We start from the raw sequence: 60,948 nt of genomic DNA, 5'->3' as shown, positions 1-60,948 counted from the left end.
GCCATCAATGGGGCATGAGGAACTTGATGGCTCCCATTGACTAGGAGAATTGATGGTAAATGGTTTATTTACCTGCAAGCCTTCCTGTGTACCTTGGGGCCAACCCAGGAGGAATGGACACTAGAGGTCTCAGAGACATGTGACCATATCACATGATACTGGAATCCATCTTAGTCCTTGTACTTTTCCATGGATGAGGCAGGGGTGGGGACAAGCACAGACAAAAGGTTCCTGCCTTGTTCCAAAGATATAAAAGGGGGTGGAGCAGGACAAAGGGGGCTTCCAGTCATGAGGAAACTCCTGTTTACCACCTGAGATGTCTGCTGGAACTAACAGGGTCTGTACCAGGGGAAAGGATTGGGCCCAGACTAGGGAGGAGTCTAGTCTGTGAAAGAAGCTTATTGGAACATCTTTGAGGGTGAGATATTACCTGTAATCAGTTTCTTAGTGTATTAGGCTTAGACTTGGGTGTTTTTGCTTTATTTTGCTTTGTGACTTACTTTGTTCTGTCTGTTATTACTTGAAACCACTTAAATCCTACTTTTTATACTTAATAAAATCACTTTTGTTTATTAATAAACTGAGAGTAAGTGATTAATACCTGGGGGAGCAAACAGCTGTGCATATCTCTCTATCAGTGTAATAGAGGGCGGACAATTAACGCATTTACCCTGTATAAGCTTTATACTGTAACCCTTCTGCCAGGCCAAATTGATAGCAGCAAGGGCCGGGTTCAATACATAGGGGTCCCTTCCCTACAACGTAATGCAAACCAGCTCGAGACCCCACCCAGTGACCTGGGAAAATCTTACACACACCCCTGGGCACCTCGAAGAGGCAATACTTCCCCTCTCACAAGCACAGAGTCTCGGTGTAGCAGAAAATGTTTAATAACATGAGATAAACAACAAGCATTAAATTGGGAAAACACCACAACTAGAGTTCATAGACCAAACCATGAGCAGAGACCCACCCCAGGAAATTGGGCCGTGTCCTCTTCCCTGGGCTCTTGAGTCCAGCAACCCCAAAATCACCCCAAGATTCCAAAGTCCAATACCCCAAATGTCCCTAGAGTCCAGCAACCCAAAGATCACCCACAGTCCCAAAAGTCCCGCAATCCAAAAGTCTCTGTCCCGGGTCAGTGCAGCCCCAGAGTTCAAGAGTGTATCTGCAGGGGTTTTCCCCCCGCCAGCCTGGGTAGAAAGGGGCACCTTACGTGGTCCGGGGCTGACTGCCCTGCCTCTCCGTGGGATTCTGCTTCTGCCTTCCCCATGAACTGCTCAGCTCCGCTCTGCCAGCTGCTCTGCTCCACCAGCCGTCCTGTGATCCGCTCCAGCCGTCCCCGCAAACTGCTCAGCTCCGCTCGCTCCGTGGGCACTCTAACTGTCCCACAAACTGCTCCGCTCCACCAGCTGCTCTACTCCACAATATAGCTTCAGGCTCCCCCCCACTAGTTAGCACAGCTCTTTAGTGATTTCAGCTCTTAGTGAGTTCAGCTCAGGAACCTGTATCTTAGATTCTTAAGGGAATCAAAAATCAGCTCTGATATTCAAGAGTGGAGAGAGAAGGAGATGCAATTGATGCTTCTGGCTCACATAAGGAGCCCACTCCCTTGTCTAGCGAGTGCCACTCAATTGATGGTGAGACTCCCTGTCACAAAGCAGTTTCACAGTTCCTCATCCACACAATCAGGGTGACAACACTCCACTCCTCCCACCCCAACAACAAAGAAACTGGGGATCCCACAGCTGCCAAAGCAACCATCCCAGGCTGCCGTGGGCTACGCTAGGTGGGGTGGGTGTGCCTATGCAAACACGATCAGCCCCTGAAATTCTTTTCCACACTCGCCATAATTCACCACCAAATGTCAGGGTAGAGCTCATCCTGACTCTGCTTACAAATATAGAGTAAAACAGTTTTATTTGGGGTTTGGATCCCATTTGGAGCTGGGTATCTAGGTGCTGGAGACAAGTAATCTGCTGAGCTGTTTTCAGTGAAGTCTACAGCTTTGGGGGTGTGACCCAGACCCTGGGTCTGTGTTGAGCAGGCTAGCGTGTCTGGCTCAACAAGGCAGGGTTCTGGAAATCCCAAGCTGCCAGGAGAAATGGGCTCAGAGGTAATTTCAGCACATCAGGTGACAGTCCCAAGGGGATCGCTGTGACCAAACCCATCACAGTGAGTCTGACAGTTGGTCACCTGAGGGCAGGGCAATAGAGTTCAAAGTGACGACCAGAGTGGCTAGAACAGGCATTGTGGGACACGTCCTGGAGGTCGATCAGAGCGCAGTAATAGACCAGGGTGTCCACACTGGCACCAGAGTGCTTCAGCCTGGGTGCAGCAAGCTCTATGCCTCTCATGGAGGTGGATTACGAGGGGCGCTCCGGCCGGGGGGTCCAGGTGCTCTATATGCCTTGCCAGTGTGGACACCTCAGGAATTATGGCACCCGGGGATGATTTAATGCACTACAACTTCCTAGTGTAGACAAGGCCTAGATCCCATCCAGAGGAAGACTCACCAGGCTGCAGCGGCCATAAAACAGTCCCAGGAGAAGGCGGATGGGTGGATATTAAGAGCCAGGGGTGCCCCAAATTTTCAGGTGCTCTGCCCTATGCAGCTGCATATTCTGCGTGTGGCCAAGGATAGCCCTGAGTTCGTGAGAGTGTCTGTTTAGCTGTGTACATGTCTCACTGCATTTGTGTTTCTAATTGTATATCTGTTGTCTGTCTCAGTGTAGCTGTGTGTGTCTGTGTCTATGTCCAGTTGTCTGTCTGGTTGTGTGTGTGTTTGTTTCAGGATCAGTGTGTGCACAGTATTTTTCCCAAGATTTGAAACTAGAGGGGTGTTTGAATTTACAAAAGATAGGTGGGTAGGGGAGGGTGGAAAATGACTAGCTGACCACTAGCATGGAGTGGGAGGGGGATGGGGCAGTTCAGAGTGTGTGCGTTTGGTCAATTTATTTGTTTGCTTTTCATCTGTCTCCATACAGCATTGTGTGTGTGTCTGACCAGTTGCGTGTTTCAGTGTAGTTGACTTTTTCCTTACGTCTTCGCCATTCTGTTCCCGCCCTATAACACCCTGAGTCCCCGCTCCGCCCCTGGCAGTGTTTCTCTCTTTTCAGGTATCACTTCTCTTTCCTCTGAGCTCTGCTGCTTCCTCTCTAGGCAGTGCCCTTGAACCTCACACATCCTACAAGAGCATCCCCACTCCACACTCACCCCTCACTGAGCACAGGATGGACCCCCTGCCTCTGCTCCTCTACCTCTGCACAGGTAAGTGCCAGCCACAGGGACTGGGAATAGCTGGACTCCTCCACATGGGTGCCCAGCAGTGCTCTGGCAGGGGAATGGGAGAAGCTGGATGCTCAGGACTCTGGGGTCCTTTCCTTGGCTGGCTCTGGGAGACGAGTGGGGTCAGTGGGTTACAGCATGGGGCCTGTGCATCAGGACTTGTGGGTTCTCTCCTCAGCTCTTGGGGGGAATGGGACTCTAGTGTCTTGTGGCAGGGAGGGCTGGTAATCAGGACTCCTGGGTTCAGTTCCCTCTGTGTTCTGTTCCCTCCAGACTCTCTGGGATGGGAGTGGGTCACAGGTGCGACTCCCCTTCTCTGTGGGGCATGTGTGCTCACTAGGATGGGGGGGTGAGGAGAGTCCATCAGGTGTGAAGTGGATGCAGTGTTTGCAACTGCTCAATCCTTGTGTAAAACCATAGCCGCTTCCCCATGCTTCAATGTCACGTCTCTTTTGTCTGTGAGGCCTGGACCCATCAGGGAATGGAGGGGGGCAGACTTTGGGGTGTCTGAAGATGAGGAGGATGGGCTGAGAAGAGGGGACAGACTGGGAGATGGGGCTTGAAAAGGGAATGAAGGGAGGAATGGGGGAGGCCACCTCAGCTCTTCTCCCACCCTCAGCTCCTTTGCCCCCAGGCCCCACCCACCCAGCCCCACTTTGCCCCATATCTTCTCCTCCTATAGCTCTGGAGGGTCTTTACTACCTCCCCAGCCTGGAGGGGGCAGGTCCAAGGGGATTCTCCCTCCCAGGCCTGGGCTTGCAGGGAAGACGAGGGCAAAAGGGAGGAGATCTCTGCATTAGGGGAGTTGACTACCCTGTGCATTAGGGATTCACTTTTGCCACTGATTGGCTGTTTGGTGTTTCTTGTGTGACATGAGTTTGGTGGCTCTCAGCCGTGGCTCCCACAACAGAAGCTTACCAGGCCACCCTGCACTAATTTGATAGCCTCGGCAGAGAGACCAAGAACTGCCTGGGCCAAGTTGCTCCTGGTGCAATGCTGTGGCCAATCTTTGGAGTCATAAGCAGGGGAATCTTGGGTAGGAGCAGAGAGGTTATTTTACCTCTGTATTTGGTCCTGGTGTAACCACTGCTGGACTCCTGTGGCCAGTTCTGGAGCCCAGAGTCAAGAAGGATGTTGATAAATTTGAGAGGATTCAGAGAACAGCCATGAGAATGATCGAAACATTAGAAAACCTCCCTGATAGGCTCAAGGAGCTCAGTCTATCACTATTTAGATTAACGACGTGAAGACTAAGGAGTGCTTATCTCAGTCTATAAATACCTTCCTGGGGAACAAATGTTTGATGATGGACTCTTCAGTCTAGCAGACAAAGGTCCAACACAATCCAATGCCTTGAAAGTTGAAGTTAGACAAATTTAGAAAGGAAATAAGGTGAAACATTTTTAACACCCAGAGTAATTAGTGACTGCAACAATTTACCTAGGGTCATGGTGGACTCCCTTGTTGGCATATAATATGTAATATGATATATGCTATGGCGCCTAGTGTGGCTGTTGTGTGTTTGAAACCTGAATGCGAGACCTGCATTTTGGCAACCAATGCAAAAACTTACAGGTCAAGCGGTCAAAATTTATTTGTACAAAATGAAGAATCAGCAGATAAGGAAATTACCCCAACAGGACTGTTTAAAAAAAGTATAAGAATTGGCGGAAATGGTGCATCTTGGATCATGGCATCCTGCCCAGGGCTATCTCTTTGGAACAGAGGGTGAAGGCCAAAGAAAACAGACACACAAGATTAATGAAATCACAAAGTGAATTATATCTAAATCTGCTCAATTTAAAAAAAATAATTCCGGTCCAAAATGGTCAAATATTAAAAGTTTAAAAAAAAACACCTCAAAAACTAACAGTCCACCATTGGTACAATGTTTTTTTAAAAATGGTCTTCCAAGCTTTACAGCTTTTCCAAATGTAATGTTACACCCTATGGTTACACCATTTGTATTAAAATTTTTATTAACCTTTATTATGTTATGGTCATACTGCCAAATAAAAAAGCAAAAAAAAGTTCTAAGGCAAATATAGAAAATTTAATTGCTTGCAAAATTATAAGGTAATATAATAATTAATGGTATTAATAATGTACCAAAAGGGGGAATATTGGGATATAAAAAATCTATGTATCTATGTAATATGTTATAGGCCATGAAGTCTAGTGTGGCTGTTGTGTGTTTGAAATCTGAGTCCATGACCTGCATTTTAGCAACCAAAGCAAGAACTTAAAGGTCGAGTGGTCAAAACCTTTTTGTACCAAACAACTTTGTTATGTCCTTGGAAAAAATGAATAATCTATAGATAAGGAAAGAACACCAGTGGAACTGCTATAAAAATGTATAAGAATTTAAAAAATGGCGGGCCTTGGCTCATGGCAGCCTGTCCAAAGTTGTCTCTTTAAAACAAAGGGTAAAGGCCCAAAATAACAAAAACAAAAAACTAATAACATCACAAAGTAAATTATAAATAAAAACTTCACACATTTACAATGTATCGTCTTTCCATAATCCAAAGCCCTGTTTATATCTGGTGTGGTACTTGTGAACTCCCGCACCTTGTAACTAAACTAAACCCCAACTAACCATCAAAATGTCTAACTACTGAGCTCTGGTATAGTATGTTTGGGGTATAAATGTAACGTAAATAAGATCCATTTTGTAAACCATAAAAAGTATTTAAAGTATTATATAGCAACATGGTGTCCAGTATCTGCCTGCTCCCTCATCCCGTAAAAAGGCCCCTGCTGAGGGTCTATCACCCTGTCACTGGAAATTTTAAATCAAGACTGGATCTTTTTCTAAATGTTCCAGTGTGGGTCAAACAGGCATTAATTCAGAGAAGCTCTCTGGCTTGTGTTACATAGGAATTCAGACCAGCTACTCAAAGCGGTTCCTTCTGGTGTTATGGTCTGTAATTCTATGAAGGCTGATCTGCCCCTGCTACCCTACAGAAAGTCCCCGCCGCCCCCTATGAATCCGGGTCAGCAAGAAATAAATCAAGGGCTTCATTCACCAGTGTAAATCCGTTCCTGATAGTTAGTCTTCACGTGGGAGTTTCTGCTGCCATGCAAATGAATGCGTGGTGTGATTCACGTAAAATGGCCCCCAAGGACTAGAAAAAAGGGAAGCTTGAATGAGCTGGGAGTCAGGACTTCTGGGCTCTATCCCCAGCTCTGAGAGGGGTGTGAGAGAGAGAAATTGTTAAAATGTGTGAAACAGGCCCCCGGTGCCAGCCTAAACACAGTAAAAGAGTCTATGTTTATAAGCAATGACCAGTTCAGGGCATGGTCTAAAGTTGGTGTGGCTCTATTTGCATATACAGGTGAGGAGCATGTTTTGACACGTCTGCAAGAGGTCCCCCGGAGCCGCGGGACCGGCGACCGGCAGCGCGCCCCCTGCAGCATGCCACCGTGCTTGGGGCGGCCAAATTCCTAGGGCTGCCCCTGGTCACGTCTGCTCTGTCTGTGAGGCTGGGCCCTCGCAGGGCATGGGGGAGGGCAGACTTTGTGGTGGCTGAGATTAAGGATGACAGACTTGGGGCTTTGAGGCACACTGGGAGAGGAGACCTAAGAAGGGGAAACTGGGGGTGCCTGCCCCCACTCTCCCAGCACCCCCTTTTGTCCAGCCAGCCCCACAATTCTGCACCCCACCTTGCCCTACATTTGCTCCTCCTGCAAATCTGGAGAGTCTTTACTGCCTCCCAGCCTAAAGGGGGGAGCTCCAAGCAGGGGACTCTGCTTCCCAGGTCCAGGTTTGCAGGGATGGAGCAGGCAGGGGGAAGGGGGAGGAGAGCAGAGCCACCCTGAGAGATTATTACACTCCCTACTTCTCTCCCACAATTACTCTTGGCCTTGCTTGCCTCCTGCAGGAGCCCTGATTGGCTGCCTTTCTCCGGGAGGAGGGGGATGTGGGGAAGGACAGCCAGTCGGGGAGGGGTTTCCCCACTCACCCACTTCTCCCAGCCAGTCCCATGGGGGAGAGCTTTGCATAGTAGCTACCCTGTGTGTTTGGGGTTCAGTGTACACACCCTGTGTGTTTGGTGTTTTGTGTGTGACATGAGTTTGGAAGGTCTCAGCTCTGGCTCCTGCGATACAAACTTACCAATGTGATGCTGTGACCAAAAGGGCTATTGCGATCTCTGTATGCATGAATAGGGGACCCTCGAGTAGGAGCAGAGCGGTTATTTTACCTCTGTATTTGGCCCTGGTGCGACCCCTGCTGCAATAGTGAGTCCAGTTCTGGTGCCCACAATTCACAAAGGATGTTGATAAATTGGAGAGGGGTCAGAGAAGTGCCATGAGACTAACGCAAGGACTGGAAAACCTGCCTCAGTGATAGACTCAAGGAGCTCAGTCTAGTTAAGGGAAGGCTAAGGTCTGACTTAATCCCAATCTGAGTAGCTATGAGGAGGACAAATATTTAATTTAGTAGATAAAGGTCTAACAGTCTAACATGATGGAATGGCTGAAAGTTGACACTAGACAAACTAAGGCCACGTCTACAATAGCGATCTTACAGCAGCACAGCTGTATCGATGCAGCTGTGCCAATGTAAGATCACTTGTTTAGCTGCTCTATGCTGATGGAGGACAGCTCTCCGGTCAACATAATTAAACAATCTCAATGAGTGGCGGTAGCTATGTCTGTGGGAGAAGGTCTTCTGCCGCCATCGCGTTCTGCACATTACCACTGATGCCGGTGAAACAAGTCAGATATGAGGAATGGCAATATACAAAAACCTGTAGGAGAACACTTCCACCTCCCTGGACACACAATAGCAGATTTAAAGGTAGCCATCCTGCAGCAAAAAAAACTTCAGGACCAGACTTGAAAGAGAAACTGCTGAGCTTCAGTTCATTTCCAAATTTGACACCATCAGCTCAGGATTAAACAAAGACTGTGACTGGCTTGCCAACTACAAAAGCAGTTTCTCCTCCCTTGGTGTTCACATCTCAACTGCTAGAAGAGGGCCCCATCCTCCCTGACTGAACTAACCTTGTTATCTCTAGACTGATTCTTGCCTGCATATTTATACCTGCCTCTGGAAATTTCCACTATGTGCATCTGATGAAGCGAGTATTCACCCACGCAAGCTCATGCTCCAGTACGTCCGTTAGTCTATAAGGTGCCACAGGACTCTTTGTCTCTTCATCACTGGACATTTTAAATCAAGACTGGACATTTTTCTGGAAGATCTGCTCTGGTTCAATCAGGAATAAATGCAGGGGAAGTTCTCTGGCTTGTGTTATTCAGGAGGTCAGACTAGATGGTCACAATGGTCCCTTCTGGATGTAAACTTTTATTTTATTTAAAGTACATTTTGTAATGTGGTGTGACGCCACTGTGGGTTCGGCTCTGGCGGCTACAGTTTCAAGCTTAACAAAGTGAAAGTCACCTCTGTTACTTGCTTCAAACTGAGAGTCTCTAGGAACACATAGAGACCAAAGGTAATGACCATCTATAATTCACCAGGACAAGGTCTAGTCTATTTTATAAGTTTTATTAAAGTTAGTTATGATTACCCGATCATATAGAAATTCTATACAGACCTATGCACAATTTAAAAATATAGTCATACTCACATACTTGACAATAGTGTGTGGCAGAGCTCTGACCTTGCCCCATGGGTCCTGCACTTCCAGGTGGTTTATGCTAGCCTCAGTGGCTCACTGTGACCCTCCACGTAGCCCTTCTCTCTCTAGGGCTAGGGTTACAGTCTACTGAGCCCTTTTCATCATAGGCCAGCTTGGAGGTTGGTGAGAGAACTCCCACAGTCTGTTGTCCCTGGGGGCTTATTTCAGAACAGTTTAGCCTCCTGTCAGGGGCCTGACTTTCCCTCCCAGAAGATGTTCCTATAGTGGTGGGTTGGGGGGAACCCAAGCCCATCCTCTACTCTGGGTTCCGGCCCAGGGACCCTAATGGTAGCAGCTGTTGGCAGCCAACCTTTCACTGCCAGAGTGGAGTGAGCCCTTTTTATAGTATCAGTGGGGTCTTAATTAGATTCAGGTGATCACAGTAGCTTGATGGCCTCATCTGACTCTTTGCAGGTTAATTAGAGTCAGGTGTTCTCATTAACCTGGAGCAGCCCCCGCTCTGGTCAGTCAGGGAACAGAAAACTGTTAATCCAGTGGCCAGTATATCTGCCTTCTGCTATTCTGCTGTACCCAACTGGCCTGGGTCTATCACAAGTGTTAGGGTCTGATGGGTCTCTCATGGCTCGATCATCAGTAGAGGGATGGTTCCTGCTGGAGTCTCCCAGAGGGAGCTCGGTTTTCCCATTCTGGGCATCCCCTTTTTATAATGTGATTCTGTCTATACCTACATTCTGTGTGTGTCCATAAAAGTGTCCACCCTCTTTTCCCCTATTGGTCTGTCTCTCCTGAAAACTTAATGGTCCCCAATTTTCTATAGGCTGGGTAAGTTTCCTTTATTCTCATTAGCATTGATGCGCAGGCTGTATCCCATGGTTAAGACACATGTCTGAGACAGATGCGCCTTTATGGTATTTTTATGATCTATTTGCACAATATTGTCACTTGGTACTTCTTTTCCCATAGTCTTAGGGCATCGGGTTATTTTTCAGTCGCTTATGTCATCATTTCTTGTCTCCAAGCCTAAAATAGCTAAGCTAAAATCTTGCAGGCTTTAACCGGTGGGTTCTTGCATTCCAGCTTGTTTTAGTCATCTCTAGTATTTGGTTCAGTATTTAGAGGAATTATCTTGTACTTTTATAATCCTACAGATTAACTCTAGTTAACATACAATGAATATATATGATATAACATAATCATAATGTCACACAATAAATGAATAATAACTAAAATCACTGGCTACATGGCCATAGAGTCTATCAATTTATGAAGACTGATTTGTCCCTTGTGCCCCTACAGGAAGTGCATCCGCTCTGGATCAGCATCAGGAAAGCGGATGGAGATAAATCTAGGACTTCCTTCACCAGCGCTAAATCCACTCATGATTAGGGCCCTGCCAAATTCACAGTCATGAAAAACATGTCCCAGACTGTGAAATCTGGTCTTTTATGTGCTCTTACCTAATCCTATACAAATTTCATGGAGGAGACCAGCATTTCTCAAACTGGGGGTCCTGACCCAAAAGGGTGTTGCAGGGAAGTCACAGCGTTATTTTAGGGGGGTCACATTACTTCTGTGCTGCCTTCAGAGCTGGGTGGCCAGATAGGAACAGCTGTTGGCCAGGCGCCCACCTCTGAAGGCAGTGCCACTGCCAGCAGCAGCACAGGAGTAAGGGTAGCAGTGCCACAGTCCCCCCGCAACCTTTTGACCACCCCCACAACTCTTTTTTGCGTGAGGACCCCTACAATTACAACACTGTGAAATTTCTGATTTAAAGAGCTGAAATCATGAAATTTACGATTTTCAAATGCCTGTGACTGTGAAATTGACCAAAATGGACTTTGAATTTGGTAGTGTTCTACTCATGATATTTATATTTAAATGAAAGTCTCTGGCGCCATGCAAATGAATGCAGGGAGTGATTTATATAAAGTAGCCTTTGAGGGCTAGAGAGCTGGGAGCCGGTGGTGAGGAGCTGGGAGGCAGGACGCCTGGGTCCTATCCCTGGCTTTGGGAGAGGAGTGGGCTTTGGTGGGTTAGAGTTGCAGGCTGGAATTCAGTCCCATAGCCAGAAAGCCCCAGCCACTGGCCTGGTCTTTATCTAGGGTGACCAGATGTCCCGATTTTATAGAGACAGTCCCGATTTTTGGGTCTTTTTCATATATAGGATCCTATTACCCCCCACTCCCTGTCCTGATTTTTCACACTTGCTGTCTGGTCACCCTATCTTCCTCAGGCAGCTCTAACTGGTGACTGTTTAACCCCTGCAGTGCTGGCACCAAGCCGTGGATTCAGTGTGGACGTGGAGGGACCCATCACCTTCCAGGAGGCAGCAGCAGGGTTTGGGCAGAGCATGTTGCAGTTCGGGAGTGCCAGTGATGGGGGGTAAGGGCCAAACATGGGACCCCACATGACTTATGCCCAATGCTTGTCCCCTGGGTGTGTGGGGCATCCCCTGAGCCCCCCATACTTTTTCCCCACAGGCTGATCATCGGTGCCCCGCTGCAGACAGGAAACGTGAATGAAACCGGCAAAGTCTACAAGTGCGACCCGGGCTCTGGACACTGCCAGGAGATCCCCACCCAGAGTAGGGGCACCCTGTGCTATGGGGCAGCAATAGGATTGGGGTGGGAGCCAGAACTCTTGGGTTCTGTCACCAGCTCTGAGAGGGAAGGGGGCTTAGAGCATTGGGAGGGGCTGGGAGACAGGACACCTGGGTTCTATCCCCAGCTGTGGGGGGGGGGTCTAGTGTTAGAGCTGGGAGTCAGGAATTCTTGGTTATATCCTCCGCTCAGGAACAGCCTGGTCTACATCTCTCCCCTGTCAGGGTCCCCAGATGCCATGGACATGTCCCTCAGTCTGTCTCCAGCTGCCCAAGGTTCCCAGTTACAGGTAGGTAAGACACCCAGGGGAGGTGGGTGCTGGGACTGGGATCTGGTGTTTTCTCCCTCATCATTCCAGGGGACAGTTCCGTCCCCAAGCCCCACTACACATGGATGGTAGTAACTGGGCCTTGTCAGTGTGGCTGGAGCAATGGTGCAGAGGTGACAATTGGGTGACATCCCCAGGACTACACGGTAACTGTGCGAGGGCTGTTGGTAACTCCTGTAGCTGGAGGGGCGGCAAAAGGATGCAGTGGGAAATGGTGGTAGCCAGGTATCCTTGCTTTGGCAACAGTGACCCTGTGAGATGATGTTGTGAGGGATGGAGGCACCTGGCTGATGTTGCTATGGTGACAGTGACTGTGTGCTGATGTAGCAGAAAGCGTTGTAACTGGCTTGTCACCATGGTGACAGTGACTGTGCATGGACATTGCAGGGAGCATGGCAAGCGGGTGACATTGCCATGGCAACAGTGACTGGACACTGCTATAGCAGGGAGTGCGGTAAGCAGATGATGCCCCCGTGTGTCTCCCCTGTCTCCTCTCGGAGTTAGGTGCTGGGACCTCGGGCCTGAGGTCCTGTCTGCCTCAAGGGTGTTCCTGCCCTGGCAGGGCCCTTCCCTGCATATCCATGGGGGGGAGGGATCAGGCTCCAGGCTCTATCCCCCACCCTCAGAGCTCTGTTCAGAGGGGCACCTACTGACCTCATGACTTCATGTGCCACAGGTGTGCGGCCCCACGGTGGAACAGGCCTGTGGGGAGAACAAGTACGTCAGTCACAACTGCTACCCTCTGCAGCAGAGCTTCTTGCAACTCCAACACAACCGGGACACCCGGCCAGGTGAGGGGTGACACAGTGGTGTGTGTGGGGCCACTTACACCCTGTGGTCACAGGCCATGGGGAGGTGGAGGGGCACAGGGTCTGACAGGGGGTGGGATACCAGGCTAGGTGGGCTCATTGGTTTGATTCAGGATGTCAATAGGAGCTTGGAGTCAGGACTCCTGGGTTCTGTCCCAGCGCTGGGAGGTGGGTGGGGTGTATTTTTTTCATCCCAGTGCATGTCATGCTCTACTCTCAGAACCCCTCCATGGCAGGGACAGGATGATATTGAGACAAGGGGGCCAAGTCGTCTGATTGGAGTGGCTGACGGGGGGTGAGGGATATCAGGTTAGATGCGCCCATTGGTCTGGTCTAGCTCTCTCTGATGGGTTTCCCACGTTTGTGGAGTTGCGTCAGGACGTATTTCTTTCCTGTCTCTCTCAGAGTGTCCCAAACATGTCACGGACATAGCGCTTCTCATCGACGGCTCGGGCAGCATCGCACCTGTGGACTTTGAAAAGATGAAGATGTTTGTCTCTGAGATCATGAAGCGTTTTCGCAGCACCGACACGCAGGTAACAGACAGAGGCTGAACCCTGATTACGTACCCTGAGTACTGCCAGAGGGCAAACTCCCAGTCCCTGCTGACCACAATGCCTCAGTGCAGCACTAGGGGGCGCTGTGCTGCAGGGAGCAGCAATGGATTTTGCATCCAAAACCAGGAAACAATTCCTGCAGAACCAGCTACATCCTGGTCACCTGCTCCAGCCATTAACTGAGTCTGATTCCTGCTTTTCTTACCCTCCACCCCTGGGGTTGTTTTTCTCTCTTCTCCCGTCTCCTGCAGTTCGCCCTCATGCAGTACTCGGATAAATTTACAGAGCACTTCGACTTCTCACAGTACAGGAGAAGTCGCGACCCTGATGACCTTGTCAGATCGGTCATACAGCTTTGGGGAATGACGCACACGGCCACCGCCATCCGGAAAGTGGTGTAGGTGTTTCCCTCCTCCCCGTCCTGACTCCACAGGGAATGGGCTTTAAAGACATGGGAGCTAAGGGACAGGGACTCAGGACCCCTGGGTTCTATCCCCAGCTGTGGGAGGGGAGTGGGGACTAGTGGTTAGAGCAGCGGGCTGGGCATCAGGACTCCTGGGCTCTGTGCCTGACTCTGGGAGGGGAGTGGGCACTAGTAGGTTAGAGCAAGGAGGGAGATGCTGGGAGCAAGGACTCCAGGGGTCTATTGCCAGCTCTGAGCTTCTGAGCAATTCACAGCGCCGCAGTGTGCCTCAGTTTCCCCATTGGTAAAATGGAGGAAATGACAGTGGCCTCCTTTGTCAAGGACTCTGTGATCTGCAATGCCAAAGCAGTGGGTGATCACTAGGTGTTATTATGTATCAATAAACGTCCCATGTATTCCCCACCCCCCTTTTCCAGGCGGGAGCTGTTCACCTCTGGGAGAGGCGCTCGGGATGAAGCCACCAAGATTCTCATGGTGATCACAGATGGGCAGAAAAATGGCCCACTTTCTTATTCAGACGTCATACCTGAGGCTGAGCGAGCTGGAATCATCCGCTATGCCATCGGGGTGAGCCGCGGCTGTGCGGAGAACTAGTGTGGATCTGAGCCCATGTCCAAGGACAGGGGATGGGGAGGGGGTTCCCATCACATAAGGGAGAAGAACTGACCCTGGGTTGTAACTGGGCCAACACGTGACATTATAGGAGAGCTGGAGCTCCTCTGTGGTTCAGGTTGAGCAGCACTTACTAGTAAAAGGTTGGGATTTCTGACTGCCCTACAGTCCATGTGCTGAAACAGATTGTCCTAAATTTGGTTTGCCTCATGGGATGCAGGTTAAGATGAGTGGTCTGAATTTGGGATCATTGGAACAAGAGTTTCTGAGATACAGTCCCCTAGTTAAACAGCAAAGTCACCCGGTTCTTATAAAGTCTTTTTTGCACCCCCATGGGGCTCAAACAACAGCTCTGATCTTTCCCAAACTGATCTCAGTCACTTGACATTTATCTCTGTTAAACTGCTGAGCCAAAGAGATTGAAATGGGCACCAGCAGCAAGACAAAGGGCAAGTTTGCATGATACACTTAAGTCAAATTAACTTACATCATCACACAGCCACTGCAGTATTTAAATCGGTTTTTCACGTCCACATTACTCTCCTGTCAGCGGTGCACGTCCTCACCAGGAGACCTTGTACTAATTTAATTGTCAATGTCAGGCATTGTGAGGCTGAAGCCCCACCACCTGGGGCCAACAGCCAGAGTCTCAGGCTATGTAAGCCATCCAGTGCCTATATGGACACTGCATCAACCTAACTACATTGACTAAAAGCAACGCCTCTTGCGGAAGTGGAGTTATGAAGTCGGTGCAGTGGGAAAGTTACATGGGTGGGAGCTACATTTTAGTGTAGCCGCTTACAGAGGTAGGTCAACGTAAACTGCCTTTCATCAACAAAGTTGGGTTTAGAGTCATAGAGTCCCAGGCCAGAAGGGACTTTTGCGATGATCTAGTCTGAGCTCCCGTGTAGCACGGGCCAGAGAACTGACCCCAATAATCCCTGCTGGAACCACAGCAGATCTCCTAGAAAACCAGCCAGTCCTGAGATAAAAATTGCCAGGGATGGAGAATCCACCGCGGCCCATGGTGAGCTGCTCCAGTGGTTAATTCCCCTCATGATTAAACCAGACATCTTCTTTCCAATCTGAATGGATGTAAATTTAGCTTCCAGCCATTGGATCTTGTTCAACCTTTGTCTGCAGCTTATGTTGTGCCCAGCAACCGGGAGGTGCCTGACTCCACCACTGAACCGATGGCACGCAACCCACCCAGCCTAGCGCAGTGGTCCGAGCCCCTCACCCATTGCCCTGAGACGTCCCCCGGAGTCATTGCCTGCACTCACCCCTCACTACGCCCTGGAGATTGAGTCATGCAGGGCCCCACAGCACCGACAGTCCCCATGGCAAGATGCTCTCTGTGCCCCGCCACTGATGCAACTGACACAACTTGGAGCTGAAATGAGGCAGGTTCCAAAACTTCAGGCTTGTGGGCCTGTATCCTCAAAACACAGTGACACTTGTGCCAAGATGTTTCAGAGCCCCATCCCCCCACTCACTGAAGCGGCCCAGGGTGCTGGCTGAGCCGTGCCTAGTGGGCCCAGCAGGGCTCAGGATGGGTGGGTATGTGCCATGGGCTCTTGGCTGTGATTGATGCTGATGCCCTTGTCTGCATTGTACCTCCCTCTGCTCCGTGAAGGTCGGCAAGGGAGGTCAACACGAGCTCCAGGAGATCGCCTCTAAGCCCACCAGGAAGTATATCTTCGGGGTGGACAATTTCAACACCCTCGAGTGCATCGAGACCCAGCTGCAGGACAAGATCATCATCTTGGAAGGTAACAGAGCTGGGGCAGGGGCCGCAGTGGCCCTGGGGCTCTAGAAATGGGTTTTCAAGGTCGAGATGGCCGGCACATTGGGCTGCATTAGTAGGAGCACTGGCAGCACATCGAGGGAAGTGATTATTCCCCTCTATTCGGCACTGGTGAGGCCACATCTGGAGTATTGCATCCAGTTTTGGGGGCCCCACTACAGAAAGGATGTGGGTAAATTGGAAAGAGTCCAGAGGAGGGCAACAAAAATGATTAGGGGCCTGGGGCAAATGACTTATGAGGAGAGGCTGAGGGAACTGGGTTTATTTACTCTGCAGAAGAGACTTAGTGAGGGGGAATTTTATAGAAGCCTTCAACTACCTGAAGGGGGGTTCCAAAGAGGATGGAGCTCAGCTGTTCTCCATGGTGGCAGATGACAGAACAAGGAGCAATGGTCTCAAGTTGCAGTGGAGGAGGTTTAGGTTGGATATTAGGAAACACTATTTCACTAGAAGGGTGGGGAAGCACTGGAATGGGTTACCTAGGGAGGTGGTGGAATCTCCACCATAGAATCAGAGAATATCAGGGTTGGAATGGATCTCAGGAGGTTATCTAATCCAATCCCCTGTTCAAAGCAGGACCAATCCCCAGAAATATTTTTACCCCAGTTCCCTAAATGGCCCCCTCAAGGATTGAACTCACAACCTTGGGTTTAGCAGGCCAATGCTATCCCCATCCTTAGAGGTTTGTAAGGTCCGGCTTGACAAAGCCCTGGCTGGGATGATTTAGTTGGTGTTGGTCCTGCTTTGAGCAGGGAGTTGGACTAGATGACCTCCTGAGGTCTCTTCCAACCCTAATCTTCTATGATTCTGTGGGACAGGGAGATGCTGGGAATCCAGAATGGTGGGAGCCAATGACTGGTCCGGTGGGATATACCTATATGGGAGCAGTGGGAAGCTGAGTTTTAACAACATACTCACAACCTCTGGGGACATGAATGATGCTTACCTTGGTAAAAACAAGCCCAAAGATTTCCCCTTACCTATTTAAACAGCCCTGGCTCCTCACCCCAGAGGTGGCTGCATCTTAGTTCTGGAGAAGGGATCTCTGTGTAGCAGTGTTTGTGACACCCTGACACCCCAATTATCGGAGATAGCAGCACACAATGGGAACTGTTTGGCCCAGGTCACAGCACAAGATCTTTCCAGTGAGTGGGAAGAAGATATAAAAAGGGGACAATGACAACATGGGGGACGTCACTCTCCCTACAACAACACACCTGGAAATATCTGAGGGGCAAGGACTGAGCCGTGGGAAGTGATGGTCCCACATTAGAGGGATTTTTAAACTGAGTAGGAAAACCTGGGAAAGCCAAGGCAACTTGTGCCTTAAGAATGTGCTGCCTGTTTATCACTCAGGGTGAGAGTCTGCTAATTTGTATCCTTCTGGTCTAGTGTGTTATGCTGAGTTTGCAGGTTTTCTTTATTTATTAAGGTAACCTGCTTTGTTCGGTTTGCTTTCCCTTATAATCACTTACAATTTACCTTTTGTAGTTAATAAAGTTATTTCTTGTTTATAGTATAACCCAGTTTGTACAATTCATACCTGGGAGTGCAAGAAGCTGTGCACATCTCTCTCCACATTGAGGGAGAGGGTGAATTTTTAGGAGCTTGCGCTGTGCAGATCTCTCTGTACAGTGTAAGACAGTATTGTTTCGAGTTTATTGCCCAAAAGGGTGTGCACGTGAGTTCCAGGTGAGTCCTCTCACATAGCGCTGACTTCAGTCTGTGTCTGCCGCTGGGTCTGGCCCTACCTGTGTGTGTGCTGCACCAGACCAGAGAGCCTAATTCAGTGAAACAGGGAGAGGGACTCCAGGCTGGTGGAGCAGGAAAGGCTCAGTGAAAACCCAGTACATCAGGTGGCATCCCAGATGGGGTGGTCCAACCCGTCACAGTGTTGTATGGCTGTTTCCCATGTCACCTCCCCATGTCTCTCTTTTCCTTTGAGGTTATTCATCTCAGGTCATCACAGCCAAAGGACAGAGCATCTACATGGTCGGGGCCCCTCTATGCCAAGGCACCGGCAAAGTCGTCCTGTTCAGCCGAGATACCAAGGGTGGGGAATGGACACCTGGACCAGAGCTGTTGGGAGATCAGGTATGGGGAGCATTACAGGTAATGTGGATTGTGGGTGTGAGAGAAGGAGAGGGCTGGAGGAAGCCTGTAAACTTTTGACATCATGTAATATTTGTGTTTGGCTTCACCTTCAGGAACGATTCGGTCAGAGAGCCTCAGGCAGGGGATAAACTTGACTGGTTTAGCGAACTGCACCACAGCTGACATTCAGCATCTCTCCAATATCCCACCTCTGTTACCTTCACTTACAGTCTAGATGGAACTCATAAGGCCCAGACCCACCAAGGGACTTAGGCATCGTGATGCTGCAGGGAGGCATCTGCCTCTGCCAGCGATCAATGAATGGGGGGAGGGGAGAGAGAGACACAGGCACTCTTCACCTACCCCACATGTTGGGTCTCATCCAATAGGCATGCTCAGAGCTGCCGAGATATTCACAAACGATCTGTAGGAGACAAGAGAGGTTTCCCATATAGCCTGGGGCTTAGAGTCCTCACCTAGGACATGGGTGACCCCTGGTTCAAATCCCTGCTTTGTCTGACGAGGAAGAAGAATTTGACCAGGTAGATCCCCTCTCTCCGGCTGTAGGGTGGTTGTGATTTGCACATGTTCTGTGGCCCAACTGATACTTAGTTACTCAACGAAAGTGGAACAACTTTAACAGGGGAGACTGAGGGAGCCCACATCAGAATATCCCACAGCTCAGGGGTTAGAGCACTGAACTGAGAAATAGCAGGTGTCTGTTCAATTCCTTCTCCTCTGACCACACCTACCAGAGGAGGAGGAGTTAGATGGAGCAGCACCTATCATCCCCCAGTTTGTGGATCATGCAGGGATTTGGAGGAGGGGGGGAAATAGGCACCGGGCAACTGCATGCTTAGAGTAAGGCACATGCCCTGCCCTTGGGACAGCAACAAAGGAGCTTCTGCTACAAAAACTTAGGCACCAAGTCAGTTTAGGCACCTACAGGGGTCAGCAGCAGCCAGTCAGAGGTTTTGCAGATCACAGAGGCAGTAAAGTCCAGGGGGTTAAGCACATAAATACCTTTGTGGATCTGGGCTAGAGAGACTCAGGCAAGGAAATAACATTACTAGTGATATTAACAGTGTCTGTAAAAGATCACACTACACTAACAAAGTGAATTTCTCCAAGCTCCAATTGCCTGTACATGCCACCTAACCAAAACTTATAACAGCGGCTCAGTCAGTGATGAACCTGACTTGTGATAGCCCAACCTCTGAACAGAATTGCACCACAGTTAGCATTCAGCATCCCCCGCCCGCCAAGATCTGTCTGCCTGTCTATTCACGAACACTTACCGAGATAGCCCTACCTGCTGCACTGAAGGAGGGTGAGACTAAAGATGAAGTGGACATTGGGACTGAATCCTTATCCCCAGAGAGTGAGAAGGGTCCTAGTGGGAGAAGAAGCAGAAGGTGACTAAATTAAGGGGGCGCTATCTTCCTCTTCAGACTGGCTCAAATTTCGGGAGTATACTGTGTGCTGTGGACCTCGACAGAGATGGGAACATGGACCTGATTCTAATCGGAGCCCCAATGTACCATACACCTCTGAATGGAGGACGGGTCTATATCTGCCCGATTAACTTGCCGGTAAGAAAGAGGGGTGCAGCCATGGGGAAGATGGGTGGCGGGGAGTTCTTGTTTGCCTGGACTGCTGTGATGCTGTGACAATTAGTATTGCAGTAGTGGGCATGGTGCTCCAGGAAGCAGGGTAGAGGCTCAGTAGGGGGCGCTCTTCCATCTCAGTCAGTTCTGGCCCCAGTGCCCCAGAGTCGGGAGCGGGGACACACACTGTGCTGCAGAGAGAGGGAAAGGAGCTTGGTAGGGATCACTCTCTGATGACACCAAGTGCTGATCCTTTCCCATGTGTCTTTTTGGATTGGGCCTGCAGGGGACGACGATGGTCTGCAACAAGACGCTACATGGGCAGACGGGGGAAGTGTCTGGGCGCTTTGGGGCCAGCATGTCTGAAATCGGGGACATCAGCGGGGACGGACAGACGGACGTCGCCATCGGGGCTCCCATGGAGAACGACAATCATGGGGCCTTGTACATCTTCCATGGGGAAAAGGGAGGCCTCAGTCCCCAGTACAGACAGGTGAGCCCAGCTCCTGCACGGAGGGGTCAATACACAGCCCTGAAGGGACAGCATGGGGCCCCACAGCCCCCTAGTGCCCATTATATAGTACAGTCACCCCTTCTGCATCCCTCACTGCTCTCTCTGCCCTACAGCGCATACAGGGGTCACAGTTTCCCAGCAGGCTGCACTACTTTGGCCAGGTTGTCAGTGGCGGGACAGATCTGACGGGGGATGGGCTGCCGGACATCACGGTGGGGGCACAAGGGCAGGTCCTGCTGCTGAGGTAAGTAACGCTGTGTTGTTGCGCTGCTCCGCACGACAATCTCAGGATTGTCTACACTAGAGAGTGTTTTCGATACAAGTTATGCCAATGATCTAAAAGTGCAATAATTTCATCGCTATTCCATGTCCACACTACGGTCCTTGTGTCAGCAGAGCCCACCCACACTTGGTGCTGTAGCACTGAGAGTGAGAGCAGTGCACTATGAGTACCTATCTCAGTGTGTTACTCACCACATTCCACAGCTAGGTGTTGTGGGAAGGTGGAGTGGATCGCAGTGCATCATGGGTGTGGAATCAATGTCCCATGATGCAGTTCTTTCCATCCCAGCATTCCATGGGTTTTTGACTGCATTTGTGGCATTTTTCAATGTTTACTGTGCACCTGCTATCTCTGTCTGAAAAGATGGATCCTGCACTGATCTCTACTGTTGTGGTCACTGTTACGAACACATCGTGGATGGTCATGCAGTATATCATCAGCTCCCAATCTGAACAGGAACCAGAGTTGCCAGACTTGCTGTGTGCCATGGAAAGAAACAACACCAGATTAGTTTTGGCATTCATGGAGCAGCTGAACACAGTGGACAGTCGCTTTTGAGCAAGCACCGATTGGTGGGATCACATTGTTATGCAGCTCTGAGATGACGAGCAGTGGGTGCAGAACTTTCAGATGCAGAAAACCACCTTCCTGGAACTGTGTACAGAGCTCACCCCAGCCCTGCAGTGCAAAGATACCAAAATGAGAGCTGCCCTCTCGGTGGAGAAGTGTGTGGCTATTGCAGTGTGGAAGCTGGCAACCCTTGACTGCTACCAGTTGGTTGGGAATCAGTTTGAAGTCCATTGCAGGGGATGCATTAATTCAAGTGTGTAGGGCCATCAATCGAATCCTGCTACAAAGGACCATGATTCTTGGAAATGTACATGAAATAGTGAATGGCTTTGTGGAAATGGGATTCCCTAACTGCGGCAGGGTGATAGATGGAACACATATTCCAATTTTGGCCCCAGACCATCTTGTAATCGAGTACATCAACAGAAAGGGGCGCTTCTCTTTGTTACTGCAGGCACTTGTGGGTGTTTTGCTGACATCAGCGTGGGGTGGTCGGGGAAGGTGCATGACATGTGCATCTTCAGGAGCACCAGCCTGCACAGAAAGCTGCAAGCAGAGACTTTCTTTCCAGACCAAAAGATTGCAGTGGGGGATGTTGAAATGCCCATGGTGATCCTGGGAGACCCAGCATATCCCTTACTCCCATGGCTCATGGAGCCTTAAATGGGACACCTGGACAGCAGCAAGGAGCGCTTCAATAACAGACTGAGTAGATGTGGAATGTGCCTTTGGCAGATTAAAAGCGCGCTGGCGCTGCCTTTAGGGAAGGTTAGATCTTAGTGAGAAAAACATTCCAATGGTCAGAGCTGCCTGTGGGACTACGGGTGAAAAGCTTGCTTGGGGTGGAGTTCTGAGCCAGATCACCTGGATGCTGATTTTGAGCAGCCAGATACCATGGCTATTGGAGGGGCACAATGGGGGCTATTCGAATCAGGGAGGCTTTGAGGCAACATTTTGAGAATGAGAACCAGTAATCTGCCATGCTTCATTAAGCTCAGTTATCTGTAGTGTAGACAAGGCTGCACACAGTAGCAATACATTGTGTGTGTCTGTCTGTCTCACCTGTACTGGAGAAAGGCACAATGATAGCTTTGCTGCAGTGCTGGCAAGTTGCATGAGCCCGTAATGCTCGGGCTCCAGGAATATTCTGGGCCTGGGGGCCTGGCTCCACCAAAGTTTGGGGCTGAGTCCCACCTGCTGCCCCCACACACCTCCCTGGTTCCTCCCCTGCCCTTGCTCCTCTTGGCTGAGGTGGGGCTGAGAGTGGGGGAAGTGGTGGTGTTCACGGCACTGTGGATTTGTGGGAGGAGTTCTGGGCATAGCGTGTCCAGGGAGTGTGGTGTGGGGGGGGGCTCTGCAACCGAAACCCATCCCACACCCAAACTTCTTCCCAAAGCCTGCACTCCCAAACCCCCTCCTGCTCCCAAACTCCCTCCCAGAACTGGCACCCCCTCCTGAACCTATACCCTCTGCCCTGGCCCAGAGCCTGCAACCAGCACCCAGTCTCCCTTCCAGAGCCTTAGGCGGGGGGGGGGTGTGGCAGGGTGTGTAGGAGTACACAACTTGGACCTGTTCTGGGCACCACCAAAAATTATACAAATCTGCTGCCCCTGCTTTACTGCTCCCTTCTCTGCCCCCCCGCATCTCCTCTAGCAGAGCTGCAAATCCATAACTTTTCTCCCTTGGGTGCTGTGAGCACATCCAAGCTGGGTGGGAGGCTCTGTGGAGGGAGGGGGCCTGGCTCCATTGCAAAGAGCAGCTGGGTGATGGTTCTGTTCCCCACCATGGCAGGTCCCGGCCGGTGCTCAGAGTCAGCGTCTCCATCAGCTTCCAGCCCCCAAACATACCCACCTCGGCCTTTGACTGCCAGGGGCAGGAGCAGCTCAACACAGAAGCCACCAGGGCAGAGGTCTGCTTCACCGTCACTCAGAGCACCATGGACAGCCTAGGTCAGACCAAACCCACCCACCGTTCCCCTCCCCCCTGAGCCAGCCAGTTCCTTCCTCTGGGTCTGGACTCGAGTCAGCGCCCCCTAGAGGGGAAAGGCCCCATTTCCCATTCAGGTTCCCGCTCTCAGTCCCTCATTTTCCCTGCCCCATAGGTGACGGGATCTTCAGCACCATCCAGTACAGCCTGGCCCTGGACCCCGAGCGGACGAAGATCCGAGTCACCTTCGATTCCACCGGCCCTGTCCTGAGCAGGAAGCTGCAACTCAGCATTGAGAAGAAATGTGAGACGTACCGGATAATGTTACCTGTGAGTGTGGGGGTGTCCCGGCTCCTTCCCCTCCCACTGTGTCTGCCCCTCGCTCCCAAATCACCCAGAGAACAAACCTCTCTCTGGGTCCCAGCTCCACTTTCCCTTCAGGGACCCAACATGTTTCTGTCTCCTCAGCTCTGCCCTGAGGACACACTGACCCCCATCACCCTACGCTTCAACTACACCCTGACAGGGGAGCCCATCGCTGCCGCCGGTGGCCTCAGACCCATCCTGAGCGAGGACTCTGTGCTGGTGTCTGCAGGTTCGGTAAGGTTCCAGAGCCAGGCCCCATGGTGGCTCTGCTGCAGGGATCGAACCAGTGATGTTGGCATTCAAAAGCGAGAGACTGAAAAGTTCAGAGCCAGCAGCAGCTTTCTAAACCCACTCACAGAGTATAGATACTAGAGGGCGACAGAGATGGATGTTGAGTTTCCCTTGGCTACAGACCTGTCTCCCCTCTGAGGGAACATTCCAACTTCTCCTCAAAGTTCCCAAAATTTCTCTCCAAAAACCAAAATATTTTTGGCTAAAAAAATGATTTTTTCTGAACACTTTTCAAAACTTATTTTGGCCAGGGGCCCCTTAGAGGGAAAAGGCCCCATGCCCTGTTCCCCATCCCCCAGCGAGCCAGGCAGGCCCCCTGCCCTGGCACCCCTAGAAGTGTGATACTGTTGCTGGCCAGAGCCAGGAGGTGGAAGGGGGAGGAGGTATATGGGTGAGTGGGTGGGTGGGTGGCACGGGCGGGGCTGATGATGGGTTTAGCTGTGCCCCAGTGCAGGGGACCGGGAGGTGCTGGGGTAACTGGAGGGCACCTGGGTCCCTGCAGTGTCACTCTGGCAGATGGATGCTGCAGCCCTCTCCCCATTGACCCCTGCCCTCCTGGTCTCTCCCCAGCTCCTGTTTCAGAAGGACTGCGGCGCGGGTGGCCGCTGCAATGACCAGTTAGCAGTCTCCTTCAATTTCTCTGGGTAAAGTCACCGAATCCTCCCCGCAAAAACACCCACCATGGGGGGACCCGTCCAGCTTGAGCACACCTTGGATTTCCAGTGCTGATGGATCCTGGGTGGGGGGCACTGCTGTGGCAAAGATCGCAGCACTGGGGTCCCTGGCTGGGCACTGCTAGAGGAAGTTCACAGAGCAGCCAGGGCATGGCCTTGAGAAAGCTCACCCCTTTCTCTCCCCTTAGCTTGAGCACCCTGGTGGTGGGGGTCACCCCTGAAATCAACACCACCGTCTCCATCCAGAATCACGGGGAGAATTCCTACAACACCACAGTGCAGTTCTTCTACCCGGCCGCACTGTCCTACCGCCGGGTCCTGCTGCTCCAGGTACCCCAACGTACACCAGGCATGAGGGGTAGGCTCTGCAGGGGGTGCTGTGCTGCAGGGGGCAGGCAGGGGACTTGTCAGGGGATGCTGCTCTGCAGGGAGCAGGCAGGGGGTCAGCAGGGGGTCTGTGGGCCCATCTCTCACTGGCTGGTCCCCTGTGCTCAGTCTAACAGGAGGGCCGTGGCCGTTAAGTGCAGCTCGGCCGTGGGCTCCGAGGAGCAGACTCAGAGGAACAGCACCTGCCACATCAACCACCCCATCTTCTGGAGTGGAGCCGAGGTAGGGACAGGCCCTGGCCTGTGAATTCCCCAGGGGTGAGCCCAGCTGGGAGCAGAGAGGGGCAGTTCCCTGGGGTCAGCCCAGCCCGTGACAACAGATGTGCTGGGGAAAGCGCCCGGGGAGCCCGGTGAGTCAGTGAAAACAGAGCCCTGAGGTCACTCCGGGGCTGGGGTCAGGCCCTGCCGGGGCTGCAAACCAAGGGCCAGACCTGGGGGGCTGGAAATCAGACCTCACTGGGGGAGAAAAGAACAAAGGGAGGGGCTGTTCCCTCCCCCATTTGGGGTCCTTAAAATGATGGTGAATGGGGTGTTCCATGGCACGGAGCCGGCTGAGATCTCTGGATCCCAAACCAGGTTAACGCTGTTTAATGTTGGACAGGGACAGGATCATGTTAACACCCTTTGCCGCTGTGGGACCATTTGTTCCATCTAAGTTCATACAACAGGCCCCACAATCTTCCATGTCTGCCTCGCCCCCGCAGTCTCTGGCAGTTCCCCAGTCCCTGAGCCCACTTGCTCTCTCACCCCCCCTTCCCCCCGTGTTTTCCAGGTCATCTTTGTTGCCACTTTCAGCGTCTCCTCTGAGGCCGATCTGGGGGACAGGCTGCAGATCACAGCCAAGGCCAGCAGGTGAGGGCATAGGCGGCAGGTTCGTATAATTTTTGGTGGGGCCCAAAATGGTGCCCCCCCCCACGCTCTCACCCTGTAAACTGATATAAAATGAAGCTACAATGCGTCAGCACCACAAGATGACAAGGGTCAATTAAAAGTGGAAAGTCAGAAGCAGCACTTGCCTATTAATACCTAATATACGGTATTAAATTTTGTTGCACCTGTTGTGACAAAGTGGGAATGTTCTTAATGTTTTCTCTGAATACTGTGTGGGTGCCTCAGTTTCCCCTGCAAAGAGCCAACTGACGGTGTTGGGGACAAAGAGATCAGGTGGCCTCCTTGTCCGGAAGAGACACAAAGGCCAGATGAGGGAGTGTCAGTTTGGAGCTGGCTGGGGAAATCGGGAGAGGCCCAGAACTTGGGTCTGGGCTCCCCACCCCCCAAGATGGACCTGACTGAGGGGTCCTGTTTTCTGTACTTACAAGCTCTGTTTTAGACTGTATCCCTGTCATCTAATAAACCTTCTGTTTTACTGTCTGGCTGAGAGTCACATCTGACTGCAGAGTTGGGGTGCAGGGACCTCTGGTTGCCCCAGGACCTGCCTGGGCAGACTCGCTGCAGAAAGTGCACAGTGTGGAAGGGCATGCTGAATGCTCCGAGGTCAGACCCAGGAAGGTGTAAGCTTCTTGCCCTGGAGACAGTATGCTCAGAGAGGAGGCTCCCCCAGAGTCCTGACTGGCTTTGTATGGAGTTGTTCCAAAGCATCCCAGCATCCCCTTCCACACCATGCGCTTCCCAGAAGTCTGCACAGGCACTGACACTCCCTCCTCTGGCCTTTGTCTCTTTTCCAAGCATTAGGAGGCCACCTGATCTCTTTGTTCTCCAACACCTTCAGTTGGCACCTTGCAGGAGAGTGGCCCAGGCCATCAGTTGCCTGGAGGCAGGGTTGCAGCCATTCTCTGTGCAGACGGCATCACACTGGCCCTCTAGGGCTTTACAACAATCACACCCCCTTATCCCACCATCTAGAGCCTTAAGAAATGCATTGGGGAAACTGAGGCACACAGACAGTATTCAGAGAAAACACCTGTATACAACCAGTTACATACTTTGAAGGGTGTAAAATAATCAAATATTGTGCTAAATACAATGATACTCCAAACTGACCACCAAATTTAAGTTGCATGTTTTTCCCCTCAGGTGAGGGTTCTGGGGTGGGGCTGGGGATGAGGGGTTCACAGTGCAGGAGCGTGCTCGGTGCTGGGGGTGCAGGCTTTGGGGTGAGGCAGGGCTGAGGATGAGGAACTTGGGGTGCAGACAGGCTGCCCCAGGGCTAGGGCCAGAGAGGACTCCCCATCACCACCACTGGCAGCAGCAAGCTCCAGGGAAGGGTCCCCTCCTGCCCCCCATGGCACACACACTCTGCACATGCTCCTAGAGCCCCTCTCAGGTCCAGAAAGCTCACTCCCCTCCCCTATGATGGGTACTGGGGGGGGGGCACAGGTGGCCTTCCATGTTGCTGCCCCTCACCATAACTTCACTGTGGATGGGGGATGGGGCTGCCCCTTGCCCAGCATGGGGCAGAAGTGGGGTAGGCAGGGTGGTGGCTGGCTATGGGGTGGGGGAGCAGGGTGTCATAAAATTCACCCAAGCCCCAGCTGCTCAGGTCTAGGAAGCCTCCCTCTCCCATCCCTCCTGTGGCGGGTGGGTTGGTGGGTGCTGGGGGAGGGGGCATTGCCTTCACATGTGGCTTCCTGCCTCCCCTGTGCAGCCTGCTGTGCCTCACTGGGGGTAGGAGTAGGGGCTGGGACTGGGGCTGGGGCAGGAGGGGAATCATAGGGTCAAACACTCAAACATAATAAAAAATCATAGAGTCAAACACTCACGGAAGCCCCAACAGCTGCTAAGGTGAATGTCTGTCTGTCTCCTGGCCCGTTTGTGTCTCCTCCAGGTAGGGGCAGGACAGGGGAGGGGTGGGGAGGGGAGGCCCCCTCCACTCCCCTCCCCCTCCTGAGTGCTTCAGCAGTGGTTAGCATTCCTCTTATGCTAATGCTGCAGCCCTTAGGCTACGGCAGCGGCAGCAAAGGAGAGTGAGAGAGACGTGCCGTGCGCTCTCTTTACATTCAGGCAGGGAAACTCCGGGGAGGGGGAAAAATCTAATATTTCCAAATATTGGTGGAGCAGAGCCCCTGATTATGAATATTCCTGGGGCTTTAGCTCCAAGAGCCCATATAAGTTGGCGCCCATGGGTGAGGGGGCTGGGCAGGGCCAGCGGGCAGGGTGGGGGGGCAGTGGGAGGGGGCCGTGCATGGAGCAGGACAAGGCAGTGACCTGTGGTGCAACCTCCCTGCACAGTTATCTGCCTGCATCTCCTCACATCTGTCTCCTTTGCCCTCCGCTCCCCCCAGTGACAATGGCGGCCTCATCACCGAGCGCATGATGCACCGGGCGGAGCTGCCAGTCAAGTACGGCAACTTCATCATCCCCACCAGGTAGGTCAGTGCGGAGACGGGGGGGGGGAGAGCGCCCCCTACTGGGACCCCTGTTCCCTGCTGTAGCGCCGCATGGGGTCATAGGTGCCAGCGCTGATTGCAGGAGAGCGCCCCCTACTGAGCCCATCCCTGTAGCACAGCGCCCCCTTCTGGACATTACACCCCACCCCCACTCTCCAGCCCCATCCATCACACTCCCACCTCTCTCCTTCTTTCCATCCTTTTCCTCCCCCAGCCTTGAGGAGTCGACCAAGTACGTCAGCTTCTCCGCCAAGGCGGCAGGGACAAGTGTGCCAGTGACACATCGGTACGAGGTGAGGCCAGCGGTGCACAGTGTGAGGGGGGAGACAGGACAAGAGGGTGGGAGGGGAACTGCCTGAGTTAGGTTTAGTGCGTTAGAGCACGGAGGGGTGGGCAGGGAGCCAGGACTCCTGGCTTCTATCCCCAGCTCTGGCAGGGCAGTGGGGTCTGAGGGTTAGAGCGGGGGCTGGGGATCAGAGCTCCTGGGTTCTCTTCCTGCAGTGTCCTATGGAGAGTCTGTTTCTTTCAGGTCAAGAACCTGCGGCAGCAAAGCATCCCCATCTCGGTCACGTTCCAGTTCCCCGTGGAGCTGAACGGGGTCCGGGTGTGGGACGCCTCTGAGGTCGTCCCCTCTAAGGTACCTGCCTCTCCCTGCCCTTGTGTGTGTGTGAGATGGGCCCAGTGACGCCTGCTCTGCTCTACAGCGCCCCCTGCTGGAACAGGCTGTCTGGTGGGGAAGGCCCTGCCCCAGCCTCTGAACCAGCCAGTCCTGTGCCCTAGTGCCAGATTGGTGCTGGTGCCCCCTAGAGGGGAAAGGCCCCGTGTCCCCTTCCCACCCCCACTAACACCATGTCTCTCTCCCTCCAAAGCCCCAGCTGGCTCAGTGCAACAGTGAGTCTGAAACGCCTGGTTCAAAGGACTTTGTGAAGCAGATGAGCAAGCGCCCCCTGCTGGTGAGTACAGGCCAGTGCAGATCCCAGCAGCTCTTCTCCCTCTGCACTAACACAGACAGCAAGTGCTATAGACAGACCCAGACCCTCATGGCCATGCTGAGCCCCTGCACGTCCTCTGCCTCACCCGGCGATATCTTTCCACCCCCAGGACTGCTCTGTGGCCACCTGTAAGAAGATCCGGTGCAGAATCGCCTCCCTGGAAACGCAGCAGTCGCTGGAGTTCATGATCAAAGGGAACGTCAGCTTCCAGTGGGTCTCCCAGGTACAACAGCTGCCTCTGCCTTTTGGCACGAGGTGAGAGATCCCCCCATGTGAACAGCCCCTGAGCCCCTCCCCAGAGGTGGCTGCATCTCAGTGCTGGGTAAGGGATTGCCCCTGTGTGAACAGCCTGTATATTGCTGTGGGTCCCCCTGGGACGATGCTCCGGGCTGGTTTGTGTCGTTTCCAGTCAGGGACGGTGAATTTCTCTGTTCCAGACTCAGCAGCAGAAAGTGAGTCTGGTGAGCGAGGCCCGGATTGAATACGAGGAGGAGAAATACACCCAGAAGGAGGGATTCATCCGGCGCCAGGTACCAGAGCGACTGCGCCCGGGATAGAGAGAGCATCGGCTAGTGGTTAGAGCTGGGAGCCAGGACTCCTGGGTCCTGTCCCTGCTCAGGGAGGAAGCGGGGTCTGATGTGTTAGAGGAGGGGTGGGTGATGGTGCCAGGACTCCTGGGTCCCCATCTCACAGCTCCTCTCCCCCAGGTGCAGACGGTGGTGGAGCGCTCCGAGGTCTATAACTACCTGCCCATCGTCGTGGGCAGCAGCGTGGGGGGCTTGGTCCTGCTGGCTCTCATCACCGCAGCCCTCTACAAGGTAATGGGGCAGGGTAATGGACCCCTCCCCCACAGCCCATCACCCTGGGGGCAGGGCCTGTGGTCAGGGCCAGCTTTAGGCCAATTCCACCAATTCCCCCGAATCGGGCCCCACGCCTAAGAGGGCCCCGCGCCCAGTGGCAGGGCCGCCGGGGAAGTAGGGGGCAAGTGGCTGAGAATCCCTTCCCTGGCTAGAGGCTCCTTTTTAATTTTTACTCACCCGGCGGCGCTCCAGGTCTTCGGCGGCACTTCGGCGGCGGGTCCTTCACTCGCTCCGGGTCTTTGGCAGCACTTCGGCGGCGGGTCCTTCAGTGCCGCCGAAGACCCAGAGTGAGTGAAGGACCTGCCGCCGAAGACTAGGAGCACCACCCGATGAGTACAAGCCCCATGTGCTTTTTTTACGTGTTTTTTTAGTCATCCCTGCCGGGGCCCCGTCGAAACTGTTTGAATCGGGCCCCGCACTTCCTAAAGCCGGCCCTGCCTGTGGTTCTCCCAGCTGGTGGAGAAGGGACAAGGGTCTTTCCTTCGGAGATTTCCACAGCCCTCCTGCTCCTCCACGGCCATGAGCCTGTGTCTGTCTGGCTCTCCCCCTCTCCGCTCTCTGTCTCCTTCCAGTTTGGCTTCTTCAAGCACCAGTACAAACAGATGGTGGAGGGCGAGGGGCCTCACCTGACCCAGAGTGTAACCGCTGGCAACCCGCCTGCTTCTGATACCCCCAAACAATAGCCCCCCATGCGCTCCCCTAGATGGGTCAAAGAACCCCTAAATTTTAATTGCTAAAGCTGGGCACTGTCTGCCACCCTCCTTGTCCCCCTCCCCCCAGGCAGGAGTTGCCAATGTTGCCTCCCCACCCCTGGCTTTGCCTCCCTCTGGGTTGCTCCACGTCCACCCCCGCCCCTTATGTTTGCCACCTCCAACATGCAGAGAGACCGGCCACTGCCCATCCCCCAATCAACAAACGAGATCCTAGTGCCAACTAGAGCCAATCGTTACTCAAATTAGGATGGGCAGAATTCTATTTACCTTCTTATAATTTTGATGGAGAACATTGAGGTTATTTTTATAGGCATTTTTTTTAGAATTCTATTGATTTAAATTTTGATGTGGAAAATTCTGGGTTTTAAGCATCCCACCCCTGTTTTTATCAATTTAAATGATCCCAGTTGTGGGAATTTGTGTGTGTGTCGGGGGTCAGGCCATATGTGAAGGTCACAGTTATTTAATAGAGGTTGAGATTCAAAAAGTTAAAGCTTTATAACTATGCTGGGAAGGACTGGAGTTTTACTGGTAAATGTTGAATTCATCACACACAGACAAACTGCTGGCAAAATATTTCCATCGCTAATCAAAATTTTCTGCTTGAGAACATATTGGAGTTTGATTTCAGGCTATTTACTTTGTATATTTTGACATGTGATGTTAATAATTTGTTTGAATAGTTGTAAAATGTGACCTTTTAAAATCAATGTCTGTTGTCTTTACAGAATTATGGTTTGATTTCCTCCTCTCCCTAGTAATTTTCCACAACTGAAAATTTAAATGAATAAAAAATTTTAAAAATTGCTTAGAAATAAATAGTCCTGTTCATGGAAATTATTTTTAAAAAGAATTCTGCCAAGCCTATTTATAACCTTTAAAAACAGAAATTATCAACATCACATGTCAAATTGTACAAAGTACAGTGACACCAGCATGGCCGCAAGTTTTCTACACAATAAGGTGGGACACTAGAAAGTTCTCCAGGAGCATTTTTCTTTCTTTGTCTAGCTGCATGCTTTGATTGTTATCGACGGAAACATTTTCCCTTGGGTTGTGAGGGGGTGGGGTGAAGTGAAACTGATCACTGGTAACAGGCAAAGCAGGACAAAAAGTGGCCAGGGCAGTTAAAAATCATCCAGGTGGCAACACTATGTGGGATGCTGTGGATCCATATCCTGATGCCCCTTGCTGAATATGAAACCTTCCAACCAGAGTGTCCCTGGCAGGGCTGGGAACCAGGACTCCTGGATTCTATCCCAGGAGCTGTGGAAGGGAGTGGGGTCTAGTGGATTAGAGCAGGAGGCCCATTCTCAGCCGGTGTCTGAGCCACGCTCGGCAGAAGGGGGGCTCACTCTCGGCCAGGGTCTGTACAGCGCCTGGCACAAGGGGAGCCCTGATCTCAATTGGGGCCTTGAGGTGCTACTGGGTTACTTCCAATACAACCAAGCTCTCAGAGTCATTTGCCTGCCTTGTCTGAAGTCTCACGTCACTTCAAACTGTCTCTCAATACTGTGTGTGTGTGTGTGTGTGTGTGTGTGTGTGTGTGTGTGTGTGTGTGAGAGAGAGAGAGAGAGAGAGAGTGACAGGGGCTGTGCTGTCCAAGCTTCCACACCACACAAGGAAATGAAATCACTTTAAAACAGATTGAAAAGGAAAAAATAAATGTCTCTGTTCTGCAAGTTTAGCCTGAGGAACTCCCTGCCACATGTAGTAATGAGGCTGGGACCAAATACATTCCTGTATTCACACCCTACGTACTATTGTAATAATCTTTGTACAAAGGATGCCTTGTGAGATATAATTCAAAAACTCACAAGTTATTGATCAGTATTGGCCTGATAAGCTATGTGTCTCAACATTGTATGTAAAGTTTTATAAGATTTCCCTGTATGATGTTACTGACCCGTGTTCCCAAACCCACAGCCTTGCTCATGTGGAAGTTGGCAACCAGATGAGGTCTCAGGAAAGAAATGTCCCTGCCTGAATTTGCCTTTAGGCCGTAAACGGTCATCAAGAAGAAAGGGAAACAAAACAAGCTCAATCGTGTGAGGAAAAGCCAGCTGAGAACATCCTTCCACATAAACTCTGTGTGTCCTAGTGCCCAGCTGGAAATGTTTTTCAACAGTGAGACTGAAACTATAAAAAGCAGGGACAACCCCTCCTTCCCTGCCCATGGCATTCACTGCACCTGAAGAGAGAAAGGAAGTATTCACTGAATGCTGAGGAAGAGGGCCTGACATACACAGTTTGATCTGGAAGGCTTCTGAAAGCATGTGGTGAGAAACTTTACTTGAATAGGCTATAGTTTAAGTTAGGCACTAGTAAATGTTTCATCTTTATTTTCTTTGTAACCATTTCTGACTTTTATTCCTCATTAGTTGGATTCACTTAAAATCTCTCTTTGTAGTTAATAAACTTGTTTTATTCTTTTATCTAGTCTAGTGTGTTTGAATGGAAGTGTCTGGGTAACTCTGTTTTGGGGTGGTAAGTTGTGGGCACAGGAATAATCTTACAGGAATAATGGACTTAATATGATTTGTAGTGTCCAGGAGAGGGCTGGGCAGTACAGGACATACATTTCTGGGAGAAAATCTAAGCCTGGGTGTGTGTTGGGGTCACCCTGCTGTATAACCCAGGCTGGTGAGAGCCAGAGTGTAACCCAGGTGTGGTTAGCAGGCTGCAGTTACACACAGACACTCAGGGTGTGAGTTGCATGCTCTTAGGCTGTTTGTGAGTGGCCCAGATGGGACTTATTACAGCGAGACTTTGTAAGGCAGCCAAAGCTGCAGGGCCGGAGGGTGACAGAGCTGCTCATTAGCCTGGATTGTACCCTGGCATTCCAGAGATCTGTAAACAGGACTCTCACGTGGGAGTAAAGGGGTTATATTCTCTCGGTGTTTGGCAGTGGCGTGAACGCTGTTGGAAAGCTGTGTCCACTAAGCAGTGGGACATAATGTCTGTGCCACTCAGGAAAGACAAGAAGTTCAGGGGCTTCAGTGCTATAAGGCCTATGTCATCACGTACATGACATAATTAATCTAAGCAGTCCATGGTGTAGGCTCACCCACAGTCATTCCTCAAGCCTACTATGGGCTTTCAGGTCCTAGAGAAGTGTGTTTCCCAGATAGTCTCATTAAAGTTCCTAAATTCCCATCCATTATCTTGGTAGAGGGCTGGTGGGTTCATTTTGTGTCTCCTTAATGATAAAATATCAAGACTTTTTTTTCAAAGCAGCTCTTGTTTTTTAAAATAGCAAGTCTCCCAGCCGCACTCGACACCCCTGCTCCCCTCTGTAAAGCTGTGCTGGTCACTTGGCCTCTGGTCTCCTTGCACCATAAAAAAGACCTTGGAGGGCCGTGACAAGCATTCATAAAGCAATCCATATAGTCAATGATCATTAGTGTTAGTCCAAGGGGATTGTTCTCTCCTTCTCTTTCTAGAACTAGGTAAAATGAAAAAGGAAGCCCAAGAAGAGTGTTGGAAACTGACCCTCTCCCCCATTTTCCATCCTGCTGCTGAGTCTCCCCTTGTGCACCTAATACAGAGCCTTGTGAGTTTCCTAAGTCAGCGTTCTGTCTGGGGCTGGAGGCTTTTGGGATACATTTTAGGGAACACCTAGTGTACAAAAGCACAATGGGACAGGTTTTAGAGCTCCCAAACAGCTCTCGTGCATTCAGCCTGGCCGGATGACTGTGTGTTGGGGCAGGGCGGGAGAACGAACTTGATTCCCATTGGGAAAATGACCATCACTGAAAAATCCTTGAATATTCTCAGCTCCTGGTCTTTACTCACTTCCTATTCAGCCCAGGGTTTCCTTTTTCAGTCTGAATGAAATGTATTCAAGTTGTAATCACAACCAGCACATGATGTTGCACCTCACAATGCTTTATGGAAATATGCTTATGAATGTATATATGACATAACTGGAATATGTTTTATGCTACTTATGCCATGTAACATATCTCTGCAAAGGTTATGATCTACTGAATATATTCATCCCATTTGTATGCAAGTATCATTTTTGTATTCGAAATTATGAATGTTGACAGTGTACTTAGTGAGGCTGATGGTCAGCTTCTTAAGACAGGAATTTCCAAGTTAAGTGCCCAATCAAGAAACACTTAATGGACAATGGAGCTGTAGAAGACTCCAATCCACATAAGAAGTCTACCTGGGGACATTCAAGGTAGCATGTGAACAATGGCTGCCACCTGTAAAGACTGAGTCATGCATGGACATGTGACTTCCTCATGTGACTCCAAAACTCCAGCTTGCAGCTGGATTCTGCATGGAAGAGAGGAGCAGGTCTCCACCCACAAGAGAGTCTATTTAAGTCCATTTTATCTTCAGCTGGCTTAAAAGAGAGCCTCTCCACCTCCAAAGGATACCTGAAAGAAACTGGAATGAAGGACAGTAACCACAGGGGTGTGAGTGATTGCCGGACCCAGACTATAAGGAGCCTACTCTGTAAATGAAGCTTACTGGAACATCTCTGAGGGTGAGATTTCATCTGTAATCACTTTCTTACTGTATTAGGTTCAGACTTGTGTGTTTTATTTTATTTTGCTTGGTAATTCACTTTGTTCTGTCTGTTATTACTTGGACCACTTAAATCCTACTTTTTGTATTTAATAAAATCACTTTTTACTTATTAATTAACCCAGAATACTTGGGGAGGCAAACAGCTGTGCATCTCTCTCTATCAGTGTTATAGAGGCAAACAATTTATGAGTTTACCCTGTATAAGCTTTATATAGGGTAAAATGGATTTATTTGGGGTTTGGACCCCATTGGGAGCTGGGCAGCTGAGTGCTGGAGACAGGAGCAGTTCTTACGCTGTTTTCAGTTAAGCCTGCAGCTTTGGGGGGACATTGTTCAGACCTGCATCTGTGTTTGTAGCAGGCTAGTGTGTCTGGCACAACCAGGCAGGGCACTGAAGTCCCAAGCTGCCAGGGAAAACGGGCTCAGAAGTAGTCTCAGCACATCAGGTGGCAATTCCCAAGGGGGTTTCTGTGATCCATCCCATCACAGTGGCGTAGTCGAGCAGGATCTGTGCACAGCTGATTGCTTTGAGATACTGGTAGTGATTTTATGTGAGTTTTGGGTGTGGTGGCTGGAGACCAGACAAAGTGGTTACTGGTTTGTTATTTCCTGTTTGCTTATTTTGGGGGAGGGAATAGAGGCAGGAAAATCAGCAACATGAGCGATAGTGAGATGCAAAAAAACCTACAACTGCACAGGTTGCAAATGGCTGAGAAAGAAAATTAACATAAAAGACAGATGGGATTAAAACAAATGGAAATTAATGCAGAGGCAGCCAGGGAAAAAAGAGCCCTGGAGTTGATAGACCGAGAAATACAGGCCCAGATTGAGGCCCAGAAGCATGAACTGGCTGTTATGGAGTGGAAGAGACAAAACCCTCCAGCTGCTGGCTCCACGTCCCCAAAAATCCACAAATGGGAGTGACTATGTCCACAGTACGATGAATCCAGCGATATTGCCGAATATTTCGTCACCTTTGAGAGACTCTGCACCCTCCATGCAATCCCTGAAGATCAAAAGATGACCACATTAATAGCAAAATTGACTGGCAGAGCTCTGGACATATTCAATAACATGCCTATTGATGATGCTTCAAACTATGGTAAATTTAAGTAACTGTTTTAGAAACAGTTTCAGATTACACCTGAAACCTATAGGGTTAAATTAAGGAGTCTTAAGAGGGGATCTGGATTGAGTAATGTGGTTTTCGTAAATGAAATGAGAGATTTGTTAGATAAGTGGGTGAGGGGAAAAGGCATTACAAGCTTTGAAGGAATGTGTGATTTGGTTACTCAGGAACAATTCCTGAATATATGCAGTGATGATGTAAAACAGTATTTGTGGGACAAAAAGATGGATGCAGTGGGGGGATTGGCTGAGTCTGCAGACTCTTACGAGCAGTCACAAGTTGCAATTAAACATAAACCACAGGGGGGTACAGGGTTGGGGAAAAGCAAAATCACCATTTTACTCCCGGGGAAAAGGAGGCTGGGCATTCACCTCCCCATTCCCCTGTTACTCGCCTCAGGACTCCTGGACAACCAGGAGATCCCAGAAGGTGCTTTCACTGCAATTCCCCAGTGCACCTGAAAAGCAGCTGTCCCAAATTAAAGGAGAGGAAACCTCCCTTGTCCCATGGTTCAACCAAGTGTGGTTCCAGATGCTAGTGTTTTGACGGGGCAGATGACCCACATTAAGGGGATGGGGACGCAAAGGTTCCCTGTACCCCCGGCAAAGGTCCATGTGGCGTGGGAAGGTATGGCAGGTGATTTACTGGTGGGGATGCTTGAGGACATCCCTGCAGACATGTTGCTGGGAAATGATTTTTTCAGCAAAACTAGGACTGTTAGTATGGTAACTTGCAGCATGAAGAATGGCTGTGAGGGGCTCCCAGAGTGAGAGAAGAGAGAACTGCCTGTCAGTGAAGCGGTTGTTCCAGCTGATGACTGTAGGTCTGATGCAGCTGAACAGCTAACGCACCTGCCCCAGAGAACACGGGGGTGGGTCACTCGGAGGGAATCCCCAGAAACGGGGTGGGGACCTTGGAACCCACAGAGGAGGTGGGGGAGGGTCCCATTGACATGACAGTGAGGGAGGCAGGATGCTTCCAAGTATGGGAGAGGCAGAGCCAGGCCTCTGCCTGACTGAAGACAACAGGCTCCCAGGGCGGGGGCAGGGGAGATGCAGTCAGTGCCCAGAGACAGGGATGCTATCTCAAGGGTTGTCTGTCAGGAATTTGCAGCTAAACAAAGGGCTGACCCCTTCCTTGAGAGCATAGGAAAGTGTGTCCAGGAAGGGGAGTGGGGTCAGCAGAGTGTTAAATGGTTTGCAGCATTATGCGAGGGCATATATAGATGACATTGGCGTATTCAGCAACACCTGGGGTGACCACAAGGAGCACATGGAAGTCATGCTGTCAAAGCTCAAAGAGGCTGGGCTAATGGTGAAACCCTCTAAGTGCAAGATAGGGGCAGCCAAAGTCCCTTATCTGGGACACTGGGTGTGGGGGTAAAATATCCCCCGACCCTCTTAAGGTAGAAGCCATCGTGAAATGGCCCGTACCGCAGACTAAAAGGCAAGTCCAGTCCTTCATAGGCTTGGCAAACTATTACAGGAGGTTTGTGGAGGAGTTCAGTGACTTTGTATCCCCAGTCACAGACCTATGTAAAAAGCATCAACCTAATAAGGTAATTTGGTCAGAGGCCTGCCAGAAAGGCTTCAACAAGGTAAAAGCACTCCTGTCTGTGGAGCCTGTGCTGGCCAGCCCTGACTTCGACGAGCCTTTTGAATTGTGTACTGATGCATCAGACACAGGGCTGGGTGCTGTGCTGATGCAGACAGGGGAAGACAGCAAGAAGCATCCCATTGCCTTCCTAAGCAAAAAGCTGTCCCCTGCCGAACAATTATTCTGTCATAAAGAAGGAGTGCTATGCCACTGTGTGGGCTGTCAAACTACGGCCTTACCTCTTCAACAGGAGGTTCAGAATTCTAACTGACCATTCACCTTTGGTCTGGCTTCACTGGACTAAGGGCACAAACTCCAAACAGCTGGGCTGGGAAGGGACGGGACTTCCTCTTCACCTGCACGGCTGCTCGGGGCAGGAAAGATCACACCCATCTCTGGGTACCTTTTGGGTTGGGATTGCCACGGCTGCAACACTGTGAAATTTCAGATGTAAACATCTGAAAACCTGAAACTGACCAAATTTTAAAACCCTCTGGCCACAAAATTGATGAAAATGGACCATGAATTTGGTAGGGCCTAGCAATAAGTGTCTCCCCCTCCTGGCTGGAGAAGTGTCTCAAGGGAGGCTGCTTCTGAGAGACCTGCCTTTAAACGACAAGGCCTAGAGAACATAATACCATGTCCCCAGGGAGGGGCTATATTCCACCATCCCACCCCGGCCCACATCCCACTGGTGGGGGATCCTATGTTGGATACATCTGATCTGATCTCTCCTAACTCTGATGCACCGTGGGGCGGAGGAGAAGGTCTCTGCAACTGGGTTCTTCCCCCATCCCCCAACCCAGACAGCTCCGAGGCAGCACAGGGAAGTCCCTGCAGTTGATTTTCCCTGGTGGGTGCAGAATGACAAGTGATCCTTTACTGTTCCAATCTTGGGGCAGGGCGCCCTCTGCTGGGAGATTAGAGGCATGTAAATTATCAAGGAGATAGTTGGCTTCTGTTTCAGCTGATTCCCATCTTGCAGGCAATACTGGGACAGTATTTCAGAAGAGAAGGTTTATGGGGGCCCCACAGCAGCCATCCTGGCCAGATGCAGCTCTCCTGATACAAGAGGAGGTGGAGGATTGAGCTAGACAGTTCCAGTACTTGTCCCCTTTTGCAGGGTTAAAAATGGACATTGGGCTTCATATTGTGCGGTGAACCATCCAGGCCGCTGCCTCCTGTGTATTGGCATCTCTCTCTGTCTCACACACACACACACACACACACCCCTTACAGAGTGTGAAGCCCATATCCCCCCAAAAGGTCCCCAGGAACATTTTCCCATCTTGCCCCCAGCAGAGAACGGGTCCAGGGGCTAAAATCAGGGACTGTTCTTTGTACAAAGCCCTCCCAAAATCATTCAATGTCAGGCTTTTATTAAAAGCAAAGGAAAAGATTCCCAAAAATGGCCAGAGAAGAAGGAAGAGAGGGTGGCTCAGGGGTAATGCCACATGTCCTGAACATCTGAAGGGACTGGGGGAGGGGAAAAGATATTATTACATGTTCTGAACATCTGGAGAGGGCTGAGGAATGATGTCACCTGTAGAACATCTGGAGCAGCTGGGGAGTGTTGCATGGGCTGAACATCTGGAACTGCTTGATGAGCTGGTGAGCCCCAGAGAGTCCCTCTGGGCTGTGGCAAGCTGAGGGTTCCTGCCCATCGCACACATCATCTGGACTCTTATCAGACCGTGTGGGATGGCTCTGGGATGGAACCTATGCCAATTCATATATACAGGAACACCTCAAGTAGAAGTAGAGAGGTTATTTCACCCCTATATTTGAGCACTGCTGTGACCTCTGCTGGAACAGTGTGTCTAGTTCTGGTACCCAAAATTCAAGAAGGATATTGATCAGTTGCAGAGCGGACAGAAAAAAGGCACAAGAATGATTGAAATGATAGACTCAAGAAGCTCAATCTATTCAGTTTAACAAAGAGAAGGTTGAGGGGTGACTTGATCCCAACCTATAAGTATCCACATGGGGAAGAAATATTTAATTGTATGCAGAGTCAGAATGAGCTCTCCCCTGACATCTGGTGGCGAGCTGTGGAAAAGGACTTCAGGGGCTGATCTTGTTTGCACGGGCACACGCACCCTGCCTAGCATGATGGACACTTGCACAAATGATCACTTTGCCTGCTGTGGGATCCCCAGTCCCTTTGTTATTGGGGCAGGAGTAATAAAATGTTTTTATCCTGGTTATGTGAATCAAGGACAGAAGAACTATACTTGGCATTTTACGGAGGCAGGCAAGGGACATGGGTCCAAACACCAGTGAATTGAGAGAGGCTGGGGATAGGTACTTGTCCCCAGTAGCATGAGTGTTTTTGGAGAGCATGAAACACCAGGTTTTTGCCTCTCCGGTATGCAATAACAGAGCTAATTTTGACCCCATTAGGAGTCTTGCTATGTGCTACAGAGCTAAAAACACTGATGCCTGGGTTTACGCATTAGACCTACTTTGGGCTACGGGTGCCCTGGCACTGAGGCTCCCCTACCTAATACCAGCTAAAATCATTGAGAGCTGAAGTCACTAAAGATCTGAGATTGCCGAGAGTTGTGTTGGGGCGGGGGGAGGGCTGAAGACAAGTTTGTGAGTGGCTAGCGGAGAGGAGTGGCTACCAGGATGGCTAGCGGAGAGGAGCAGATAGTGGAGAGGTGAGTGGAGCGGCTAGCAGGGCGGCTGGCGGAGAGACACAGCTGGCAGTGAAGACTGCGGCCGAACCCCCCACAGAGAGGTGTGCGTCAACCTGAGCAGCGGAGCATGTGAGATGTCCCTCCCCTCATACATTCCCCCACTTCCACCCAGGCTGGGAGGTAAACTCTGCAGAGGAACTTCTGAACTCTGGGGCAGCACCCCAGTTAAAAGGGCTCTGGGGTCCAGGGAGGGACATGGGGGCCAAGAGGACAGGTGGATCACCGGCCTGCAGAGGGCGCTCCGGATGCTGGAATGACCTAATTCCCAAGGACAACTAGCAGGAGGCCACAGGGGTGAGTCTGGCCTGTCTACAATAATTATCAAGCAGAACTCGTCATCAGCATGAATGCATGTCCTCTGGAATGGTGGTTGAAGCATGAAGGGACATATGAATCTTTAGCACACCTGGCACATAAATATCTTGCAACACTGGCTACAACAGTGCCTGTTCTCACTTTCAGGTGACATTGTAAACAAGAAGAGGGCAGTATTATCTCCTGCAAATGTAAACAAATTTGTTTGTCTGAACAATAAGTAGGACTGAGAAGACTTGTAGGCGCTGAAGTTTTATATTGTTTTGTTTTTGAGTGCGGCTTTTTTGTACCTCATTCTACATTTTTAAGCTCAACTTTCATGATAAAGATTGCACTACAGTACTCGTATTAAGTGAACTGAAAAATACTATTATTTTTACAGTGCAAATATTTATAATAAATAAATACAAAGTGAGCACTGTATACGTTGTTGTGGTGTAATTGAAATCAATATTTGAAAATGTGGAAAACATCCACAAATATTTATATAAATAATATTCTATTAACAGCATTATTATTTTTATTTGTGTGATCACAATTAATTTTTTTAATCGCTCAACAGCCCTATTTTTAAGCATTATTTGAAATTAGCTATTTAAATTTTCTCAGTTGTACGGAAAATATTGGGGGGTGTCAGACAATTATTTAATGACAAAAGCTACTGAGATTCAAAAAGTTAAAGTTTTATAAACCATTAAAACACAAATTGTCAACATCACATCACAATATACAAAGTATATATCCTTAAATCAACAAATCATTCCTGGTTTTACCATTCATTCGTCAGTCCATTTGTAACAAGCCCAATTCAATAATCTAAATCACTGGATTTTGACTCTAATAAATTCCCAAGCAGCATTTTTCTTACTTTGCCTATTTGTAAATTTCAATTACTATTGATAGAAATATTTTATTGATGGTTTCTGAGTGTGGTGAAATTGACATTTACAAATAAACAGCTAACCCTTCCAAGCCTACCTAATATGTAGGCTGAGAGGGGATCTGACTGCTTTCTCTAAATATACCGTGGGGAAAACACCAGGGAGTGAGAAGAGCTATTGAAGCTAAAGGACAATGTTGGCACAAGAACAGATGGGGACAAACTGGCCAGGAATCAATGTAGGCTGGAAATGAGAAGGTTCCTGACCATTAGAGGAGGGAGGTTGTGGAACAGCCTCCCACTAGAAGCAAACACCCTAACTGGTTTGAAGATGGATCTGAGTAAGTCTCAGTGATCCAGGAGGGCCCTTCCAGTTCTAAGTTTCTTGGAGACATATTAAAGGGGCTGGTTTTCAGAGGGCAGGCACTCGGCATCTTTTGAAAACCAGCCCCCTGTAAGAGGGGTCTCAAGCTGATCAACCAAAAAAAAAAAAATCACTAGTCGCTTTTGAAAAATCTTGGCCACATTCAAGTGGAACTATGAGCTTCTTGGCTGGATGCAAGAAACACTGGATGAGGTTTTTCTGGTCTGTGTTATACAGGAGGTCAGACTAGAATGATCTAATGGTCTCTTCTGGCTTTGAAATCTATTATTCTACACAGGGCAACTCAGAGCCATAGATTCATTTGGGGCATCTAATTTCTGGCCTTGACATGGGGAAACATTGTCCATTACAGAGTCCTAGATCCCAAGGCTAGAAGGAACCATTGTGATCATCTAGTCTGACCTCCTGTGTCTCATAGGCCAAAGAACTTCCCTGAATTAATCCCTGTTTGAACTAGAGCAGATCTTTTAGAAAAACATCATTTTAAATGTGCTGGTGATGGAGAATCCACCATGACACTTGACAAATTGTTCCAATGGCTAATTACCCTCAGTGTTAAAAAATTGTGCCTTGTTTCTAGTCAGAATTTGTCTAGCTTCAACTTCCAGCCATTGGATCGAGTCGGACCTTTCGCTGCTAGACTGAAGAGTGATTTGTTCCCCATGGAGATACTTCTAGACTGTAACCAAGTCACCCCTTAACCTGCTCCTTGTTAAGCTAAATAGATTGAGCTCCTTCAGTCTACCATTATAAGGCAGGTTTTCCAATCCTTTCATCATTCTAGTGACCCCTCATAATCCTTCTTCTCCGACGCCTCTCCAATTTATCAACATCCTTCTTGAACTGTGGGCACCAGAATTAGCACCACTATTCCAGCAGCCGTCACGCCAGGGCCAAGACAGAGCTACGCAGGATCTTACTGCACCTCCTGGGGAGACTTCTCTGCCGCGTGGGTCCTGGCATGTTTGCTGAGCTTGGAGCTGTCGATGAAACTCCTCCCACACTGGGTGCATTTATAGGGTCTCTCTCCTGTGTGGGTGCGCAGGTGTTTGACCAGAGTGGACTTCAGATTGAAGCACTTCCCACACTCAGGGCATTTGTAGGGCCGCTCTCCTCGATGGATCCTCTGGTGCTGGATGAGGTTGGCGCTCAGGTTGAAGCTCTTCCCGCACTCCGTGCACTCATAGGGCCGCTCCCCGGTGTGGATGCGCAGGTGCTTCCCCAGCGACGAGTTGAGGCCAAAGCTCTTCCCGCACTCGGGACACTTGTAGGGGCGCTCGCCCCGGTGGATCCGCCTGTGCTGGATGAGGGTGGAGCTCTGGGTGAAGCACTTCCCGCACTCGGTGCACTTGTAGGGCTTCTCCCCCGTGTGGGTGCGCTGGTGCTTCACCAGGTTGGAGCTCTGGCTGAAGCCTTTCCCGCAGTCCGAGCATTTGTAGGGCCGCTCGCCCGTGTGGGTGCGCTGGTGCTGGGCCAGGTTGGAGCTGCTGCTGAAGCCCTTCCCACAATCGGAGCAGGTGTAGAGCTTCCCTGGCAAGTGGGATCGCAGGTGCTGAGGGAGGGAGCTGAGGCTGAAGCTCTTCCCGCACTCAGGGCAGATGTAGGGCTGCGAGCCCATGTGGGTGCGGACGTGCTTGGCCAGCGTGTGGCTGCGGTTGAAGCTCTTCCCGCATTCAACGCACTGGTAGGGCCGCTCCCCGGTGTGGATGCGCTGGTGCTGGGCGAGGTGGGAGCTCTGGCTGAAGCTCTTCCCGCAGTCGGGGCAGTTGTAGGGTCGCTCCCCCGTGTGGATCCGCTGGTGCTGGACAAGGTGGGAGCTCTGGCTGAAGGATTTCCCACAGACCAGGCATTTATAGGGTCTCTCTCCCATGTAGGTGGTTTCCAGAATAATGATGTTTTCAGGGATCCCATATGCTTCACACTCATCAGGTCTCTCCTCCACGGGGTCTCCCTGCTGCCATTCTGGCCGGCCAGCATCTCTCCACTCGGGGCTCTGAGGCATCCCGTGTGGGTCCGCTCCCACACACTCTTCCTGCTGGGGATTCTCCTCCGCTCCTGCACATGCTGGGAAACAGAGAGAATCCATACCAGGCTCTTCCTCAGCAGAACCAGCCCCTCCTCAAAGCCCTCAAGAGAAAGGCTGGGGAAGGGGAGGGCTTCTACCAGAGGTTGGAGCCAGGAGTTACATGTGGAGGACAGGGACCTATGAGAGATGATACTGAGCAAGACCAGACAGAACCAGGAGGGCTCCAGGAGGCTTTGCTGGGATCCCTTCACTCCCCTGAATTGCCAAACTAACCTATGTAATTTGATGCCAGTTTCACTACTTCAAGGCTCCCCCGGATTTGTGGCTCACAGACACCAGCCCTACGGGTCTGAGGTGCTGTTCTCTGGCCTGGGTTTGGCAGGACGTCAGACTAGCTGACCAGAATGGCCCCTTCTGGCCTTCCCCATCTGTGGCTCTAGCATGGCACCCTGGGGTGCTGGCTGCTAATTCGTGGAGGGTCCCCAAGCCAGCCTCACTCCTTTGTCACCTGTGCAAGTGACGGCCAGGGGCTCCCTTTCCTCAGCACCCTGGAGATCCCGGGCACACGGCTCGTCCCCGCGCTCCATCCCGGAGATCCCAGAGTCAGGGACCAGGAATCCTGCCTGCAAGGGAGGAAAGAGGGAAGTCCTGGTTTGATAAATTACCATTAAACCCTTCAAAGAGCCACCCCAAAACTCCCACCCCGGGCTTCCCCCGGAGCTGGCTGGGCTGGGGGGGCACTGCGGGGCCCCGCTTCACAACCTCCCCCCCGTGCTGCCCCGGAGCTGGGGGGTCTCTCCGGCCCCAAGGGCAGGTCGGGCTCGGATCCCCTCCCCTCTGCAGCCATTTCTCCGGGCAGCGATTTCCTGCCGCTGCTGCTGCTGCTGCTGCTGCTTCTCTCCCTGCCCCGAAAGCTTCCTCCGGCTGCGCGTCTCCGCGCCTCCCCGGTGCCCCGCTCACCGCCGGGCCGGGCCGGGCCGGGCCGGGCCGATCCCCTCCGGAACCGGGGGCTGCAGGCGGGGACTGACCCCGAGACACGCAGGGAGCCGGAGTCGGGAGCGCTCGGACAGGAAGGTCCCTGCGCTATTTGCAGCCCCGCTTATGGCCCCGCCTGGGAGGGGGAGGGACTAAGAAATTGGTGGTTTTAACCCCTAAGGCTCCTTCAGTGCATGTCCCAGCACCGTCCCCCCGGCTTCCCTGCGCCTTGTCCGCCCGGCAAACCCGGGCTGAGGAGGGTCTTGGATGGGAACTCTGCAAGTGCACACACAGGCTGCATGCACACAGTCCACACGCTACAGCCATAGCCTCCAGACACACCCTGCACAACACACCACACACACTGGCTGCATCCACACAGTCCACACGCTACAGCCATAGGCTCCAGACACACCTTGCACACACATGGCTGCATGCACGCAGTCCACATGCTACAGCCGTAGGCTCCAGACACATGTTGCACAACACACCACACACACACACAGGCTGCATGCACACAGTCCACACGCTACAGCCATAGCCTCCAGACACACCCTGCACAACACACCACACACACTGGCTGCATCCACACAGTCCACACGCTACAGCCATAGGCTCCAGACACACCTTGCGCACACACGGCTGCATGCACGCAGTCCACACGCTACAGCCATAGCTTCCAGACACACCCTGCGCAACACACCACACACACTGGCTGCATGCACACAGTCCACACGCTACAGCCATAGGCTCCAGACACACCTTGCATATCACATGCGCATACACACACAGGCTACATGCACACAGTCCACATGCTACAGCCGTAGGCTCCAGACACATGTTGCACAACACACCACACACACACACAGGCTGCATGCACACAGTCCACACGCTACAGCCATAGCCTCCACACACACTGGCTGCATCCACACAGTCCACACGCTACAGCCATAGGCTCCAGACACACCTTGCGCACACACGGCTGCATGCACGCAGTCCACACGCTACAGCCATAGCTTCCAGATACACCCTGCGCAACACACCACACACACTGGCTGCATGCACACAGTCCACACGCTACAGCCATAGGCTCCAGACACACCTTCCATATCACATGCGCATACACACACAGGCTACATGCACACAGTCCACATGCTACAGCCGTAGGCTCCAGACACATGTTGCACAACACACCACACACACACACACACGGGCTGCATGCACACAGTCCACACGCTACAGCCATAGGCTCCAGACGCATGTTGCACGACCCAGCACGCATACATACACACACGGGCTGCATGCACACAGTCCACATGCTACAGACGTAGGCGCCAGACACACGTTGCATAACACAGCGCGCGCACACACACACTCTAGTTGCGCCTCTGGGATTAGTTTGAGGAAGTTCTCAGGTTTCTATTATAGGGGCACTCAGACTAGATGATCACAATGGTCCCCTCTGGCCTTGGAATCTGTTAATCTTTCTCTCACACACACACTCATTGACTGACACTGCACACACTGACCCTCAATGCACACACACTGATTGTGCACACACACTGACTGCACATACACACTTACAAGGACTGCACACATTGCACGCGCACACACTCACAAGGACTGCATGCACACTGATGGCATACACACACTCACAAGGACTGCACACACCCACACTGATTACATCCCACACACACACTCACAAGGACTGCCCGCATACACTGATTGCACAAAAACAACAAGGCGTCCGGTGGCATCTTAGTAACTAACTGATTTATTTGGGCATAAGCTTTCCTGGGTAAAAAAAAACCCACTTCTTTAGATGCATGGTGTGAAAATTACAGATGCAGGCACTATTACACATGAAGCGAAGGGAGATCCTCAAGTGGAGAACCAATATTGACAAGGCCAATTCAGTCAGGGTGGAGTTCACACCCACACTGATTACACACTCACACAAGGGCTGCACACACGCGCCACATTTTGCATCCTGAGCTGGCTGGGGATCGGGCTGGGCAGTGCAGCGCCTGGAGCAGTTCTGGGTCTCTTTGCTGTGGCTCCCTGCCCTGCACCATTTCAATGCAACCACGCCGGGAAACGTGCCCCGGACTGGGCTCTGATCTGCTCGCTCCGGGTGGGAACCAAACTACACAGGGTGGTGGCGCGTAGGGAGCGAAGGGTTAACCCCACACTCCTCCCCTTCCCAGAGCACATGGTGCCACCATCAGGGGGCTGGAATAGCGCAGGGACCTTCCTGTCCAGCCCTCCCAGCTCCTCCTGCCCTGGCGGGTCTGCTCCCGAGCCGGACTCCTGTGCGCTGCTGGGCGACTCCCCGCCTGCAGCCCCGCGGATCGCCCCGGCCGGGCGGTGAGCGGGAGCGCCGGGGAGGCGCAGCCAGAGGCCGCCCCGGGGAGGGAAACAGCAGCAGAGGCAGCAAATCGCTGCCTGGAGGAAGCGGCCGCAGGGACAAGGGGATCGGGGCCGAAGTGGGGCTGGGACTGGAGAAATTCTCCCCCAGCAGCACGTGGGGGGGGGTCTGTGCCGCTGAGCCCATAGCCCCAACCCCGGGCTGCCCGGGGGGGAAGTTTTGAAGGGTTTAATAGTCATTTATCAATCCAGGACTTCCCCTCTTTGCTCCCCTGCAGGCAGGATAATCCCTGGCCCTGACTCCGGGTTCTCTGGGATGGAGCGCGGGGACGAGCCGTGTGTCCCGATTCTCCAGGGCGCCGAGGGAAGGGCGATCCCCCGAGGTGTCTGCGCAGGTGAGGAAGACCCTCTATGAGTTAACAGCTGGAGCTGGTGATGGCCAGAAGGGGCTGTTTCGGGGATCTGGAGTCGCACCCCAGAGCTGGAGGGCCAGTGTCAATGATCCGCAAAGGCGGGGGAGGAGCCGGGAGGTGGCAAAAGTGGCATCCAATTATTTAAGTTGCTGTAGCGATTCATAATCTGCCCTCCAGTGTATCCCAGGCCATCAGTGCCACCTACCACTTGCACATGAGCCCAGCAACTGAATTTAACCAAAGTATCACAGGCCACCGGAGGCTAAACTGTGAGTTGCCACAGTCAGAGAATAGGAGAGACCGAGGCGCACCAGTGCCTGAGCCCCCCACGGTGGAAGGTACTTGGTTAAGTGAGAGATTCCCCAGATGATCCTAACCAGTGATCCACACCCACATGCTGCAAAACTAAGACCTAGTCTACACTGGGGGGTGTCGATCAGCTACATTATTCACATAGGTGAAGTTGTGTAATTTAGAAGTCAACCTACTTAGATCTACTCACCGCAGTGTCTTCACTGTGGTAAGTCGACACTGACGTTCCCCCATCGACTCGCCCTGGTGGAGTACCGGAGTTTAGGGGAGAGCGCTCGGCAGTCAATTTATCGCGGTCTAGACTAGACAGGATAAATCAACCCCCGCTGGATCCATCGCTGCCCATAGATCCAGCCAGTAGTGTAGACAAGCCCTTAGAGGAAGATGTAAAACACCCAAGGTCTCTGCCAGTCTAACCTGGGGGGGAATTTGTTCTTCACCCCATATATGGCGATTAGTTAGACCATGGTACCTGGGGGTATGCAGAGGTCTTCCAGGGGGTACATCAACTCATCCAGATATTTGCCTAGTTTTATAACAGGCTACATAAAACGCACTAGCGAAGTCAGTTCAAACTAAAATGTCACACAGACAATGGCTTATTTATACAGCTCTATAGTCTATACACTGAAAAGTAAGTACAATATTTCTATTCCAATTGATTTATTTCGTAATTATATGGTAAAAATGAGAGAGCCATTTTTCAATACTACTGTGGCTGAGACACTTGTATTTTTATGTCTGACTTTGTAAACAAGTTGTTTTTAAGGGAGGTGAGACTTGGGGGTACGCAAGACAAATCAGGCTCCTGAAAGGGGTCCAGTAGTCTGGAAAGGTTGAAAATCACTGAATTAGACCCTGAGCATGTGCGCTCGACCCAGCCAGCCAAGCACCAGAGAGTGCTCGGTGCTACCTCAGAGCCCTGTCCCACTGCTTGTGTCCCATCTCCAACCATGGCCATCACCATTCAGAGGAACAAGACTTGGGGGGAAAAGTCAGCCTCCCAAAACACACTTGGGGGGGAAAAGAGCCCTCCCTACCTCCTGCCGGTGGACATAGGGTGACCAGACAGCAAATGTGAAAAATTGGGACGGGGGTGGGGGGTAATAGGAGCCTATATAAGAAAAAGATCCTAAAATCGGGACTTCTGGTCATTCTAGGTGGACAACTGAAACCCTGAAGTATCAGTTTTTAGGAACATAAGACATAAACCAGGAATGAGCCCTGCCCTCCCACATCACATTAGCAGTCAAATTTGTCCAGTTCTCTTAAAATTAATCTTTATTCCCCACCACACACACACACTCCCCATTGGGAGGCTGTTCCAGAACCTCACTTCTCTGATGGTTAGAAACCTTCTAATTTCTAGCCAGAATTTGTTCTGCCCTGTCTTGCTCAGTATCCGACACTCACAGATCCCAAGGCCGGAAGCGTGGGATTTATCTCGTCTTGCCAGCCGTATAGCACAGGCTGTTGAACTTCCCCAGAATAATTGTTTTAGAACTAGAGCAAATCTTTTCAGAAAGAATCCTATCTTGATTTAAAACTTGTCGAAGATGGAGAATCCATCGTGACCCTTGCCAAGTTGTTTTGATGGTTAATTCCCCTCAAGGTTAAAGATTTACACCATATATCCGGACTGAATTTGTCTAGCCTTAACTTCCGGCCTTTGGATTGTGTTAGACCTTCATCTTCTAGATTGAAGAGTCCATTATCAAATTCCCCTCCCCAAGCTTTCTCTGAGGGCTCAGCTAGATCGTTGGAGCAAAGCCACTTCCCCTCTGGGGAAGGGTTTGGGAAAATTCACCTCCTATCCATCAGATTTGCCACTCACTCTCTCCCCAGTGAACAGGCCCTGGCTGGATTCTCCCTCTCTCCCAGCAGGTGCCAGGATGGAGGTGAAGAGTCCGAAGAAGGAAGGGCCTACAGGAGCAGAGCCACACTGGATGTCCCAGAGCATTAAGCAAGAAGAGGCCAGCGGGGCTGGATGGCCGGAGGAGATCAACGCGATGTCTCCACAGGAGATCGGCATCAGGATGATGATGGCGCACAACCGAGCCCAGCGGGGGGAGAGCCCCTATAGCTGCTTGGACTGTGAGAAGAGCTTCAGCCAGAGCTCCCACCTGGTCCAGCACCAGCGCATCCACATGGGTCAGAAGCCCTACAAGTGCACTGAGTGCGGGAAGAGCTTTGTTCTCAGTTCCAACCTCCTGGAGCACCAGCGCATCCACACCGGGGAGCGCCCCTACAAGTGTGACCAGTGTGAGAAGACCTTCAGTCAGAGTTCCCACCTCTTCCAGCACCAGCGCATCCACACGGGCGAGCGGCCCTACCAGTGCACCGAGTGCGGGAAGAGTTTCAACCGCAATTACACCCTGGTGAAGCATTACCACACCCACGTTGGGGAGCAGCCCTTCATTTGCAGCGAGTGCGGGAAGAGTTTCAGCCTCGGCTCCTTTGCCCAGCACGTCCGCACCCATACAGGTGAAAAGCCCTACAGCTGTGCTGAGTGCGGCAAGAGTTTCAGCAGCAGTTCCAACTTGAGCCAGCACCGGCGCATCCACACCGGGGAGAAACCTTACAGCTGTGGCCACTGCGGGAAAAGCTTCAGCCAGAGCTCCAACCTCATCAAGCACCGGCGCATCCACACCGGAGAGAGACCCTACAGCTGCCCTGAGTGTGGCAAAACTTTCAACCAGAGCTCATCGCTCATGCAGCACCGGCGGATCCACCGCGGCGAGCGGCCCTACGAGTGCACCGAGTGCGGGAAGCGCTTCAGCGTCAGCTCCCACCTGGTGGAGCACCGGAGGATCCACCGGGGCGAAAAGCCTTACAAGTGCGTCGACTGCGGGAAGAGCTTTGGCTGCAACTCATCCCTGATGAAACATCAGCGCATCCACACCGGGGAGCGGCCCTACAAGTGCCCCGAGTGTGGGAAGTGCTTCATCGACAGCTCCAAGCTCAACAACCACCGGCGCACCCACACTGGAGAGCGGCCCTACAAATGCACCGACTGCGGGAAGGGCTTTGGAGACAGCTCTGCGCTCATGAAGCACCAGAGGACGCACACCAAGTAGACACCCAGCAGATGGAGAGGGCGGCACTGGTGTCTCTCTAGAGGGTGAAATTGACATGCTCTGGGGATATGGGGCCTCTATAAAGGGAGACATTGATGTGCCATCTCGGGGAACAGGGGCACCTTTATAGAGAGTAAATTGGTGTCCTTTCTTCCAACCCCTATTGGTCAGCAAGACATACCCATCCATCTTGGAAACCCTGGCTCCTACCCGCAATGCATGCTAGTGCCCTTTTGCCTGCAGCAAGCTGCAGGCCTGATCTGAAGCCCCTTCCTCCCTCCCCCACTTACAGTGGATCAAGGTGTGGATGGCCTCCGCGAGGATCCCAAAGTGGCAGGAAATGCTAAGGCAAATCATCCAGCAGTGATGTCTGCCACCGGGATTTGTAGAGAGGAAATAAGCAAATATAGTGAGGTTTAGTGATTAGGCCTGGGAGCCAGGACTTCTGGGTTCTGCCCTCAGGGAGGGGAGTAGCGTCTAGTGGGTGATAGCAGAGGGGGCTGAGAGCCAGGACTCATGGATTAGATTCCCAGCTATGTATGGGTTATAGAAGGTGAAATCAGAGTTTGTGTGCAGTTGTGTATAGTTTAGAGCAGGGGCCTGACAATCAGACCTCCTGGGTTCTACACCCAGCTCTGGCACTTTACCTTTCTGTGCCTCAGTTTCTTCTTCATCTGTCAAATGAGAATAATGGTACCTGCTTGTTTCTAGTGTTTTGAGAGCCATAGATGAAAAGTGCTTATTCTGTATTTGATGAGTAATTGTCTAAGCTAGAAGTGACCCTCATTTCACCTGCATTTTTCATGCTCTGGGTTAGCTGTAGAGCATAGATCTCTAGGTCTTTTCTTAATCTGGTTTGCAGTAATTAAGATCCATGATTGATGTCTCATTTCTCTCAACCAACCAGGAGAAGAAATGTAAAGGGATCTAGGAAAACGGGGGATTGTGCCCTTTAATTTTACTACTTTATGATGCACAAAACAAAGCCTGGGGAAGGGGCAGAGGGAATCAACCTGCTTGGGACATTAGAAATTTGGGAGTTGTATAATTTGGAAGTCTCTTGGGAAGACTGGAGAATTGGGTCTGATCAGTTAAACCTGATTGTACGTGAAGAGTGGCTTTACAACATAAGGCAAGTTAATGTCCATTGTGTGAGATATCTGGGGGCTTGGCTACACTTGAAAGTTGCAGCGCTGGTGGAGGCTTTCCAGCACTGCAATTAGTAACTGTCCACACCTGCAAGGCACATCCAGCACTGCAACTCCCTGGCTGCAGCGCTGGCTGAACACCTGGTCTGGCTGGGGTATAACGAGTGCAGCGCTGGTGATCCAGCGCTGCTCGTCAAGTGTGGCCACACACCAGTGCTTTAATTGGCCTCCAGGCTATTAGGAGATATCCCAGAATGCTTTTAACTAAATTACTCTCTTTGTTTTGTTATGCAGCCTCTCTTTGTTTTGTTGTGAACTCCGAGCTCCGCGTGGAGCTCCGTTGCCGGTGCTGCTTATCTAAAAAAACAAACAGAGCTCCTGTTTGCTGTGATCAATCTGTACCTGGCTGTAAACAATCAAATGAGAGGCAGGCAGGGAGTGAGTGAAACAGCGGGGAGTCGTGTTGGATGCAGGCTGTTTGCAGTTAAGAGTTAAGGGTAAGGGATTGGGAACATGTTCTGATTTTTCAAGGCAGGAAGGTAACACACAGTGTTGGCTCCAAAAATCCACTCTCTCTCTCTCTCCCCCCGCTCCCTGTCACACTAGACCCCACTCCACCCCCCTCTTTTGAAAAGCACGTTGCTGCCACTTGAACGCTGGGATAGCTGCCCATAATGCATCACTCCCAACAGCGCTGCAAATGTGGCCACACACCAGCGCTGGTAGCTGTGAGTGTGGCCACACACCAGCGCTGTTCCTGCACAGCTGCACGACCAGCGCTGTAACTCCCAGCACTGCAACTTTCAAGTGTAGCCAAGCCATTAGAGGCCTAATTTTCAGGTGGAAGTGCTCAGCATTGTCTGAAAATTGAGCCCTCTTAACCATTAACAGTTGGGCACTGCCTGTCACCATTGAAAGTTTTGGGCCAGATCTTTAAAAATCAAGATTTTTCTCTCCCAACGTGTTTCTTGGGTAACTGAGGTAGATAAGTGACAATGAAGTGAGCTTGTCAGTCTTTGCCTGTGTTAATATTGAGCTAAGTCAAATGTCTGCATCATGGGGTGCTCTACTCACTACAGGAGCACCTCCTTGTGCCCTCAGCTGGGGATTAGCTCTGCCAGTCTGATGCCCCTTCCTGCACGTGCTCACTCCGTCTCTCTCTCGGGACTCAATGGCTCCCTCTTCGTGGCTTCGCCCTCTGGCCCATCAATGGGGCCATTTCCCCAGTGGCTGGTAGAGGAACCCAGGCCTGGCCCCTTCTCTGGGTTCCAGCTCAGGGACCCCACCCTGCTCTGTCCCACACATCACTGCTGTTTCCCTGGTCTGCTTCCTACGTTGTCTCTGTCCAGCTTCCTCTCCATCCTCCTCCAGGTTTGCCTTTCCCTCTGGGCCAAGCTCCCTGCTCGCCCAAGCCCCACAGAGTGACTACAGACCTCCCTGCAGCCCCTTTCTGCCCTCAGCTACCTGGCTTTCTACAAGCCCTTCCTATTCCTGTCCAGGTGAGCGTCATCCTTTAATTAGTCCTCTCTGCTCCCTGGCTCCCCTCCAGGTGCAGCCTTGGTGGTTAATTGGTCCAACTAGCCATGTTAAGCCCTTCAAAGGTGGTGTGGGGTGAATGCCCCATCAGATATGGGTTTACAGGGTCTGTGCTACATCCCAGCCTTTAAACAGTCTCCTGGGAGTAACCCTTGTAGTGTGGCAGACCCTCGGGGACACACAGTCCCACCAGGGGAGGCCATGCGGCCTCTCCAACTCCAGGATTGGGCCTTCAGGCTCCAGCACCCCTGTTTGCTACCAGGAGCTCCTACAGCAAGTCCGACTGAGATCAGACTTCTGCGGAGACATTCTCCTCTCAGGGAGTGATGCAGCCCATTGCGTATTAGCAGTGAAGCTGAGCTCTTTCCTCCCTTCAGAGTGTTGGAGGAAGTTGCCTGCTCTTTCCAGGCCCAGCAGCTAAGCGTTCTTGTTCAGTCACTGGGGCTCCCATTATGTCTTCTGGATCTTTCATTCAGGTGTGTTGATTCATTTCTGCTCCTAAAGACACCTTGGTACCATTTCAGACAGTTCACCTGCCATTCTGCCAGCCCTCATTCCCTGTTCTACTCAGTGTGTAGCCATACAAAGTGCACAAGGAAACTAAGACACGCATATGGATCATAAAAATATTACCAATGTTCCCATGTACATCACAGCATAACAAACATCCTGGAGAAAAATCTTCTTTGTTAAAAGTTCACCAAGCCTTTGCCTTGGGAGTTCTGTTAAGCTCTTGAGCCTCCTCACCCGATGCTTCACAGGGAAATAAAATAAGAACATACATTCCTGGTGTTGCTAAGGTTTAAAAAATAAACCCCAGCCCTTCCCTCAGCCCTGTTGTATTTATACAGGCAAAGCTGTCAATGGAGATCAGTGGGAGCTTTGATGGAGTTATATCTGCAAGGCAGAATTCTCTATAAAAACAGCCATGTGGAACTATTTATACTTAAGAAAAAGTGATTCTTCTGTTCTTGGAGCTGAATAGGTTAGAGGAGGGCTTTGAGTCAGGACTTCTGGGTTTTCTTCCCAGCTCTGGTAGGGTAATGGGTCAGAGGGGGCCTGGAAGTCAGGACACCAGCGTTCTATCCCTGGCGCTTGGAGGGAAGTGGGGTCTAGAGGTTGGAACAGAGGACAAAATGGAAATCTAGACTTCTGGGAGAGAAGCGACCAAGGCTTTTTAGAATAAGAAGCTAGCATCAAGATGTGGCATGGGAAAGCTGTGATTGAAGAATGGGGTGGGAGAGGGGGAAGGAGGAGAAAAAGCAAATGGCTAAGATTTTTTCCAAACTGGCTAGTTATTTTGGGGTGCTCAGTCTGAGCCTGATTTTCAGAGGATGAGCACTCAACTCTTTCTGGAGAATCACTTCCCTTCTAAGGGGGTCTCCCCCAATTTGACTCCCATAAAAACTGAGACACCCCTAATCACTCGCTGCTTTTGACCGTGGTGGCCACTGAATCTTCAAAGTAACTGGCTAGAATCCCTGCTCTCTGCTTAGCCAGGTCTTCCACCCACCCCTCACCCTCTCCTTAAGTCAGTTATTTGCTTCTTTGATTCACACGGGGAAACCTTTTCTAAAACCAAAGGAAACCCAGATTGCTTTAGAGAAGTGACTGCTGTTAAAAAAGCCCTTTCAAGTAATATTTTTAGCCTTTTTTTTTTTAGGGGAGGGCATGTCTATTTTAATTCCGGGGATCTTTATAAACACAGAGGGGAAGTAAAAGGATTGGCAAGATTTCATCTTAGCAGGAAAGAGAGAGATCTTTTTCCCACAACTTCACAGGACATTATAACCCAGAGATCTTTCTCCCACAGCTTCATGAGTTGTCATAACCTAAAGATCTCTCTCCTGCAACTTTGTGAGTTGTCATAATGCAGAGATGTCTCTCCAACCGTTTCAGTCAACGTTACGAGGAGCTAAGAGAGACAATGCAGGAAATTTACTTGTAGCAGGATCAGGACCTTCACACTATGTAGCTTTTAAGGGCGGGGTGTTTGAATTAATCTAATATTTTTCTGTAGGGCTGATTTTTTTAATTCTGTATCCTTTTTTTTTTTTTAAGTAATGCTATTTTTCTATCGGTGTCGGGAGCTTCCTGTAGTTAGATCTAAGAGGTGACAATAAATATTTGGAGCTAAAGCTGGCATGTGTTTTTTTTTCTTTGTGGTCTGTGGTGTCCAGAAAAATCACAGCTGTGGGGAAGTGAGAGATCTGCGGGTGTAGGGATTCTGTGCGTCGAACTGAGGTCCTTAGAGGGTCACAGGAAGTGGAGGGTGAGGGTATGAGGTCAGAGGTCTGTATGAAGGATTTGAATCCCAGTGCCTGGATTGCTGCAGGGTAAAATGGGGATTTGAAGGAGCATTCTGTATCTCTCAGTCATGCTGGATGGTGCTCTGATTCCTGGAAAAGATTAATGGGAAACAAAGAAAATGATGGGGAGTCTTTAATATAGCTCAATTTCTGTAAACCCTTATTGCATCAGCAGTAGGGGCAGATTCTATTCTTCATGACTCTGGTGGAAATCCGGAGCGGCACCCCTGACACCTCGAGTCAGGGCTGCATGCTGGCAAATAGGCTTGAGTGTTCTAGTCTCTGTTTGTTTCTTTAAGATCTAGAGCCATGTTCAGATTGTGGATAACACACAAAGGTTTTGAACTATATTTTTAATCCAGGCTGCTACTGAGTTACTCTCAATCCTGTAACAGTGGGTTTCTCACATATAAACACAGGAATTCAAAGGACCCGATTCTGATTTCATACTAGAATAAATGCGGCGTGACCCCAGTAAACCCAAAAGGATTATTGTGGCTATAAACCACTATGCCTGAGAGCAGAATCCAATCTTGACTCCCTTCACATAAGTGAGGTCATTCTGGATTTACACCAAGGTCACTAAGAGCAGAATCCAGCCCAGTGATTTTAAACTTATGTTTACATAGTATTTAGATCAGGGAAGGAGCATCTGCTGGTGACAGGGCCGGCTCCAGACCCCAGCGCGCCAAGCGCGCGCTTGGGGCGACATGCCGCGGGGGGCGCTCTGCCTGTCGCCTGGAGGGCGGCAGGCGGCTCCAGTGGGCGGCATGCCTGCGGAGGATCCACCGGAGCCGCGGGACCAGTGACCGCCAGAGCGCCCCCCGCAGCGTACCGCCGTGCTTGGGGCGGCAAAATTCCTAGAGCCGCCCCTGGCTGGTGAAACTAGCTGAGGGCAGAAACTTTTTCCCCATTAGTATATTTCTCAGGGTATAATCTGGATTTATAAACAGCTGTGTCCCCTCAATTCTCCAGCCCGGGCTGCCTTTTACACTGCTTCACTGAGCTACCACTCCTTTTCTGCTCAGACACAGCCTCCAGCATGTAAGTTACCCCTACTTATATTGTCTGAGGGTATATCTACACTACCCACCAGATGGGCGGGCAGCGATGGATCCAGCAGGGATCAATTTATCACGTCTAGTCTAGATGCTATAAACCGACCCCCGAGCACTCTCCTGTTGACTCCTGTACTCCAGCACCACGAGAGGCGCAGGCAGAGTCGACGGGAGAGTGGCAACAGTCGACTCACTGCGGTGAAGAAACCACGGTAAGTAGATCTAAGTACGTTGACTTCAGCTACGTGAATAACTTGGATGTAACATGAATAAGTTGCGTAACTTAGATCGATCCCCCCCCCCCCCTCCAGTGTAGACCAGGGTTGAGTGCAATAGCCAGCCACTTTTTAATTACACTGCAGAACAACAGCAGCAAATTCCTAGTCCCAGACTTTCCCCCAGAAATGTACGTCTTGTACTGCCCAGCCCTCTCCTGGACAATACAGGCTCGTATCAAGTCCGTCATTTTATTAATAGGAAATGATAGGCACAAATCCTCTTACCCCCAAATGGAGTTTCCCAAACACTTCAATCCAAGCAAAGTGGTTTAGATAAAACAAGTTTATTAACTACAGAAGATAAATTTTAAGTGAATATAAAAGAGTCAGAATTGGTTACAAGAAAATAAGAGTAAAAGGCAACTAATGCCTAACTTAACCAACTGTGTGAATTCAAAGCAAAGTCTCTCTCACCACACTTTAGCAAGTCTTACGGGCTGAATGTCTTTCAATCAGGATCCCTCCCCCAGTGCAAAGCTGTTTCTTTTGTTTTAAAGGTAGGGTCCTACCAAAGTCACGGCCCATTTTGGTCAATTTCACAGTCATAGGATTTTAAAAATCATAAATTTCATGATTTCAGCTATTTAAATCTGCAATTTCATAGTGTCATTGATGGGGTCCTGACCCAAAAAGGAGTTGTGGTGGGGGGGTCGCAAGGTTATTGTAGTGTGGGTAGCGGGACTGCTACCCTTACTTCTGCGCTGCTGCTGGCGGCAGCGCTGCCTTCAGAGCTGAGCAGCTGGAGAGCGGCGGCTGCTGGCCGGGAGCCCAGCTCTGAAGGCAGAGCCACTGCCAGCAGCAGTGCAGAAGTAAGTGTGGGATGGTATGGTATTGCCACCCTTCCTGCTGTGCTGCTGCTGGTGGGTGCTGCTCTGAAGGCAGCACAGAAGTAAGGGTGGCAATACCATGACCCCCCTAAAATAACCTTGCTACATCCCCCCCCAACCACCCTTTGGGTCAGAACCCCCAATTTGAGAAACACTGATTTCCCCCATGAAATCTGTATACTGTAGGGTAAAAAGAACGGTTACTCACCTGTAGTAACTGTTGTTCTTCGAGATGTGTTGCTCCAATCCATTCCAGTTAGGTGTGCGCGCCGCGCGTGCACGGCTTCTCCGGAACTTTTTCCCTAGCAACCCCGGCGGGCCGGCTGTCGCCCCCTGGAGTGGCGCCGCCATGGCGCTAAATATATACCCCAGCCGGCCCGTCCGCTCCTCAGTTCCTTCTTACCGCCCGTGACGGCAGTTGGAACTGTGGAGTGCTTGATAGCTCTTCACGTCCCTAGCTTTCTCTAGTTCATTGTTGTACATAGTTAGCACAGGTAGTTATAGTTGTTAAGTTAGCATAGTTAGTGTTAGTTAGATAGGCTAAAAAAGGGGGGGTTCCCCCTTTTTTTGCCTTAGCCGGTGCGGGCTCATGCCCAAAGCGCCGGGCTTTAAGCCCTGCACGGGGTGCCAGAAACCGATGCCCGTAGGAGACCCGCACGACGCGTGTCTCCGCTGCTTAGGCGAAGGGCACCGAACTGACAAGTGCCAGATCTGTTTGAAATTCAAGCCGCGGACCCGCAAGGATCGAGATAGCCGCTTAAAACAGATCCTCATGGAGGAGTCCCTCCAACCACCGGCACCGCCTGCGCCGCCTCCGCGGCCTCCTCCCGTGCAGGACACACCGCCGGCACCGACTGCGGCACCGCCGGCGAAGAAAGCGGCTGCGAAGACTCGGCACCGCTCGCTCTCGCCCGCCAGGAAACAAAGACTGGCGAAGGCTTTGGCTCAGGCGCGCGTGCAGGACTCCGCCAAGGCGACTCCGCAGCCTGCAGCCCCTGTGGTGCCTCTGCACAAACAGTGCATTGCACCTGTGACTCCGGCGCCGCAAGGGCCGTCGAGTCCGGCGCCGCCTCGCTCCCCGGTGCCATCCGTGGTCGAGCCTCGGCGGCCGTCGACGCCGGAGACGTTCGCCTCTGCGCGAGAGCTAATACAGCTCATAGAGGCTCCAGGCCTCCGGCCCCCGGCACCGCCGGCGCGGGCTGTCGTCTCCAGAGGAAAACCGGCGGCAATGGTCCGGCCACCCTCCATGGAATCAAGGCGTGGACGTCGGTCACAGTCCCGGTCTCGCTCCCGCACCGTCGACAGCTTGCCGTCCCGCCGATCGCGCTCCCGGCACCGCACCCCATCGCGGCACCGATCGCAGTCTCCTCGTCGGTCGAAGTCCCGGTACCGCTCCGTTTCGCGGTACCGGTCGCACTCCCGACGTCGCACCAGATCGAGGTCGCCACCAGCTAGGCACCGCCGGTCTCAGTCCCGGCACCGTTCCCGGCACCGAGACTCCCGCGGACGCTCCAGGCGTCGCAGTTCGCACTCTCGGTCGAGCTCCCGACACCGGTCGAGCTCCCGGCACCGAGGTGACCATGGTCGCTCTCGGCATCGGAGATCTTACTCCCGGTCGAGCCCCCGGCACCGGACCAGCCCCCGGCACCGGCGCAGCTCCCGGCACCGGTCGAGCTCCCGGCACCGGTCGAGCTCCCGGCACCGTGAAGACCGTCGAGCGAGGTCGCCTTCCCAGCGCCGAGGGGAAGAGCATCCCCCGGCGGCGTGCCCTGGACCCTCTTTGGCACCTCCCTGGCCTTCCCGCCCTGAGTCGGTCGCCTCCGGCGCAGAAGCCTATGGGCTCCCGCCTCCAACGCCACCAGCCCAGCCTAGCGGGGCCCAGCAGTGGGGTTTTTGGGTCCCATGGGCACAATATGAGTCGGACGCTATGCCTGCTCCGCCGAGGCCTCCAGGGGCCCACCGCAGAGTCCCAGAGGCGTCGATATCTCGACCACCTCCATCCCCACCGCCAGCCGTTCCGGTGGTGCCAGAGTGCCCCTCCGAACCCCCAGCCCACCACGCAGTGGACCCCTCTTCAGCTGAGGTCGTTCAGGAGTTATCCTCCTCATCCTCTCCCGATGAGGCAGTGGCCGGCGCGGCATCAAGGGAGCCGCCCCCCGTTGATGCGAAGGCGCATCAAGACTTACTCCGCCGTGTGGCGACGGCTATGGACCTCCCTATAGAGGAGGTAAAAGAGGACGAGGACCCCATCACAAACGTGGTGGGGTCGGACGTGCCACTCCGGGTTGCGTTACCTTTTGTGCGCACGGTCCAACGGAACGCCACCACCATTTGGCAAACGCCCGCTTCCGTGCCTCCCACAGCCAGGGGAGTGGAAAGGAAGTACTCAGTCCCTCCCTCGGGCTATGAGTAC

General features: G+C 51.4%; 3 protein-coding genes across 6 annotated transcripts; 2 read left to right on the top strand and 1 right to left on the bottom strand.

The window, feature by feature from the left end:
• The first annotated feature begins 3,171 nt into the window (after positions 1–3,171).
• On the top strand, positions 3,172–33,085 carry LOC123368287 (integrin alpha-M-like). Of its 4 annotated transcripts, none has more exons than XM_045012948.1 (28): positions 3,172–3,270; positions 11,165–11,279; positions 11,378–11,481; positions 11,722–11,786; positions 12,502–12,616; positions 13,040–13,170; positions 13,443–13,588; positions 14,032–14,182; positions 15,864–15,999; positions 17,980–18,128; positions 19,580–19,720; positions 20,022–20,228; positions 20,363–20,493; positions 22,894–23,051; positions 23,204–23,358; positions 23,497–23,628; positions 24,256–24,329; positions 24,548–24,689; positions 24,855–24,968; positions 25,518–25,597; positions 27,988–28,071; positions 28,307–28,385; positions 28,622–28,729; positions 28,962–29,045; positions 29,194–29,307; positions 29,522–29,614; positions 29,792–29,902; positions 32,584–33,085. In XM_045012948.1, exons 1-28 carry the CDS (start codon positions 3,234–3,236, stop codon positions 32,707–32,709), a joined length of 3,282 nt encoding a protein of 1,093 aa, XP_044868883.1. In that variant the 5' UTR covers positions 3,172–3,233; the 3' UTR covers positions 32,710–33,085. The 4 variants fall into 4 exon arrangements, with proteins under 4 accessions (XP_044868883.1, XP_044868884.1, XP_044868885.1 ...); XM_045012949.1 differs by lacking the exon at positions 32,584–33,085 and adding an exon at positions 30,517–30,627; XM_045012950.1 differs by lacking the exons at positions 3,172–3,270; positions 11,165–11,279; positions 11,378–11,481; positions 11,722–11,786 and adding an exon at positions 11,877–11,971 and having other exon boundaries at positions 32,584–33,083.
• A 9,676-nt stretch (positions 33,086–42,761) lies between these two features.
• On the bottom strand, positions 42,762–45,207 carry LOC123368337 (zinc finger protein 436-like). Its single transcript, XM_045013084.1, has 3 exons — positions 45,196–45,207; positions 44,744–44,858; positions 42,762–44,273 (listed from the first exon to the last, which is right to left on the bottom strand). Exons 2-3 carry the CDS (start codon positions 44,820–44,822, stop codon positions 43,126–43,128), a joined length of 1,227 nt encoding a protein of 408 aa, XP_044869019.1. The 5' UTR covers positions 44,823–44,858; positions 45,196–45,207; the 3' UTR covers positions 42,762–43,125.
• A 2,291-nt stretch (positions 45,208–47,498) lies between these two features.
• On the top strand, positions 47,499–52,661 carry ZNF629 (zinc finger protein 629). Its single transcript, XM_045013074.1, has 2 exons — positions 47,499–47,972; positions 50,184–52,661. The coding sequence occupies exons 1-2, from the start codon at positions 47,894–47,896 to the stop codon at positions 51,377–51,379; spliced, it is 1,275 nt and encodes a 424-aa protein (XP_044869009.1). The 5' UTR covers positions 47,499–47,893; the 3' UTR covers positions 51,380–52,661.
• Positions 52,662–60,948: the final 8,287 nt, after the last annotated feature.

The sequence above is a fragment of the Mauremys mutica genome, chromosome 4 (assembly GCF_020497125.1).
Source record: "Mauremys mutica isolate MM-2020 ecotype Southern chromosome 4, ASM2049712v1, whole genome shotgun sequence".
NCBI classification, from domain to species: domain Eukaryota; kingdom Metazoa; phylum Chordata; order Testudines; family Geoemydidae; genus Mauremys; species Mauremys mutica.
This window is presented reverse-complemented; position numbering and strand designations above follow the sequence as displayed.

Coding starts and splice junctions, on each gene's coding strand:
- ZNF629 (XM_045013074.1), top strand. CDS start 47,894: ATGGAGCGCGGGGACGAGCCGTGTGTCCCGATTCTCCAGGGCGCCGAG. Junction 47,973..50,183: donor CCCCCGAGGTGTCTGCGCAG/GTGAGGAAGACC, acceptor CCTCTCTCCCAG/CAGGTGCCAGGATGGAGGTG.
- LOC123368287 (XM_045012948.1), top strand. CDS start 3,234: ATGGACCCCCTGCCTCTGCTCCTCTACCTCTGCACAG. Junction 23,629..24,255: donor TGCTGGTGTCTGCAGGTTCG/GTAAGGTTCCAG, acceptor GTCTCTCCCCAG/CTCCTGTTTCAGAAGGACTG. Junction 24,330..24,547: donor GTCTCCTTCAATTTCTCTGG/GTAAAGTCACCG, acceptor CTCTCCCCTTAG/CTTGAGCACCCTGGTGGTGG.
- LOC123368337 (XM_045013084.1), bottom strand. CDS start 44,822: ATGGAGCGCGGGGACGAGCCGTGTGCCCGGGATCTCCAGGGTGCTGAG. Junction 44,274..44,743: donor CCTGGCCGTCACTTGCACAG/GTGACAAAGGAG, acceptor TCTGTTTCCCAG/CATGTGCAGGAGCGGAGGAG.